Source organism: Sciurus vulgaris (genome assembly GCF_902686455.1).
Source record: "Sciurus vulgaris genome assembly, chromosome: 12".
Lineage (NCBI taxonomy): Eukaryota > Metazoa > Chordata > Mammalia > Rodentia > Sciuridae > Sciurus > Sciurus vulgaris.
In genome coordinates this window covers 77,097,135-77,167,057 of record NC_136473.1, presented here as the reverse complement: position 1 = coordinate 77,167,057, position 69,923 = coordinate 77,097,135, and the positions used below count along the sequence as shown (strand labels likewise).

General features: G+C 46.8%; 4 protein-coding genes across 5 annotated transcripts; 1 reads left to right on the top strand and 3 right to left on the bottom strand.

Annotated features, from left to right (window-relative positions):
* Window positions 1-10,311: 10,311 nt before the first annotated feature.
* IL24 (interleukin 24) lies at window positions 10,312-13,705 on the top strand (the record flags this gene model as incomplete). The annotated part of the gene is given in 7 exon segments (XM_079106483.1): window positions 10,312-10,482; window positions 11,155-11,217; window positions 12,005-12,111; window positions 12,113-12,364; window positions 12,491-12,656; window positions 12,662-12,664; window positions 13,620-13,705. Coding segments are annotated over 7 exon segments (846 nt in total). The 3' UTR covers window positions 13,704-13,705.
* FCMR (Fc mu receptor) lies at window positions 12,655-28,568 on the bottom strand. 2 transcript variants are annotated; one of them, XM_079107063.1, is made up of 8 exons: window positions 28,430-28,568; window positions 22,418-22,750; window positions 21,534-21,665; window positions 20,389-20,605; window positions 18,818-18,948; window positions 18,304-18,441; window positions 18,051-18,109; window positions 13,934-15,735 (listed from the first exon to the last, which is right to left on the bottom strand). In XM_079107063.1, exons 1-8 carry the CDS (start codon window positions 28,464-28,466, stop codon window positions 15,568-15,570), a joined length of 1,215 nt encoding a protein of 404 aa, XP_078963189.1. In that variant the 5' UTR covers window positions 28,467-28,568; the 3' UTR covers window positions 13,934-15,567. The 2 variants fall into 2 exon arrangements, with proteins under 2 accessions (XP_078963188.1, XP_078963189.1); XM_079107062.1 differs by lacking the exon at window positions 21,534-21,665 and having other exon boundaries at window positions 12,655-15,735; window positions 28,430-28,481.
* Window positions 28,569-34,007: 5,439 nt separating this feature from the next.
* PIGR (polymeric immunoglobulin receptor) lies at window positions 34,008-51,830 on the bottom strand. Its single transcript, XM_079107862.1, has 11 exons — window positions 51,672-51,830; window positions 44,730-44,827; window positions 43,725-44,069; window positions 41,138-41,794; window positions 39,636-39,968; window positions 38,772-39,095; window positions 37,620-37,806; window positions 37,106-37,227; window positions 36,381-36,512; window positions 36,207-36,265; window positions 34,008-35,183 (listed from the first exon to the last, which is right to left on the bottom strand). The coding sequence occupies exons 2-11, from the start codon at window positions 44,770-44,772 to the stop codon at window positions 35,088-35,090; spliced, it is 2,298 nt and encodes a 765-aa protein (XP_078963988.1). The 5' UTR covers window positions 44,773-44,827; window positions 51,672-51,830; the 3' UTR covers window positions 34,008-35,087.
* A 10,039-nt stretch (window positions 51,831-61,869) lies between these two features.
* FCAMR (Fc alpha and mu receptor) lies at window positions 61,870-69,554 on the bottom strand (the record flags this gene model as incomplete). Its single annotated transcript, XM_079106482.1, has 5 exons — window positions 68,718-69,554; window positions 65,257-65,595; window positions 63,383-64,139; window positions 62,610-62,725; window positions 61,870-62,054 (listed from the first exon to the last, which is right to left on the bottom strand). The coding sequence occupies exons 1-5, from the start codon at window positions 68,818-68,820 to the stop codon at window positions 61,870-61,872; spliced, it is 1,500 nt and encodes a 499-aa protein (XP_078962608.1). The 5' UTR covers window positions 68,821-69,554.
* Between the last annotated feature and the right edge of the window lie 369 nt (window positions 69,555-69,923).

Below are 69,923 nucleotides of genomic sequence, written 5' to 3'. Positions count from 1 at the left end.
TATCTAGTTTTCTCTTCTGAGCTCTTGCTTCTAATACTATCAGGTTTGAAGCCAATATCCATTTGGGCCGCAGAACAACATATGGCCCAGTGTAAGTTGCTGCAATTCTAATTCAAGACAACCAACAGTATCTTATGAGTCTTTTGACCACTGTCTGCTCTACCTTCATGTCCATCCGTCAGGCAGTAACATTGACTCAGCTCTGTAGCAATAAATGAGAGGGACCTATTGAAATGGCCCTGTTAGCTAATCACCATGAATATTGCTGAAAAGCCATGGCCGTTCTTTACTTTCTTGGTTTTGATTTGGTAAAACAGTATCTGTTATTGAAGTCATGCAAGCTCCTACTCTTCAGTAACCTTCTTAAGAGTGATGGTATCCATTATTTTTAAAATTCACTCTTCCCCTGGGGTTGTAGCTCAATGGAAGAGCACTCCCCTAGCATGTGTGAGACACTGGGTTCGAGTCTCAGCACCATATTAAAAAAATAAATAAATAAATAGAAGTTATTAAAAAAAATTCATTTCCCAAGACTCTGACATCTCTTTATGTTTTTCTTTTTTGTGGTGTTGGGGTTTGAACCCAGGGCCTTGCAAATGCTAAGCAAGCACTCTACCACTGAGCTAGCCCACCCCAAGCTCACGACATCTTATTTTTTAACTGAATATCATTTACAATTAATAAAATACAGACATTTTAAATGTGTCACTTGGTAAGTTTTGATACTTGCATATACCAGTATAACCACCATCCAAATCAAGATAAAAAACTTCCCTTACCTTAAAAAGTTCCCTTTTGGGCTGGGGTTGTGGCTCAGTAGTAAAGCACTTGCCTAACACGTATGAGGCACTGGGTTCGATTCTCAGCAACACATAAATAAATAAAGGCATTGTGTCCATCTACAACTAAAATAAAACATTTAAAAAAAATTCCCTCTTACCATTATGTTAAGTGAAATAAGCCAAAGTCAGAAGGTCCAGTGTTGTATGTTTTCTTGCATCTATCGAAGCTAGAGAGAAAAAAGGAAAAGAAAGGTGGGAGCGATCACATGAAAAGCAAAAGGAATCAGTAGAACAGAGGAAGGGGACCAGGGGCAGGACGAGTGGAGGGAGAGGAAGCGCTGGGGAGGGATATTGGCCAAAACACATTGTTATACTGTGTGCATGTACTAATATGTAACAACAAATCCCACCATTATGTACAACTGTAATGCACCAATAAAAAAGAAAAAAGCTATTTAAAAACAAAGTTCCCTCTTGTCCCTTTTCAGCCAATTCCCTGTCCTAAGAGGCAACCATTCTTCTAATTTCTGTCTCCATAGATTAGCATTGTCTGTTCTTTAACTGTGTGTGTCTGTGTTTGTGCATGCACATACATACATATGTGTGTACTGCTCCTTAAGAGTGATGATATGTCACTATTACAAATATATGTTCACACACGTGTATATGTATACACATACATATATCTGAAATCATCCACTAATATTTAATTTTAGGGGTAGAAAGGAGACTTCAATGATTATTATCTCTATTTATATCTCTAGTCAGGGTTAGAGCTAAAGTGATTCCAGATATATATGGATTTCCCCTCATCTCCTTAAAGATTTTAGAAGAACATTTTTTAATTTCTCCCCCTTCTCTCAGTAACAACAGCATGGTTAAGAATCCTTTCTATTATTAAACTAAATCTCTGTTGATGTCATTGAAATCCATTTCCTCCCTATGTATCTAGAAGAATGTAACCAAAATGTATATACCAAGAACATGTAGGGCCAGGAATGGCTCTGATGTTTGCTATCTGTGATCTGTGGTGTGTTTGATAAAGAGAGAAGTCACATTTTGCTATACTGGTGACAAGGAACATGATGAGAAGGCTGGGGACCTTGCCTGCACCCAACGTAGTGCATGGCTTTAGTCAAAACCCATCCCCATTGGTAATCCCATCAGCTGGTAAGATGGACAGAGACTATATAATTGAATATCTTATTCAATTATAAAAGCACGTGGAATCTTTGATAGGTTTGTTTAAAACAATTCTGTTTTGTTATTCATTTTAGGTATGTGACAGTCTGTAAATCTTAAGATATCCTTTGTCTTGCTAAGTGAAGAAGAAACTGAATCTAAATTTTAATTTGAGGAAGAGGTTATTTCAGTCATACCTACAAATTCTTTTAAATGTGCCAGTTTAAAAATCTTTGTAGTATGTGACTAAGTGGGGTGTGTGTTGTGTGTGTTCTGTGTGTGTGTGTGTGTGTGTGTGTGTGTGTGTGTGTGTGTGTTGGTTTGCCCTAAATGTTTTATTAGCATCTCAGGCTTCTACAATTCAAAGGTCCCCTATACACTCTCACCAAGAGAAAAAAATATCTCTTTTGCAAATGATCTTTTAGTCTTTCCTTCATTATCTATGCCAGAGCTCTTCTCTCCATTGTATGACTCCTGACTGAACTTGTGCAGCTAATAACTGGACCCCTCAGTGGTGAGCATCATACTGTAATCTGACCTCACCCTGATGAATGTATAGGTAGGTAATGCTGTGCTCAAAGAGAAACTAGTGTTTCCCATCAAAAAAAGGAATCCGAGAATCTCTATTACTTATAATGAGTTGTTTTACCTATAGAAGAGTCTAAATTCATGGTCCTAGTAGTCTATAGCATTGTTTACAGCAATCTAAATTCATTTTCTGATAGCAGAGTCTAAATCAATTTAATCCCTTTAAAAGCCTTTCAATCCTTCTCTCCACTGATGTCCCTTCTGTATTAGTCAGGTTAGGCTAAGTTATGCCGCAGTAGCAAGCTACACCTTGGTCTCCTTCAATGGCTTCTTACAGTGAACATTATTTCTCACTTGTTCTATATGTCCATTAGATGGTAGCATGGGGCCTTATTCACCCTGAATACTCAGGGACAGGTGGAAAGAAATGCTACCATCTTATAATGCTGCCATCTGAATAAAAGCAGGGAATGAGAGAGCATGGGGGATGCTTCCACCTGGAATGACACATGTTTCCAACACTTACATTTCATTTCAGTCATATAGCCATGCCTAACTCAATGGAACAGTGAAGTGCAATTTTCCTGTGTTCCCAAAAGAGGAAAATTATAAATGAGAGGGAGCCACCACAATGTCTGTCATAACTTCAAATGGATATCTACCTTAAAATCTTTCAGATTTAAAATTCTTTACTCATGTGATGAGGTTAATCCAATAAAATACAGATTTTGAATCATTCTGAACACTTTTCCCATCAAGTATCTTATTCACTATTTGTTTATTATTCAACAAGCTACTGTGTTGTGCTGGGCATGAGGAAAAGAGAAGCATGTGGAATCTGTTGCTTTGCCTTCCCAAGATTTTGTCTGGGGCCGTGGGTTAAGTGCCACAAAATAAGTTCAAATTGCTGCAGTATTTTGGGGTGGCAGATACTCCTTGCAACTTTTGGGAATGGCTTCAAGGAAGAGAACTTGAAGAATGGGTAAAATTTTAATGCAAATCTTAATCTGTCAAAAGTTGTAGATGTTTGACAAGTTTTTTAATGCTAATTATATGAAATGGTTTTAAAATGAAGATAAAAATCTGCCCAGCCTATAATCTTACTCATTCAAAATAAACGCCCTTAAGATGTGTGTGTGTGCCTCTGTGTGTGTATGTGTGTGCATATGTATACATACACATTTTTACATGTGTATACACACAAGTAGGTAAACACATACATACATATGTATGTGATGTTCTTTTGATAGTCAACAACATGTTCCATATTGTTATGTCAAGGCAATAGAGGGTGATTAGTTTTTGGCAGGTCATAAGCCACATCTCAGATTCCACTAAACAAAGGTACAGAGTCACAGGCGGAGATGAGCAGCTCAGTTTGGCTGGCAGCAGGTGTGTGAAGGAGAGAAAGCTGGAAAGATGAACAGGCTAGATCTTAGTGCGCAATGGCAGGTCAGGGAACTTCAACCATTTCAGCAGGCAATTAGGTAATAATATATTTAGTTTTAAAATAAAAATTTAAAAAGTCTTCCACATGGCATAAAACTTCGAAAATGCAGATAAAACATAGCTATAAAGATTGAAGACACTCATTATCTCACCAAAGATAATCCTGTTAACATCTCAGTATTTATATTTCTAGGTCATTTTTAATCCACGAGTCCATTTTATTTTTAATAAGATGGAATCACACTGCATATGTCATTTGTAACCTGATTTTTAAAAACCTAATATATTATAAAAGTTTCTTTCTTTCTTTTTTTTTTTTTACTAAGACTAGAACCCTGGGACACTTTACCATTAAGCTACATCCCCAGTCTTTAAAAAAAGATTATTTATTTTTTAAATTTTGAGACAGGCTTTGCTTAGTTTCTCAGACTGGCCTGGAACTTGCAATCCTCCACCCTCAGCCTCCTGAGTTGCTGGGATTACAAGTATGCACCACTACAACTGGCAAAAGTGGTTGCTGGTTTTTGTTTTTGTTTTTTCGAGAGAGTAAATATGAATTATTTGTAGTGGTGGAATAGCATCCTATTATGTGAACTTTTATACACAGAAATAACCTGTTGAGGATCACAGAACGGCAAAAAGCAATTTAATTGTCCTCCTTCAGTATATTCCATTTACCTGGTTTTGAAATTAAGAACTGATTTGTGAACAAGCACACTGATGGGCACTTGGTGTGTAGAAAACTCTGTGATAGTCCCTAGGCAAGACTTTTTAAAAGGGGAAAAGGAGCAGTGGGTCAGAGGAGAGAACTTTCCTTACCAGAAGCTGAAGGTGATTTGGGGCCGTATTAGTCAGGGTTCTCTAGAAGAACAGAATCAACAGAAAGTATGATTTATTAGATTGGCTTACATGACCAGAAGCTGGATAGCCCACAATGGTCATCTGCAGCTGGAGAGCTGGAGGAACCAGCAGCTGTACAGTCCAAGACACAGAAGTCCCAGAACAAGAAAGATCAACCGTGCTACCCTAGTCCAAGACCAAGGCTTCTGGAAAATACCTGGAGAATCACTGTCGGAGTCCGCTTTGGAAGAGTGAAGAAGCGAGGGTCTGATATCCTCAGATGATGGAAGCAGCGATCAAGGGCCCATTTAAGAAGAGCCGAGCTTGCATCTGCATCTGCATCTGCTTCCTTGTTCTTCCAACTTTTATTCCTTCCTAACGGGCAATGCTGTCCACACTTAGGGAGGGTCTCCGCTTCAGTTCAATATCCCACAGGCCAATCATTCCTAGACATGCCCTCATAGACACACCCAGAAACCTCTTAATCATCTGGTATGTCTTAATCCAGTCAAACTGACAATTCCAATTAACCCTTATAGGAGCCAAGGAATAATTTGATCAGGGTTATGCATTTAGAATCTCCTAAATGAGGGAAAAGGGCTTTAAAGGGGGGATGAGACTGGAGGATAATCTATAAGATACATGATTAGAGGAATCCCTTTCCACCACAGACAGAAAAAGTCACGTGCCACAGAGAGTGGATGTGACTTGTTCAGGTTGGTAGCACTCATGAAAAGAACTCATTCACAGACCCGGGACTCTCCCATACTGGCCTGATCACAGATTCTGTTTCCCTGGAATTCTATGTCTAGATGTGTGGTCAAGACATTTCCTGAATTTTTTTTTTCTTGTACTGGGGGCACATGCAAGGTTGGTCCAGGTGTTTAATAATGTCATAGGATGAAGGCCATGTCTCACAGTCAATGGTTATTGCCTGAGCATAGGCAAGGAATGCCTGGGAAAAACTTCGCAACAAATAGCTTGGGATATGTGACCTGTACATAATAATAGTTAATACTTAGAGACTAGTGAAATTATGTAGTATTCCTTTGCTGCTCTACTCACACCAGTAGGTGTTTTTCCTCCCACCCCAACCAATTCTTCAATTCTCATTGGATATTACCTGGTTGTCCTATAAATTCAATTCCCTTCTGACCCTCGAGGTGACATCAGATCCCACAGGTTAAGGCCTCAGTCCTACAAGACTGCCCTCACTTAAGATAGCAATTGGCAGTTTAAGTTATCATTCTGACCACATACCTAAAAATTGGAGGTCCCCACCATGCCTTCCCCTGGTTCATCATAGGCTGAAATGGGTGACAGAACTCTGGAAAACCATTTCCTTACTGGATTACCAGTTTATTATAAAATGACACAACTCATTCACAGCCCGAAGAAAGAGAGGCATAGGGCAAGTCATGGAAAGGGACACGGAGCCCCCATATTCCTCAACACCCCCACGTGTTTACCACTAGGAAGCTCTCTGAACCCTGTTCCTTAGGGTTTTCATGGAGGTTTCATGACACAGTTATAAATAATTGAACCACTGGCCCTTGGCAAGCAACTCAACCTTCAGCATCTCTTCCCTTCCTGGGGAGATGGGGATGGGGACGGGTATGGGGCTGACCCTTCCAACCTTCTAATCATATGGTTAGTTCCTCTGGCAAGCAGCCCCATCCCAAAGCTATCCAGGAATCCTCAGTCATCAGTTATCTCATTAACAAGAGAAGATACTTGTCACTTCAGGGATTCAAGGGTTTTAAGGGTTATGTGTCAGGGCAGGAGAAGGTGACATATGACATCTGTCATATGAAATCATTCATTCACTGAACGCTGACTAAGCTCCTGCCATGTGCCAGGTCCTGAGGGGATTTCTGAGGTGGATAACACTCAGGCCTGAGGCCCAGTGAGTTGATAGCCTGGTGATGAAGACAACCAGGGCTGAGGGAAGGATGACATGGATGCCATCAGAAAAGAACTGGCCATAGTCCATAGGAGCACAGAAGGGAAAATCAATGCTGCCTGGGAATAAACAGAGCTCCTTTTAAGAGCAAAGAAAGGGTTTGGGCAGGAGGAAAAGAGAGTGCTCTTTCAGGAGCATTGACCCCAATTAATATCTGAGAATGGGATTCATCTCCTTCCCACTGAAGCCCCTCCTCCCTTCCTCACTTCCTTTTTAAACTCTCCTTTAGAGAAATAAACCTCGGAGGTGACATCATGCCAGAGGTCACCTGTTTTAAAGTGTACAATTCGAGGGTTTACTGCATATTCAGTTATGCATCCATCCCCACACTTTAATTTTACATACTTGAACATTTTCATCACCCCCAAAAGAAGCCCCATACTCCTTAGCGGCCACTTCTGTTCCTCCCACCCATCCTGCCCCTAACTCCCAGACCTGGGCAAACTGTTCATTTTCTGCCTGTATAGATTTGCCTTTTTTGAGCACTACATAACCGTTACCATAGTAATTCAGGTTTTTTTTGTTTTGTTTTGTTTTTTTGGATAGCATGGTCTGACACTCAGTAGGTGCTTAGAAAATGTTCACTTAATAAATAAATGAATGTAGGAAAGAATGAGAAACTGCCCTGAAATGTGGTTCAGGGAAAGACTGAAAAAACCACAAGGACTGAAAGTCAGGAGCCAGACACTCTAGTCCCTTCTGTTGTTCATTTCTATGAGCCAGGGAGAGTCAAGGTCACCTCACCCTCAGATGAACTTTTCTTTCACCCCATACTTTTGTAAAGGAAACGCCCCAAGTTCCATCCTTTCATGGGGATAGAAGCGCCTCAGGGCTTGGCTTGGTACAGGACAGAGGCAATGGACCAGGCCTCACCCATCCACTGCCATTGGTGCTCTGGGCACTACATCCCAATCCAGTAAGGGTTACCTTCTTATCTTTCTGTTTCTCTTCCAGCTCTTTCCTCCACAGCCACCTCATCCTCTAGCCCAGGATTTCTGAACCCCAGCACCACTGACATCTTGGACCATGTAATTCTTCCTGGTGAGGGGCTAGCCTGTGCACTGCAGATGTTTAGCAGCAATGCTGGCATTCCAATTCAGTAGCTCCTCCCAGTTAGGACAATTAAGGGTGTCTCCAGATGTTGGCCACTATTCCCGGGGGGCCAAATTGTCCACTCAGATCCCCTGCTGTAGTCCTTTCCCCCTTCACTTGGAGCACTTGTGAGCTGAGCATTTATTGTGGGAAAGATCCAGGGTAAAGAACTTCATATGTTTTACACAGACACTTCTCAAAATGTAACATACATAGGAATCACCTTGGGAGTCTCTTAAAATGCTCATTCTGATTCAGTAGTTTGGGGAAGAACTTGAAATTCTGTGTTTCCAACAAGCTCCGATATATCGTTGTTGCAGTTGGTGAGTCCCACTGAGAGCAAAGTTGTATGTGATTGTGTCCCTGTAGCCCTGGGAGGACTCTATTTTACAGGTGAGGAACCAGTGGTTCTCATGTAGAACCCAAGTCAAGTCAGGTCTGCCTGCCTCCAAAGCTAGTGGTCTCAGAGAAGTTGGGCCAAAGTCTCTGAGCTCTCTCATTGCTTCCCGTCTCAGGCGGTAGAGCTATGACAGGCTCATCCAGGCTGAGGCCCATGATGGCATTGGCTTGGAATATCCATATTACATTCTCCTTTTCTTAGAGTGCGCTGTTTACGATCCCAGGTGGATATTCTGGAGCCTGCCCAGTTACATCCACTGCCCCGTGACCCTGTTCCAGCCTGCCCTGGGACCTGCTCAGCTTGTTTGCCCTCCTGCTGTCAACGCCCAGTTGGCTAACTATGTGCTACCCTGGGGCTCCCTTTCCCTTTCCACTTCCTGCCTCCGCCTCATCCATTGCTTCACACTCTTACCTGGTCTTCTGTGCTGGCTCATCACTGTGTCCACTTCCCATACTAGGCAGGGATTTTTAGGAATGATGATGGGGAAAAAAGAGTGGGCTAAGTCCCTTCCTAGGGCAAGGAGGCAAGATTCAGGCCCTCCAGAAGCAAAGGACACAGCTGGTGACAGTAATAGCCAAGTGGGTTGCTGAGTGGGGTTATGAGCAAGTGTTTTGTTTGCTTAAGAAGACAAACAATGGTGTGCATGCCAACGAGGGACTGGAGCTAGTGTCAGAGAGCCCGGCGAGGCTCTGCTGAGGACCTACGCACAGTTCTTTCTTTTCCACTGAGCTGGGGAATGCTATCCTTCTCTTGTCGCATTCCCACTCCATTTCTTCTTGGAGCCAGTTTAAGGAAACTGAGAACATTTGTGCAGGAGTGTTACGTAGAACAGGGTGTAGCAAAGTCAGCTGGTTGATGTGCCACCAAGCATGTAATTCCAGCGGCTGGGAAGGCTGAGGCAGGAGGATTGTGAGTTCAGAGCCAGCCTCAGCAACTTAGTGAGGGCCTAAGCAACTCAGTGAATCCCTGTTTCTAAATAAAATATAGAAAAAAGGCTGGGGATATGATTCAGTGGTTAAGTGCTCCTGAGTTCAATCCCCAGTACCACTAAAAAAAAAAAAAAAAGTGAGTTGATCAGCTGAGATGGTGGAGGGAGTGTGTGACCTGCCCTACTTTCTGAACCCTCCCTATGGGCCAGGATTAACCTCAGCTCCCTGTGATGAGGAATCAGGGGAAGCCACCTCCTGAAAGGAGAGAGACCTGCTTTAGTGAGCCTGGGCAGATCTCAGACAAGCAAATGTGTAGGTTACTCTCTCCTGAGTTTGTATTCACTAGACATGTTCTTTGGCACATTCTTCCTTTCTTAAATTTTTTTTTTTTTTTTTTTTTTTGCGCATGTGGTCAAATTCCGATCAGCAGGCTGGAGGCCAGGGATAACTGTGATGCAGAAGGAAGTGGGTACAGGGGCGTGGGGATGGAAGTGTGGCGTGGAGGAGGGCACCTAGAGAGATGGCAAGACCAGTGGGTATGAAATTGAGGAGTAGAAAAGCCTTAGCCCCACCCGAGGGTAACAAGGCCACACATCTGTAGCATTCCAGCTTGGGAACCCATCTGTGTTAGGTCATTTCTGTTGCTCTAACAGAGAATATTTGAGATTGGATAATTTAAAAGGAAGAGTCTATTTGGCTCATGCTTCTGAAGGCTGGGAAGTTCAAGATCAGGCAGCCACATCTGGTGAGGGGCTTCTTGTTGGTGGGGACTCTATGCTTCATCCCAAGTGGTGGGCAACTGGCTTTTAGATGATCCATTAACCCATTAATTCATAAACGGATTAATCCTTTGAGGGCTAAATTCTCATGACCTAATCACCTCTTAAAGGTCTAACCTGATCCCACCTCTTCATACCTCACAATGAAAATTGAATTTCAGCATGAGTTTTTCTGGGGCATTCAGACCATGGCACCCTCAGGTATCCCATCTGTGTGTCCCATCTATGTGTTCCTGAGGTTGGCCTCGGCAGACTCACAGAGCATTATATTGGGGTGTATCCCTCTTGGTCAGAAGTCCTGCCTCAGGAGAAGGCCCCCCTTTCTTTCAGCAGGATCTACCTTTTTTTTTTTTTTTTTTTGCTGCAGATGGGTTCTTGGTTACAGGCGGTCACCCTCCCTTGCCTGAGTCTGATCCTGCTTATCTGGAGCCAGATACCAGGGTTCCAGAGCCAAATATTCCAATTTGGGCCCTGCCGAGTGGAAGGGGTCAATCTCCAGCAACTGCGTGAGGCCTTCAGGGCCATTCAGGACACTGTGGTAAGTAGAAAGAGGCTTTGGACCCAGCCATGGGTTATGAAGACCTTCATAGGTTGCTCATCAGTTTCCTACCTAAGAACTCAGGGAGGTCAGGAGGTACCACAAGCTCCTTGGTACCCACGAGGAAACTGAGGCTCAGATAGATGTGGTCAGCCCCTAGTAAAACAGACAGGGCTCAAGGGGAAAAAGAGAAGACAGCCTGATTTGTTCAGGCATCATCCTGGGTGTTTGGCTCTGGCTCTAAGTTCATGATCTGAAATGAGTGGCTGGGCTGCAGACAGAGCTCCAAGGACAGAGGCAGCCCAGGTGCAGATCCTCCTCCTCTTCCTCCTCCTCGCCCCTCGAATCAAACAGACTTATTTCCTCTCGTCTCAAATGACCAAAGGAATCAAACAGGTCTTTCATCAAGCCTGCGTTCAGACTCTGAGAACACCTGCAATTCCATATGCCCCTTTGGGAGCAAGGGAACAAGCTTAGTGATTTTCTATGAATGGGACCTGTCCCCGCCTCCAGGGGCGAGCTCACTTCCTGGGTCCTCCTTTGGTCCCTCTGACCTCTGAGGTTTCATAGACTGGTTGGACTTAGGGGTCTGAGAAAGCAGCCCATACTTGTGGGGGTTGGTTTCCAGGCTGACCTCTAACCTGGAGACATCTTTTCTTTCTGTTCCCAAAGCAAACTCGGGATAATATCACCAGCATCCGGCTGTTGCATCAGGAGGTTCTACAGAATGTCTCGGTAATCAGATGGAGGGAAGGATAGTACCTCCCTCCTTGGGGTTGACGGAGTCCTTCCCAGTCTACCCTGGGCTGACTCTATACAGGGCAGGGCTGGTCATGAGACAGGGTAGTGTGCAGGTAAATCACTCTCTGGGTATGGGCAGAGGTGGGGATTGAGGCTTGTGAACATCTTTCTCCACTGAGCCAGATAATTGCCACGGATCTCTATTTTCCTTCCACTTATGTAAACAACAGGCATTCATTGAGCTGAACCCTCTTTTCCGCTGATATGCTTTCCTTTCACCTATTTCAGTGAGTGAGTAGAAATGGCACTGAGCCCTGATCTCCAAGAGGTGCTGAGCCTCAGGAGCTGAGGGGGCTAGCATACAATTGCTGTGTTGAAAAATGTTCGTTTTCTCACTTCTTTTCCTATTAGTCATTTTCCCACTAACTCTCCATCACAGAGTCCAAGTTCAAGTGCTTTCGGGGTTCATGACCTCCCCATATTAGGGAGGCTGTGTGGTGTAAAAGAAAGGGAATATTAGCCAGATGGGGAGTCAGGAGTCCTGGAGGCTAGGCCCTGTGCCTGCCACTGACAGCTGTGTGGCTTCTGGTGGGTCACCTCCTCCCTGGGGTTTGGGTTCCTCCTGTGAAACAGGTGCTATTCTCTAGGGTCCCTGAATTCCTTCATCATCTCCTAGAAGGCTCCTGCCCCTACTGTGCTAATCTTGCCTTGGGTGGCATACTGGTTGTCCCTCCAGGGTGGGCAGAGGTCTCGGCTTTGCAGTGACTCAGTCCTCCCCCAGGATGCTGAGAGCTGTTACCTTATCCATTCCCTGCTGAAGTTCTATTTGAACACCATTTTCAAAAACTACCACAACAGAAGAGATGAATTCAAGACCCAGAAGTCATTCTCTGGCCAACAACTTTATTGTCATCATGTCAAAACTTCAACCCAGTGTGAGTAGGACAAAGCTGGGTCTAGGAGTCTGGAAACAGTGTGTTCTGAGAACACTCTATCCCTTATCCTGTCCTGGCTTGCATTCCACAACAGGGTTCATGGGGATTATGGAAAAAAGTGCTGGGTTCACATCTAGGTCTGCTTCTAATCAGCTGAGTGACACTTCACAAGGTGCTCAGCCTCTCTGGCTTCAGTTTTGTAATCTGTAAAATGGAAATGACACTTCTCCCTGGAGGAATTATATGAGCATTAAGGGAGACAGTTCCTACCACATGATGGGAGTCGAGTATTGACTACTTTGAGGACACAGAGCTCAGCTCTGTCCTCTCAGACCTTGGGACCCACAGTGGCATCACCAAGGAGAACAGGAGGGAGCGTTCCTCTGCTCCTATCTAATTCTTGGCTCAACAGTTTTCCCCCTTGTTATCCAGCAGGAAAATGAGACGTTTTCCTTCAGTGAGTGTGTGTGCAGGCGGTTTCTGCTGTTCCAGGGAGCATTCAACGGGTAAGACGAGGAGGTGGGAGCTTGCTCACCCAGCAGAAGTAGAATAGCTTGAACTGTCACACTAAGGGGCCCCAGAGACCTCAAGCAGAATTTAACCTAGGTGACTCCACCAGGCTTGCCCCAAACCCACCCGACTTAGCAGGTGGGTTATTTACATCAATTAGCATACACTTTGTGTAAGTGGCACAAGTGAAGTGGTCTTTTTCCCCTCCCGCTGTTATCAAATTAAAATGCTATTATATTTCCCTACCAGATGATTTCATTATTGGGGACTTTCCCTGTGAGAGAGTTTTATGAGTACTTGAACTGGGTAATGAAAGAAGGGAGAGAGAAGGAAAGGAGTCACTGGACTCACCCCAAACACATCTGTGGTATTTTCCATAATGCCCAAGTGGTCTCATGTATGAATAAAAATGATGGGAAATTATATCGCTTTTCCTAAATTTAGATACACACACAAAAAATCCAAATTTCATTCTCAGCACCTCTCCCTACAAATTTTTGGTTTTTTCCAAAATGTGATTTTGCTCTGTTTTTGGAAGAATTCATACATTGGCCTATTAATAAATGGTGAAGAGCAAAATACATGATGGAAAGAGGCCAGCCTGGTTCATTTCCTCATCTGCGCAGTGGATGCAGGTGGCAGGTGGCTAGCTATATGCACCCCAAGCTGCATTCTGTGGTTCTTGTGGTTAGGGGGTGCCAAATGCTCTTCCCTTGTTCTTTACCCATCGCTACTCTGGCTCCTCCATGGCTACTCTCTTTATCCTTGTCTCTGAAGCAGGCAAACCCTCATAGATGGAGACAAGGGATGGACAGGCGGGTTCATCAGAGAACATTCCCTGGGTGATCCAGCCCAAGATTTGGAATCATGTCTGTTTCTGACATGGCAGATGGGAAGGAACACTATTCTCCCCGCTAATGCGGATAACCTCCAGCTCTCCTTTCCCCTTAGTTGGACATAGAAGCAGCTCTGTCGAAAGCCTTTGGGGAAGTGGACATTCTCCTGACATGGATGGAGAAATTCTACAAGCTCTGAATGTCCAGACCAGGAGAGTGTCCTCGTTTGTTCTCCGTGTAATTTCAAACAGGTGTCCCTTCCTGTGCTGCTCACTGGGCACTTCACACTCTTGGCCTTGGGTCCCATTGTTGTCCCAGGCTTATCTTCAAAGACTTTATTCTTTTAGCAGCCCTAGCAACAGTCACAGGAGGCTCCTCTGAATGTTATGAATAATCTGCAAAGTGGATCCCTGTATTTATTACAACTCTATTTAATTACTGCCAGCACTTCAACTGAAAAGTTACATTTATTTGTGAGACTCTAAGTTCCTTGAAGGTAGCAGAATATAATGTGCCCCATACTTCCCTTTTACCTCCCGTGATCCTTGCCGCAGCGTGGGCCAGTGGATAGGTGCTCAGTTAATACTTAATAAACTGGATTTTTTTTTTTTTTTTGCCTGTCTTTGGATTTCTGAGCAACAATGAGGGATGTTAGAATATGATTTTGAACTTTAGCACATGGAAATCACATATCTGCAGGGGGGGCAAATGTCAGCATTGGTTTGAAAAGTAAATGGTAAAAGATAACATGTTGGTTCAAATGCCTGGCAAAAAGCAGACTGTCACCAAACACTTCATCTCCTGCTGCATTCCCCACCTGACCCCATCCCACCCCACCCCACCATCCTTTTTCTTGTCTTTGTCATTCTTCCCTTAATCTGATAGTGGAGAAGGTGACAACATCAAGCTGACATTGCTGATGATATCCCTGTGCCTGGAGGTACTGTCAAATCTGTGATGACATTTTTTGCTAATAAAGGGCAACTCACTTCAGGTCTGGCAGCTTTTTCTTCCTACTTCTGGGCAAGTGCCTGGGGAGACTGTGTTGTGTATCAGGGAAAGATCTTCTCAATGGCAAGAATGATTATTCTCAAGTTCTGACTGTACTTTGTAGTTGACATCGATCCAAAGATAGTGTCCGACTATGACCTTGCCCCCAAAATTAAGAGAAAGTGCACATAGGAGACAGGGCTTCTCCTTTTCCATGACAGAAGTGCTGCAGCAGAGCCCCTGGTCCTCTAGGAAACCCAGGCTACTTTCCTCCCACTTTGCCATATGTTGTCTGGAACTGGCAAAGAGGTGAAGGGAAATTTTAAAAGCAGAGAGAGGTAATGATTTGGGATGGCTAAAACAGACCAAAGATGAGGGTACAAATATCAGTGCTAGGATGTGGAAGAAGGGTAGGGAGATGACAAAGACTGGGTCTACAAGAGCAGGAGCTGCTGGGGTCAGGGTACTTTTCTGTAGCAAAAGAGGGAGACTTAGACTAAAGAGGATTTGTATCTCTATATCACTAGCACTAACAATGTTGGTTCTGAGAATGTAGGCTACTTTATAACATCAAAATAAATTGGACGTGAGATAAATAGTTTTCACACTAGCCAGTTACAGCCTTTGGATCAGGGCAAAGCCTTTCCTAGGAATGCTTTCATACCAGACCCCTTTCTAGCCCTTAGGGTTGAAGCACATCCTCAGGGCACAGCCCAGGGCTTTCTGTTTGTGTGAGGCCCAGGGAAGGGGTTCCAAAGTGGCAGCTCTGTCTACACTCCAGCCTGATGCCATGTGATCTAAGAGCCAGGGCAGTAAAATCCCTGTGACTGAAGACACTGCAAATGCCACAGCCTGTTACATGGTTTGGAAAGGAAGCAGGTGGCACTGAGACAAATGCTATGCATACCCTGAGCCCCCTGGGGCACACAGTGGGATGCAAAGGTGTGCAAAATTATCTGGGGCAGAGCCATGCTCAAGGCACAGACAGATGGGGGCATGTGAGGTGATCAGGGCTCTGTGAGGAGATGGAAATCAGTTACTGGAAATCAGCAGACAGACAAGACTCATTAGCATCAAGGTCTGGCTGCAGGGGTACAGCCTGGAGAGTGAATCAGGTTGGGAATATTGATGTAGTCATTTGAATCAGTGTCCTCCATCTTGGCAGCAGGCTGGTGGCAGACGCTCACATATTCACAGCTGGTCTTCAGAGATGGGGCATGGAGCCAGGAAGCTTCAGGCACCTGGGAACACCAAGTAAGCATCACTGAATCTGGGTGGGTGATTTTTGTATCTTTCCAGCTGGGTTTCCATATCAGGAAATGGGGGACATGGACATAGGGGACTCTGAGTTCTGGAAGGCAAAGACACAGAGGTAGCTGATCTCCATCAAGTGGGTCAGCCCTGGGGATTTTTCAGGGTGGTGTTTCACCCTAAATAACTGGAAAATGCTTAGAACTAATGTGGTCAAGAAATGCCTTAAATGGGGCTCAGACTGAAATCATGTTGTTGAGCAGGGGTCTGAAGGAGACACAGCTGCCAGAGGAGTATCCCCTTGAGGATAAAATAATGTGACTTGTGGAATAAATATGCATCTTCTTAGGGAGTAATTCAGAGGTACTGTGAGTCACCCCTGTATCTCTGTAAGGGCTTGGAGGGGCCGTGACATGACATTCCAGAAAGGGGCTGGGAAGGGAAGGGGAGGAAAATTGCAGACCACACAGTATTGTGGTGTTTCTCTTCCCCAGACAGATCATCTCTTCCCTTCAGATCGTCTACTTTGAGTATGATTAGTTCTTAGAGGATGGGGTTGTGCCAAGGACCCCAACATGGCACAATCACTATAATATCCACAGAAAGCCATGGTAGGGACTATGATCACATAGTTGTTAAATACAGGCTCTAAGATCTAGAAGTCCAGTACCCTAAATACAGTATGCACTCAGTAAGTGCTCATTGAAAGGAGCTTTTATGTTTTGTACTTTCCAAAAGGGGAAAGTAGAAGTAGTTTTGCTTCAAAAACATCTCCTAGCTGGGTGTAGTGGCGTACACCTTTAATACTGGCTACTAAGGAGGTTGGAGGCAGGAGGATTAAAGGTATGAGATCAGGCTGAGCAACTTAATGAGACTGTCTCAAAAAAAATAAATAAATAAAAAGTGTGTGTGTGTGTATGATGTGGTGTGTGGGGATATAGTTCAGTGGTAGAGTGCTTGCCTAGCATGTATGAGGCTCTGGGTTCAATCCCTAGTACATCCAAAACAAACAAACAAAATCCCCTATTGCCTGTTACAGTTCATCATTTGAAATTGACTTATGTGGTTTTAAAATGAATTTGTTCCATCAAGGTTTTGCCCCTGATGTTGGGAATCAGAGTCAAGTAGGGAGGCAGGGTAAGCTTTGAGAAAGGCCCTGCCCAGGAGAGGACCATGTGGGTGCAGAGTATTTCCAGAGAAAGAGGCTGGTGGATGGTGGAGTAGACAGGCATGGTGGGGCCATTCCTAAGCTTTAGTGAGCCTTCTCTAATAGAGTGGAGAGGGGTAAGTTCAAGAAACTGGAAGTAATTGGCAGAGCTGGGTATCACTCTCCCCTTTTCAGCAGGGCACAGGATTGCCAACCAGAGACTACATTTTGCAGCCTCCCTTGAAGGTAGAGGTTGCTGCTTGACTAAGCTAAGGTCAACAGGATGCAAGGTGAAGGAATGTGTGAAACTTCAGGGTCATGGTCTTAAAGAAGCAGCTCTTCCTTCCTCGGCGGTCTGGAATGTAGATATGATCCTAGACACTGAGTATTGACCATGGACCAGGACCATCCAGGGATTGGGAGAGCAAAAAGTCCCTGCATTACTTCATGGCTCAGGCCACCCCTTCTTGTCCCTCTGATTCTTTGCTAGAGAGGAAAATAGGTTTCCAACTTCAGAGCCATGTATTTTGGGGTCTATTGCTTGAACTCAGTCTACACTCCAAAACTTGGATATTTGCCACCCCTAGTTTTTTCTGGGTACTGAAACCAGTGTTTTAACCACTGTGGGTTACTTTAGAAAATAAAATGTTTTCTTAATTTGGGAAAACAAAAATGTACAGATGGTTTCAAGGTTTCTTTCCTAATGGAAACCTGAGTTCCCTATGTCCATTCCTAGAAGAACCCTCCTCACCCAAGGTGTTTAATCTTGTCTTCATCTCTGCTGAGTCACCATCTAGGTTAAGCCTGACCTCCTCCAGTCATGGGTAAACTACCTCATCTCACCTTAGAGTTTACTAGAAAGTTCTCCCTCACAGTAAGGTAAAACCCGCTTAAACCTCCCAGCAAACTAATTTCTTCATTTGGAAGTTCTTTAGGTAGCTGCAGGTTACCAACTATCGTTCTCTAACAGCCAGTTAACTAAGGGCTACCACAACCCTTGGGGTGTTAGTTTCCTGACACCACCAAATAAGGGAACGGATACAACGTGTCCCCTGGATCTGGCCTCAGAATCTGGGGCACCCTGAAGCTAATACCTAGCTCGAGTTGGGGCCACGGGTTCCAGCCGTAGCTGCCAATCAGGAGGGGGGTGGGGCTTACCTGCGGTGGGGCTGGGGGCGCCGTGGGTTCGAGGTCCGCAGGAGGGGTCCGTTCTGGGCCTAAGGGGGATGGGAGTGACGGTGTGAGGGCGTGGCCGAGCCCCGCGCCCGCCCTACCCAGCGCGAAGCCCTAGGAAGGAGCCGGGCGCGGAGCGGGTCCCGCTTCCACGAACCAGGAGCCGCGCCCGCAGTCTGCGCCCGCGCTCCTTCAGATCTTTTGTCTCGTCGCCCGCCCGCCACCAGCTTCCGCTCACCGGCCGCGTTAGACTCTGGAGCGCGCCGCGGGCAGGCGCTGTAGATGTTCTGGGAGCGCGGCCTCTGCAGTCGGGGCCGCTGGGAGGCTTCCAGCGCTCGCATCCTTATCGCCAGTCGGCGGACCCGCCTGGAGAAGGCTTCTCCGTGGTCACAGGGAGAGAAAGAAGAAAAGGGCATTAGAGGCCCGCAGCCACCCTTCTTCTACTTCCCCAAACTCGAGGCTGTTCCCTCCTCGATGCTCGGCTGCGTCTGACCTACAGATGCTGCAAGTGTGCGGGACTTTCGAGGGATGGTCTTACCCCCTCCCCAAGAAGAAAGGTCTCAGGCCGCCCTCCTCTTACTCCTTCCCAGGTCACTGACCCCAACCCCACTTCCCTACACCCCAGGCTACTCATCGACATCTCCTGGCTTTTCCCTGAGAGATCAAGCAGAGATCAGAACGGTCTGGGAGCTGGAGTCGCTGAGCTTTCCCACCCTAGTCCAGAGCCTGGAGCCCATGGCCCAGCTGCTCACCTCTCTTCCTTTGAATCGTTCTTTTTACCACCAGGCCCAGAAGGGCCAGCAGGAGAAGACCCAGGACAGTTGGGATCAGGATGTGAAATCCTTGGTCCTCCCTCGAAGACTCTGAGCCACGGTTGAATTCTCTGGGGAGGGAAGGAGAGAGAGGAAGAGAAGGTAGTAAGGGGAATAGGTTTAAAGAAGCACTTTCCTGTGGCAAACTTTTAAAATATGACTCAGACTTGTCCCTTTGTTAACAGAATTCTTTCCACCCCCCCCCCCAAAAGGCCCTTGTCTATGGCGTCAAAAAACTGGGGTTCAGATTCAGGTGTGCCGTTTCTTGGACGTGTGACCTTGAACAAATCTCCGAACTTTTCTGAGCCTCCTTTCCCCACAAATCTGTATCATTTTTATTTTTGCAGAACAGTTATTAAGATGATACAAAATAGTGGATTTGAAGAATTTAATGTTCCTGACCTATAGCAGGAGACAATAACTACCAGTCCCTATCCAACACTCTGCACCTTGGTTTACTCACAGTTATTGAAAATATTAAATGAGCTAGTTTCTTATAACTATGGAAAAGATGTTTTACTGAGTGCTCCCTCTTCCTAGAAGTCTCCCTTTGTTTTCTCTATATATTGCAATCTTACTTTTCTGAAAGGGACAGTGATTAAGTCCTCTTTTCTTCCCCAATTGTGGTAAGCCAGAAGGTCATATATTTCCAGTTCTCGTGTTCTTGCCCCATTACAAACTTTATCAGTCAGACTTGTATTAGTAAGAACTGGATATTGCATGTTATCATCTTTTTACATCTTAAGGACATGACACAGTGCATGTTATCATCTTTTTACATCTTAAGGACATGACAGTGCCTGTCACATGGTTGAGACTAGGAAAATATTGGTTAAATTTACTCATTTTCTTCTCTATGGGTAAGTTGGTGTGATTTATCAAACCAAATAGTATCAGGGGTCCTGGTACTATTTGAAATCACTTAGCTCTCACATTCTGTTCCCTATTTATAGAACCTCAAATAATGTTGGCGATCCCTTTCCTCATTAACATGTTTGTGTTTGCTTAGGCACAAATAATTCCCATATTAGAGATTTTTCTCTGCTACCTGCTATAATGCTGCCACCTAGTGGTTCATTGCTGCCTTCCCTGGACTGCATCCGAGTCTTCAGGCTGGTGCTGTCCACTAGCAATATAAGTTACATATGTAATTTTAAATTTCCTGGTAACCACATTAAAAAATAAACAGATGAAAGTGATTTAAACACTTAACAGCTTATTAGTTCATTTGATTCCCATTCAATTTTTCCCTATCAAAACAGATTTGAATGATTCTGAATGTGAAAGACTTGAGTCTATTTCTTTCTACAGACTCAATGCTTGAACATTAAATGCTGATGAGACTCATGAGTTAATGTGCTATATTCGTAGGTAGTATATTTCACAGTGGTCTCTGGAGACAAGGCTAAGAAGGGTCTCTAATAGTGGATGTTGCAGGGAGATTTGAGAGGGTTTCTTGTCTCTTGCCTCCTTTGCCAGGGTTTTAACCTTGGATGATGGAGACCTCTTACCTCTGCCCATGAAGCCTGGTGTGCTGGTTGTAGCTGGCCCCCGGGGGCCTAAGCAGCCCTTCCTGAGCTGAAGTCTTTGAGGCTGTGGTGGATGGCAGAAGGGCTGAGGGCTTGGCTACCAAGGATGCTCTGGGAGCTTGAGGATGATGAATTATTGGTGTGGTGACAGAGGGGTGAAGCCCTGGAGGGTCCTCAGTCCTTTGGGTTGGTGTGGTAACTGCAGGAGATGTCAGAAAAAGGGACCTTCCATAAACTGTACTCTAGTCTCCAGAGGGATTGGGCCCCCAGCTCTTTCCCTAATGCATTCTTCCCTTTTGCCCAGACTACCTTTGTTCCTACAGTCCTCATGGCCTGAAGTGTCTTCCCACCGTACCCCCTATATTTAATCAATTCTATGTATATTGACTTTGAATGTCATTTCCTCCAAGAAACCCTCCCTGACTTCCAAGGAAGAAGAGCTTATCCTCCTCTGAGTGGGGATGACCTTGTTTGTAGTTCTATTCTCATTCTGCCTTGTGCTGTATTTGTGTGTTTATCTGTTCTCCCCCATTGCACAACTATCAGTCACAACTGTGGCTCTGTGATCTTCCCGGCTACCCTGTCCCTCTCAGCACTCAGCAGGGTATCCTCATGTAATAAAATGTATCTAATGTATCTACTCATGGGGTTAGATGTGAGGATATGATGGAAATATTACATGTCAAAATGCATTTAAAACTAGAAAATTTATACTGAACTATGAAAGTATTATAAGTATGGTAACCATTTATCTTTTAATTGAAAAATAGAGTTGTTAAAATCACTAGACACCAGCAGGTAAAATACATCCCTGTGGGCAGCCAGAAGTCATGATGACCTCCAGCTGGGAAAAGTCTGTCCAGTCTTGGGTTTGGCAGTCATTCATAAAAAAAACTCTAGATTTTGTGAATGGAGCACAATCTCCATTACTTGTGGTGCCACCTAGTGGTGATGTATAAGTTCTGCAACTAACTCAGGTGTCCCTGCTGTAGGATAGGCTTGGAGGATGTAGAAGGCAACTGCTCTCCCACCCTTGGTGAGCTGGACACACACCCATACCCCTCCTCCATTTTTACAGTGCTACAGCATCTTCTTCATCTCTCCCACTCATCCTGTGATGGACTGACCTTTGGATATGGATTCAGAAGAACTGGCATGTGCAACCATCTGGAGCCGATCGGACATCGGCTGCTGCAGAAATTTATGAAACCATTTTGGAGACTTAGATATCAGCTCCTCTTCCCAGAATGGCCTGTACGCTATTGGAGGCAAGAGGATTATGTTGATGGTAGCTTGGGGAAAGACAGTTCTGGGGAAGGGACTGTTAGCGTTAAGTAGAAACTGATTCAGTCAAGGTGAATAGCAGTGAGGGGATGAGGGCAAGGTCCCCTGAGAATAGCAGAAAAGAAACTGGTCTTGGGGTTTCCCTAACAGAAGCACTTTTTCCTCCTAGAACAGCCAATATCCCCTGAAAAAACCATCAGACACTATTGGGATTGTGGACTGTTGATTTAGTTACTGTACTTGTGTAGGAAGTCACTGGGGGAAAGGAAAAAGACTGGATTCATGAGAAATAAGGTCCAGACCAGACAGTAACAAATTTGGCCTATAAATATGCCTTTATAGGGTGGGTGTATTTCCTTTATATTTATTTGTTATATCTCATGGAACAGTTATAGATGATGATTTTGTTCTTGGCTTCCCCGTTTCCACTAGTCTCAGGCCTTTCCTCAACCTCATGCCCCGCCTCCCCCCTTGAGCCCTGGGTGGAATAGGCAACACAAAGTCAGCATCTATCTTAGTCTTTTGGTCTACTGTGGGTAGACAGTGCTGTGGGCCAGGAGGTGAGTTGACTATGAAGTTCAACTATGTGGATCCTAATTGTTACTGGACAGGCTAATATGTAATAGCATAGAAGTCTGGAGGACTTTTATTTAGATGGCTGTCCCAATCTTCCTGAGTGCAGATGTTTTCAGAGTAGGCTGAACCTCCAAGCAGCTGGGGCACCTACCACTGTGGACATTCAGGGTGACCTTCTGGGTCTTGCCCCGGTCTGTGTGCATGCCCACGCCACAGGCATAGACTCCACCATCACTTTGGGTCAGCTCTGTCATCTCCACTAGGAACAGATTCTTGTCTGAGCACAACTTCAGAGTGACTCGGCTCTCATATTCCTTCTTGATGAAGTTATTTGATACCACGGTGGTACAGATTCTAGGTTTAGCCATCTGCCGGCACAGATATATCCTCACGTGTATTTCAGGAAGCGGGCACTCGAAGGTAATAGATCCGCCCAGTTTTCCATCCAGCTTTACTTCTGGGAGGATCTTCAGAGCCCCAGATACTGCAGGAGAAGGAGTTAATGCAGAGGAAGATCCACCCCAGCCATAGCCTCAACTCTAGCTCTCTCTCCACCCTAGTCCAAGCCCTCACCCAGCCTTACTCACCCCGAACTGTGGCCCTATCCCCATTGCCAGACCAGCTTCAGTCAGTCCTCAGTCTCATCTTGCCATGATTTCTTCCCTTGGCTTCCTCCTCAGCTTTTCTCTTGCCCAACCCTATTCACAACCTCAGGCCAGGTCCATGTGCATCCCTCCCCCATGTCCATGCTTTAACTTAGCTCTCAGCCCTGACCCAGCCTCATCACTAAGCCCAAACCCATAAGGACCCAGATCATCCCTGTAAGAATACAGTCAAAACCACAATGCCCACTTCAAGGAGAATTAACGTGCCTAGGGTGACCCCAAATGGCATATAGTCCCCAAGGGACTTCAGCGTGGAGCTGGGAGATGTGGATCAGTTTTGCTACAGCAGGTTTTCTTTTCCAGTTTTGTTTTGCTTACATTCTTTCAGCGAATCATTCATCCCACCAGCTCTCTGTATTAAATCATTCAGTAAGTACCTACTGAATGCCTGTCATGAGCATCCCTCCCTCACAGAACAAACCATGTAGTGAGCAATATCAACAGCCAGGCTGTACAGCAGAGAGTAATCAATTCCATGACAGAGAGAGCACGGGGTTTCTTGGAAGGAGCCAGCAGGGGCCCCTGATCCAGGCTGCTGTTGGGGGTAGGGTAGTTAGAGGAAGGCTTTTTGGAAGATGTGACATCTAAGTTGTGACCTGAAGGAATGGGCATAGAGGGCAACTGAGAATTCTGACACTTGTCACCCAGATGGGGAGCTCGAAGGAGAGGTGTGTGAGTGGATGTGGGTGGGGGTGTGGGCACACTGTGTGTTGACAGGGTGTGAAGCAGGGAGGGATAAAAGATGGGTGTCACAAGTGCCTGACATCCAGAGGCTTGTGCTTTGGGTGAGAGAAGGCAGGTCTAATGCAGCTCAGCCAGCTACGGAAGAGGGTAAGACAGAGATGATTAATGATCAACTAAGCGCGTCCCAATAAGTGTCAGAATGTTTCCAGAAAGAGGGTTCTTATGGTAAAATGTGTTTGTGTGGGGGTGGGGTGGAGGGCTGTGGTGAAGAATAGAGTCTTTCAGATAGTAAGAATGGTCCCCTCCAGGGCAAGGATGCAAGAGAGAAGAGAGCACATTCATGGCTATGATGGAAAGAAGTCCTCCTACTTAGGGAGATGTATCTCCCCAGAGCATGCCTTCAGGACAGCTGCAAGGAGTTCAGTCAAGTGGGTGTCAAGGAAAGATCAGGAGAGTGGTGGGACTTGAGGGTTCTATATCAGGATATCCCAGGTAGAGGGTAAATATAGACAAGGGTAAAGAGGTGGAAACAATCATGGGAGCAGAGATGTGAGCTACAGGGGCTGGAGAAGGAGCATCTGCAGGAGCCCCCTGAGATCTGAAAGTGTAGCCCATGTTAGCATGGTGGGAAAGGCAGAGGCAGGACCCCCTGCAAGGAAAACCTCGCATGCAAAACCCAATCCTGCTTTAAGTACTCTGGAAATCGAGTTATAAGGTGGAATGCAGCAATGGAAGAGCGACTGGCTCACAGAGCTCCAGCTGAGGGACAAAGACCCAATCAAGGAGTGGGGAGTCACCCTGTGCACCCAGAAAGCCCACACCTGTGTGGAAAGCTGAGCACCCAGAGAGGAAGTGTACAGATGTTTCTGAATGAGACTAACCCAGCCAGAAAGGGAACATGAACAATTCTTTCCAGAGAGCAAGATGTTATAAAGCACAGCAGGGGTGAGGCGGAGCAGAGATGCGTCCTCCTCAGTGCAGTCACCTCCAGGGGCCTCATTCTGCTCAGGGTTGAGCACTTTGCAAATGCCTGTTTTCCTCACCTGGATCCTCCTTCTGCACATATTGGATGAATGAAGCTCAAAGAAAGCCAGATGCCTTGAACTCTGCTCAATTACTAAGTATTAGTTGGTGATACGAAAAGACCAGATTCCAGGAAAAGTGACCAGCTATCCTGGGCATTAATGGTAGCTTCTAATCTGCACCCAAGACTTGGAAAAGTAAGATTTCCCAAACAGAGTAAAGGTAGATAATAATCTCCTGGTTTAGAATTCTAAAATGGCACAGTGGTCCTACCCTTAGTCATGATGTCCCAAGTGCCCGTGAACTTCTTCAATCTTAGGCTGTATAAAACTACCTTTAAAATTGATCCTGGGGAAGAAAGGGAGGGTTGGAGAAAGTATCCAAACTGTTAATATTCATATTTTAGAGAGGCTACTACCTTAATGGCATTAATCTTTAAATTGTGACTTCCTTTTTCATGGTAATGATAAGGGAGAGAGAGTAATGGTTTAAAAAGTCACTCTAAATAGATAATTGTCTGTAAACACGTTTGGAATATGGAAAATACCCCAGAATGTTCATGGTACAAAGTAAGATAAGTATCCATAGGATCGTGGTGTCTGAGGATACTCTGAAGATAGACTCAGGTGGGAGTGGGGAGGAGGACCTGATCAACTCAATCAGAGCAGAATGTCAGGAAGAGGAGAGCTGACCTCCGACTTCATGTCTATTGAAGGGGTATGGAATATTTGAAATCTTTGAAAGAGGATAAGAAACATCCCACTTGGCTTCCCATTTCACTTATAGCAAGCTAGGTGTGTGCAGGCTAGCTGCCTGCCCTTTGACCTGTTACAGAGAGAGAAGGGTCCACAGTTCATCCCTCTACCTGCATCCCACACCTGCCCTTCCTAACTGTTTTAGAACTTCTGTCTATAATCATCCCTTTTCTCTGCCTTGTCACTGGTTTCTCCTGTTCCAGCGCTGTCCTATGCCTACACACAGGCTGTGATAGTGCCACCTTTAGGAATTACTTAGTTGACCTTTACACCCCTTCCACCTGCCACCTACCTTCTTGTTCTCTTTTTCAAGTGCATCATTAAATTCAACAAATGAAATTCATTTCCACACCTACCATTTCTCTATAATCCACTTATGTCAGGATTTTGCCTCTAACATTTGGCCTAAACTGTATTGAGGTCATTGAAACTGTCCTTACTTCCATGGTCACTTCTTTGTCTTTATTTTATTGTCCCCTCACCAGCATTTGACAAATCCAAGCCCTCCCACTCTGAAACACTCTCCAGACTGACACCAGACTCTCAGGGCTGCTCCTGCTCAGTCCCCTTTCTTCTCCTTCACCTACCTCTCAAGGTTGGGCTGGTACTTGGTGTGTTCTTTCTCTGTCCCCCCACCCTCTCTTCCCACACTAGCTTACCTACTTCAGTAGCTGTTAATGCCCACTCTACAGAGATTGGACTGGATCACAACATCAGGTAGGTATTATTATAAGTAGGTATTATTATAAGGCATCAAGGAGAAAAAGTTTTGAGAGTCCACACCCTACGTTATTGCCTCACTTTAGATATAACTCCACATAGGGATCTAGTCTACAGCTTGTGCCTCCTGCACTGGGCTCTGGGGACCCAGTCCACACCAACATGTGCAGGATCTAGAGCAGGATTACAAATGAAGGCCTGAATACCAAATATTTTAAAGTTATAAATCAAGCCAATAAACTGCTGAAAAAATATTTTGTGTTCTCCCATCTTGATAAACTTACATATTCCTTGGATGTTCACTTTAAAACATAGCTATGCAGGGAAAAATGGCCCCAGGTATCCTGTCCTCAGCCTCTGGCCCATCTTCCTTCTTTATCATCTCTGACTCCTGCCTACACCACAAAAATCTTGGCATATATATATGTAGGAGATAACCTCAGCTTGCAGGTACAGTCTCCATACTTCCCACCTCCTTCCCAAATAGCCACCTGTAGCCAGTTCCATAGGCCAGGAGTCAAACTCAAGAGGAAGACTCAGAACAGAAGCTTGCACAATCACTGCGAGTCGGCTCAGAGCCATTTGGACTTGGGGAGCAGGTGCAGGCTTGGGGTGGGCACATCCTCCTGGGCCTGCACATTCCTTCCCCCCTCCTGGGGGGAGAAAAGTCCCTGTGGTCCAGCTAGGATGGGGCTGCTGCTCAGGGTGGATGGAAGTGGTACGATTTAAGTACCCTTTACACCTTTAGAGCTTCCACTCCACCCAACCCCTCTGCCTTCTCAGCTTAAGTTGGATTCGCCATCCATTGTGCACATGTACATCCCACTACCTCTCAGAGGGTCTGACATTGCATTAAAACTCCATTCCCTTGGGCTTTTAAGACTTTTTCAATGTAACAGTTATTTGAGTTTCTCCAATATCGAAGACATCACAAAGAGAAATTTTGAATAAAAAACCCATTTAGATCCTCAAGGAGCTTATCATTTAATCAACCAAATGAACACACATGGAGCCACAATATGAATGTAATCAGTATTCTGAGTTCAAAAGAGGGGGCTCAGGAAAGTCTATGGAAAGGAAGTGCAGTCTGAGATGGACTTTGAGGAACTCCTAAGAGGTGAAGGGGAAACGAAGGATATTCCTGGCAAAAGGAATACCACGAGTGAGGAGGGCATGTGGCACAGGTTCAAGGAGTAGTCCTGTTTGGCTAGAGCAAAGTTCAGGAGTGTGTGCACTTAAGTCAGCAGGCAGTGGGAACCATCGAAGGTTTGGAAAGAACAAGCCTATGATTAGTGTCAAGCTGTAGGAAGATGTACCCGAACTTGAATTCAGGCTGAGAAGGAGAAAGTAGGGAAGATAGTTGAGAGATGATTGTGTATTTGACCCCTTTCCATTTCCTCTGTGACCTTGCTGGAAGAGACTGCCATTGCTTCTCATTCTGGTAAGCTACGCAAATTGGCCATTGATTGGACCTACGTCTGGTTGGGGCTAAATGGGAAAAGGTGGTAAAAAGTCATTCTGGCCTTTTGTGGCTGACGTTACAGATACTTATTACAGATGAAATAGCTGGTTTGGATGGGACCAATGAGGAGCGGGAGGCAAAGTGTTAGGCATGAGCTGTGTTTCAAATCTTAGTGGGATAGTGAAGTGGGGGTGTCCAGGAGACAGCTGTAAACTGAAACATGGAATTCAGAAAATAGAATGAGACTGATGAATGGATTAGGGAGTCTTCCTTCAGAGTTGAAAGTTGGAAATTCAGGAGTGAAAAAGTTCTATAGAAAGAGAATGTGGTGGTCAGAAGAAAGATCTTTGGAGGCACCAGCTTTCAGATCCCATATTAAAGGTAAATATGACCGGGCGCAATGGCATACACCTGTAATCCCAGCGGCTTGGGAGGCCGAGGCAGGAGGACAGCAAGTTCAGAGCCAGCCTCAGGAAAAATGAGGTGCTAAGCAACTCAGTGAAAACCTGTCTCTAAATAAAATATGAAATAGGGCTGGGGATGTGGCTCAGTGGTTAAATGCCCTTGAGTTCAATCCCTGGTACCTACCCCTGCCCCCCCCCCAAAAAAAAAGGTAAATATATCTAGGAAACGAGATATTTTCAGCCCTTAAGAGTTACACCTGGCCTAAACTGCCTGGTGTGGGGAGAGGGACCTGAGCAGGGAGCAAGGGTGCTCCAGTATCTCAGGTGGGCTCCATCCTTGTCCCAGTTTTCAATTGAATCCACCCAGGAACATTAGGGACGGAGATGCCTGGCAATTGATTGCCTGTGGCCACTTCATATAAAGTCTGAAGTGTTTCCCCATACACTTACCTGGCAGGAAGTAAAGTGACCAAAGCCAGAGGCCCATGGTTCTTTCCAAAGCCTCTGCAGCAGGAGCAGAGACCCACTGCCAACCCAAGAGCCCTTCACCATCGGGAGCTTGAAAGAGATTCTGGCTCCCTTGAGGGGCAAAGGCTTGAAAATGAGGAAATGACAACCTGTCATGTTTGCTAACTAGTCTTAGCCTAAAAAAGAAAAATACCAGAAAACCACAGCGGAAGTCAGGAGTTGAGAAAACATGTTGTGTTGGGTGAGAATGGGTCACCAGGGTTCAAAGGGCCTCTAGGAAGCTCTTGAGATTATTAGCAAGCACCGGGCCTGGCATTTCTTTGGGTACTTTTTCTTAGAGGGGCCTCCTGGGCTTTATATGTATCAATTAACTCCAGAACAAGGGTCCTTTGCTTTACCCCTGTCTTCAGGACAAAAGTGCCTCATCTCCAATTCCTCCCATTAGATGAAGACTGTGTGAACAGAGGGCTGGACCTGAAGATGCTGGTTGTTATCAGTCACCACTTAGCTCATTTGATAAGAACCTTTGAGCACTTACTATGTGGAGTCATAGATTTTGGGCGATTCAGTAGTTTTCTCTGAGTCTCGGTTTCTTTACCTAGAACATATATGAAGGTGGGACTAGATGACCCCTGGCATTCCCTCCTACAGAACATCATCCCAGGGTCTTAATCACAGTTCACTCAACATCTCAGCCACACCTCATCCCTCATTTCCCCCAGCTGTCTCCTCAAGGTAATTCCCTCCAGCAGGGACCCAGGCCACTATCCAGAGACCACAGGGGCAATGACACATTCTAGTTATGGGAAAGTTTTCCAGGACCTCAGTTTTCTCATTAAGAAAATAGGGAGGGTCTTGGCCCTGCCTAACTCACACATCTTTTATGATACCCAGCAAAAATCACAGATGCGGAAGAGCTTTAAGAGCCCCATTTCAAGTGGAGGTGTGCTGGGCTGTCACTGATCGGAGGCTCCTGGGGCCTTGGTCGGGGATGCTTCATTGCTGGATGTCGGTTCCCACCCCCAGGTGCTGCAGCTTCCTGTGCCCATGGAGGATTCAGGCTACTCCTACACTGCTTCAGGGAGGAGGTGGCTGACGGAGCCCAGGGCTCCTCAGTGGCTGTGTGCATCACCACCCACTCGCCCCCACACACCAAATTTGTCACATGCTCTTCAAAACAACAACTTCCCCCAGTTGGAGGTCAAATATGAGCAGGTGTAAAGGAAGCATGTGTGGGCGGGCTGCTTGCCCTGCCCTGCTCCGGTTGGGTCTCCACTGGCTCAGAGCAGCCAGCAGATGGGCCATGACATCAGAGGCAGCCTGAGACCTCGGTCTGGCTAGAGTGACTGAAGGCCAGAAGTTTCAGCTGGGATTAGCTCCCATCTCCCTCCTTAGAGGACTCTTCCCACTGCCCTGCAGCTGCCATGGAGCCAGGCTCTGCTGTTTGCTTGGTGGGAGGGCTGGGACTGACTTGGGAACCCAGGGAGAGTCCAAATATAAATGAGTGAATGTGATGTGTGTGACTGTGTGAGAGAGCTTGTGGGTATGAATGTGTGAGTGTGCCCATGCTCTATGGCTGTGTGATGTGTACTGTGTCATGCATAATTGTACAGTGTGTGGGTATGATGGCTATGAGCGTGTGAGTGTGCAATGTGTACTGTGTGATGTGTGGAGTGTGATGAGCAGTGTGTGCATGTACATGTGGAGTGTATCTGCGAGGATCTGGGTGGCCTGTGCCGTGGTTGGGCCTGCCAGGTGGAGCTGGAGATGTGCGGCTGAGTGTAGATGGAGAATTTTCCACATGTGTGGCCCCAATGAAACCTTTAAAAGTATCACATGGGGTTAAGAGCAAGAATTAGGGGTCTGAAATGAAATTACGGCATTTGCCAGCAAATGGATAGAACTGGAAACTGTCATGGTAAGTGAAATAAGCCAATCCCAGAAAACTAAAGGCCAAGTGTTTTCTCTGATATGTGGATGCTAACTCACAATGGGGGGGGCATAGAAGTACTTTGGATTAGACAAAGGGGAATGAAGGGAAGGGAGTGGAGATGGGAATAGGAAAGAGAGGGGGACGAATTGACATTACTTTCCTATGTTCATATATGAATACATGACCAGGGTAATTTCACAACGTATGACCTGAAGAATGGGAAGTTATACTCCACATATGTATAATATGTCAAAATACATTCTACTGTCATGTATAACTAAAAAGAACAACAACAACAACAATAAAAACAATTCAGGGTCTGAGCACTGTCAGGCAGAAGGTAACTGGAAGGATCAAACTCTCACACCTGGGTCTGTCCAGAGGCTGCCTTGAGATGTTGCCCCAGGGTCTCTGGGGTTGGGGACCCAAAGGAAGGCTGGCCTCTGGATAAACGATGCAGTTTACTGTTGGGAGAAATCCTAGTTCTTTGCTGGCAGCAATGAATGTCTCAAGTGTGTAAACCTGCAGGGAGAAGCATTCCGCTTCGGCCACCTAGGAAAGTACACAACTACCCCAAATTGACTCAGTGTTACCAAGGGAACCCGTATAGGAACCTGGTGGTCTGATTCCCCGTGGCACATTGTGATTGGGCAAGAAACCTATAAAATGTATAGCTATTCCCGCAGGCTGCTCGCCACAAGCCTGCTTCCACCCAACTCCCGGAGTCTGGGTCTTAACTCCGCGCCCTTACCCTGCGTATGAGCTAGCCTGGCACAAGAGAAACTACAGTTTACCGTTCTTATTCTCTTGGCTCTTCTTTTTCCCATGTGAATTTGATCTCCTCTCTGACTCATAGGCTGCTGTGTTCCTGGTGTTCCTAGTCCCGGGAGCACACAAAGGGGCAGGGGACTCAAGGGCCAAACATCCTCTGGGGGCCAGAGCAGTGTATGTGATGGAGAACATTCAGAGCCTGATGTTAGGCAGGTGGAGGGGACAAATAAAACCAGCTGCAGTGGGAGGTGTTCAAAGCCCTAGAGGTGAAGTTGCTCGTGCTCCATGACCACCTCTTAACTAAGGCTTTGCTATCCTCCCACATTATGGCTAGCCTAAGAAGAGCATTCTTCCTAAGGTTTCTGTGAGGGCGGGAAGAGGTGAGCCTTACAAGGGGTGTGGCACACAGCCTGGAATACAGTAAGAGTGAGAAGGGTTCACCGTTGTCATTGGGTTGTTCTGGCTTCTGCTTTGCTATTGCATTTCTCTACCTTGGCCTTTCCTATGACCAGGTTCCAAAGGGCCAGCTTCTGGGCCTGCCCATACAGAAGGCCTCCATCCTCTGTGCTCGGGTGGCCCTTCCTGTGACTCAGTGCTCCTCTCTGCAGCGTCTGACCATGAGGCTCTCCTTGCCTGGTGGGCTCTCCCAAGAGCCTTTCCCCATCAGGTGGAGGCACCTGGCTTAGGTATCCTCTAACTTCCCTCTTGCCAGGAATTTGGTCAGAGGCTTGCCTGGCCCAAATATACAGGAATTCGGGGTGAATTACAATGTGATTCATCACCCAAGTCCTAGATTTTAGAATTTTCACATCCCCATAGCCAGGACAGACTTTGGCTTTAGTTAAGCGCACATTGGCAACCTCTGCTTTCTTTTCTTTCCTGTGCTGGTGATGGAACCCAGGGCGTTGTATATGCCAGTCAAATACTTGACTATTGAGCTGCATCCCCAGTCCATCGCTGCCCTTTCAGTTTTCAGCTTTGAAAGAGAAACTCTCGAGTTCTTGGCTCACCTGGTGGGATGAGCTTTCTGTTCTTGCATTAGTTTCATGGCCAACTGGAGGCCATGGGCTTTGGTCCTGTATCTGCTCTCTTGTGTGCATGCCCACTGCCCACTGAGACATGAAGTCTTTCTTAGGTGATCCCTCATTGTTTTATTGCACAGTCTCCCTAACAGAGGTGATTGTTTCAGGGAAGCTAGTGTGGGTGTTGGGAAACACTGTTTCTTTGCTTTGGGGACCAGCTTCATAGACTGCAACACTGCTGTCTCTTGCTCTTAGGAGAGTTTTTCAGTCTTGAGTCTTGGAAAAGTCATGAACAAGTTTTTTGTTTTGTTTTGTTTAGCTTTACAAAACAAAGTCAACTGCTATAATAAATTTCTACCCAGGGTTGGACCTTAGTAATGCATATGCATATCATTAGATAGCAGACTTAAAGAGAAAAAAAAAAAATTCAAGATAGTTCAAGAACTTGGGGAAGATTTCCTTGTCATCAAATATGTAAGTAGTTCCCTGAATGATTGATGGTCATTCCTCAGTGGCTTATAATCATCAGTTGTGCAGATAATAGTTATTCCACTGTGCTGGACTGAATGGTATCTTCCCAAAATTCATGTCTACCCATGAACCAGCTTTTTTGTTCCTATGCTGCCTGGGGAGCACCTTTGGGTGAATATTGTCACACTTGCAATCATTATTGACAATAACATTTAGGAATAATGAGACTTTCTGGGATGCTAGTGACATTTCTTGACTTTTGATTCCCAGAACTAGGGGATGGGCCAGTTATTGGCCTTGATGTAGAAACTGCATCTTAATTCTTTGCCACAGGCAGGGCCCTCTGCTGGGTCAAGAGTAGCTTCCTGGGGTGTAAAACAGTTATAGGTTCTGACATGCATTGTAAGTTTTGTTCTCCTGGAATGATTTGCTGTCATCCTAGGAGAAACTAGGTCTGCATTCCCATCACAAAGAAGAGGGAAGTGAACACTCCTGATAGCCAACTCTCTAGCCTGGGGAGGAGCCCAAGGCTCTGAGCCAGGCCAGCATTTGGAAGTTGGCAAGAGGCATTGAAGTTGGTGGAGCTGGAGGGGAGAGTGGGGGGAATGGAGGTCTGAGTCCTTGCAGGGCAGGCTTGGGAAGTGACCCTGAGTCATTGTACTCAAGGCCCAGGTAGAAGGCACGGTTGCCATCAGGCAGAATGGAAGACCTCTCCACACACAGAACCCGAGGGAGAGTCTAGGTAGGGATAGAAGGGAAGCAAGCTGCTAACTGATAGTTTGGAGAGTTCTCGTAAGATGTGACATGGTTTAGTGCCAGAATCTAGGATAAATTTAATAAACAAGGGGTCCTTATCTAACACTAACCCCCCCCCCCAAGAGACTTTGAATCAACCACTCTAAACCCTAAGTTATCCTTTACTAGCTTTTAGTTGATGAGCCTATAGAGAGAATTTACTCTTGTGTTTACCTTGGTTTTGATTAGTGGCCTATCAATTTAGGAGGGTATTCCAGGAACATGAGGTTTAAGGTTAAGTATGTACTAAGGTTTGTTTGTTGTTTTTTAGTGCCCATTAGGAGCACTGGTTATCTTTGCTTTCAGTTTATTTCACTATAGTCTTAATTATTAAACTTCAGGATCTTGACTATTGGAGTAAACATGAGACAATTCTTTCATTGAAGACAATCTTGGTCCCACTTTCGGGAACTTTCCTCACCCCCTTCAGTCCAGCCTTGGCGGTGTGGGAGCCTGTTGGCTTAGACACATGCCCCAGGGTATCTAAAAGGGACCAAAGAGAAATGCTCTGGAAAGATTATCTGGGAAACCCCAGGTATGGAAGAGAAATGCAGTCCAACCCTCCTGGTGGCAATCATGGTCTTTAATTATTCATTAAGTCACATTTCTGATTTGTCAGCAAGTGCCAGCTTGTAGATGCTGGTTGAAGTATAGAGCTCAGAGGAAGAAAGAGCTTTAATGTTAGCTCTTGGGAGATCAGCCCCTCCCTGGCACCTTCAGACACTCTCTCTTCTTCCCTCCACTTGGAACTCTTCAAATGTGTTTGTCAGTTCTCTTATCTTAGATCCAGGGGAGCGACAGGCAGGGAAGGAGTTATCTTTCCTGCAGGTAAGACCATCCACATTTTTCTTTTTCTCATCCTTGTTCTAAAGCTTGCCTCCAAAAGTGGGGGCAGGACTCTTATAAAAAGATCCCTGGTCAGGAGATGCCAAAATTAGTTTGATGCTCATTTATCTCACTGGGTGCTCTTGAGAAAAACTCAGGACCTCAGTGCTCTTACCTGGGACTGCAAGAGTCTGTTTATGATGACTTGTGTGTATGCTTTAGGACTCCAGGCATTGCATGATGTCACCCATTGAGGGCGAGGTGAGTACCTGGTAAGGTGTCAGGTCTTACTAGTGGACACGCACTGGGAGCGTCAGGCCTCCTTCGGTGATATTATGGAGAGGCCACCAGCTGGGCTTGTGGCATATCTGTCCCAGCATCTAGCAGGGTACCTGGATTCTAGTAAGTATTCAAACACATCTTTTTAATGAAGGAAAGAAGAGAGGAAGGAAGAGAGGGAGAGATGGGCTGGAGGGGGAAATCCCATTGGCATCCCACCATAGGGGTGCACAGAGGCCCCAATGGCTCTACTTCCTGAAAAGAGCTCCCCACCCAGGTCCCCCTTATTTCAGAGAGACCGCTCTAAGATCTGAATCCTCCACACCTGAGGTTCTCTCAACAAAAGCAAGCTGCAGATGGGCACTCCCCATGCTCCCCCCAACCAACAGGAGCAATTTGTCCCGGCTTCGATGCCACTGAGGACAGACCAGCACACCTCTGAGCGCAGGTAGAAAAAGCCTAGGTGGGGGGTGAGTGCAGGCAGCAGATCAGCATAATTCTGAAGGTGATTGTCGCAGGCGAGGGGGCAGGTGGCTGGCACTGCCTAGACTTCGTTGGGGTCATCTTGGCCCTGGGCGGCTATCTTGTTGGATTGGAGCAGGAAGGCTGAGTAGGCCATGTCGGCTTCCTCCTTGGATGACTAAGGGGGCAACAGAAGAGACATCAGTGGGTGAGGGTCGGGAGGGAGGGGATGCTGTCCACATCCTGAATTATTATCTCGACCCAAGCAACATGAGCTTCCATGACCCCTGTTCTCAGGCCAGCCCCGTGCTCACCAAGAGGGTCTGATTTTGAGAAATGGAAAGTTGCAACCTCTAAAAATATCTCCCTCTGTCTCACTACCTCCTTCCGACACATGGGGCGGAACCACCTCTGTTGCCCTTGCCTGTCCCCGGAAGCTGTGCCCACACAGTCCAGGCTGGCATCAGGCAAGGTAGTTTGTGTTTTTCTTCCTCCACCAGCCCAGAAAGGTAACTTTTCAGCAGCTGGTGGGGAAGCTGTCTCGAGCTCTGTCTCCCAACTTGCTAAAAGCAGAGGTCTCTGCTGTTGCCAGGGGAAGTAGATAGAATAAAAAGCATAAATGCCTCAGAATTAGAGGCAAGTCGGTATCCTTCTAGGGAGCCATGGGATGAGGGTGACATGTAACCTAAAGGCCTCTGGTAGCCTCTGGTGGGATTTCACATTCTGGTACTCGGGGTGGGCAGGACCTGCCAGTGATTATCAAGTTGTCTACCACCAGTGAATGTCTTCCAGGCCCAGACAAAGAACTGGTGCTGAGCAACTTTCAAAAGGTGGGTGGGTGAACTATGGAAAGTCCAGGGGTCCCACAGCCCAGGAAGAGCACCCCCAATCCCCAGTCCTTGACATGTGACCTTCCTGCCTGTGACCATACCTTCCAGGCACTTTCCTTCCTTACATCCTGGCTTCTTCCACTCCTGCAGGTTTACAGCCTGCGAACAGAGCTGCCCTCTTTCCTCAACTTCATCCACAATACCCCACAACCAGGAAGTTTCACCTCTCCAGCAGAAAGTCCTCCTGAATGCTGTTTACGCCATCTTCCCTGGTATGGGGTCAGCCTCCACGTGGACATGTCCTTGTGATATCTAACCACAATTCCTCATTGTGCAATTCCTTATCACTCAAATGGGCTTCTCACTCTTACCCTTTTCGCCCTCTTGGGTTCTTCAGGCTCCGTGTTGCTCTGGGGGGTGGCCATGACATCTGTATATACAGAGAGTGTGGTTAGCTCTCACTAGTCCCTGTTCTCACCCCAGATTCGGGGTCAGGTTCAGTTCTTGCTGCGTGTCAGGGGGTTGAGCATTCTCTCAACACATACCCGCTTTTTCTTCAAGGATGGTCTCCTGAGTGACTGGTGTGGCTCCCACGTTGTCAATGGCACCAAAATCCCTGGAGTTGTCAAAGTCTGACATGCTAATATCCGTCCTGTAGCTTCTAATTGAAACCCGGTCTGTCCAGGAGAAAGAGAAATTGGTGTAAGGACAGGCTTGGGCCAGGGGAGACTAGAGTGAACCACCCCTCTCGAGGTAGCTCTGCCATAGTCCCTGGGACAGCCAAGGGGGTGGGACCTCTGGCTGCTCACCTCTGCTTCTGACCCAAAGCAGAATGGGATGATTTGAAACCCTCTTCATGGATAATCAATACTCCATGACCTTTGTCACTCTGTCATGCTTAATGCACAGCACCCCATTTTGTCCTCACATCAGCCCTGGGAGATGGTTATTATCATCCTGTCTGGAACCATGAGGAAACTGAGGCATTAAGTGGGGGATGTGCCAAAGTCACACAGTCCATTAGTCATTGAACTAGGTAGAAGCCCAGGTCTCCTGGATCCTGGTCTCTTGGCAGCCCTGCCTCTGACCTTAGACCCCAATCTATTGGATAGCAACCCCTAATTAATTTTGAGGGACTTGAGATTTGTCTTTCCCAACTTTGTGCAAGTCTATGAAGAGGGGGACACTGTGGTGGCATCCTGTGTGAGCAGCTGAGCCAGGATTGAAGGGTCAGGGATGGAGATGGGGATGGAGAGCATCCAGGACTCACCCACATTCTTCCGGTGCCGGGCTCTGGCTACCCACACAGCCACAACCCCCACCGCCAGCACCAGGCCCAGAGGCACCAGTGTAGACAGCAACACTGTGGAGCTCTTGCTTTGTCCCGCAGAGCTAGAAGAAGGGTTAAGTCAGTCCATCACTGGAAGGGAGACTCAGGAGCCCCGGGATGTGCTGGCAGGTGGGCCCCAGCCAGTGTTCCTCCCGGTTGATCCACTCCACCCTCCTGACACAGCTCTGTTCTCCTAAGAAAACTTCCCAGACTTGGCAAGGTAAGGAATGGATGTCGTCTGCATTCCAGGCTTGGAAGCTTGTACTGAAGTATGAACACTGCTCCAGCCATGGGAGAAGGACTGAGGGCACCAGAAGCCCCCGCCACCAAGCTCCAGCAGAGGCAGGGAGGCTGCCTCATTATCCAGGAGGCGGGAACCGTTCCTTGGAACAGGTGGAGAAGCTCAGGACCTCAGCCTCTGTTTTCAGAGTGGGGATCCCCAGTCTTTTCTTACCTGCCAGTATCTGTAGATGCTCTGCCCCCAGGAACTTGGTCTCCCGTATCCTCCACCACTTTTTCTTCTGCAAAAAGCCTGGGATTCACAATGGCTTTGTTCTCAATCACCCGAACAGTGGGCTCTGCCACATTCTCCTCAGCAACCGTATTTGCATTTGTGTTTGCTGGGCTGACCTCACGGGACCCTGGAGCAGAGGAGAGCAAGGACTGAGTTAATTTTTTCTTCTTTTTCTCTGTGTTCTTACTCATAGGTTAGGGAGTCTGAGGACCGAGCCTTCATCAGGAAGTTAGAGCTCAAGGCCGTTGGGGTGGGACCAAGATTGACATTAGAAGCAGAGGAGTGTTGCCTTCTCTAGCTTGTCACAGATGATCTCTGCCTCATTGCTCTCAAAGTTGTTTCCATTTTCAAGATGCCATGCCATGGATCCAGCTGTGATTAAGGACTCACTCAACACCTGGGGACAGGGAGATTTTTCACAACATTGAAACCCTGCCCAAGACCTCCTGCCTGCTGGACAGTGCTGCCTCCTGGTGGTAGCTGGGTGGTGGTGGCCTTCTCAGTGAGCCAGACCAGTAGGACCCAGACACAATGGGATTTTTAGGGGGTCCAAAAATACCCTCCTTAGGGCTAAAACATTTTAAAAAGAGGCTGGAAATACAAATCCACTGGATTTTAGTTTTCTTTTTCTTTTTGGTGCTGGAAATTGCAACCAGGTCCTTGCTTGTGCTAAGCACATGCTCTTAACACTGAGCTAACCCGGGCCCCAGTCTTAATTTTCTTGATCAGACCTTGTAAATGAAGGTATTTGGCCCTCTTTTGAGAGCAGGCTTTGACAGAGGGCGGGAGGGTGAGTATATTGCATATGAGAGCGACTCTGAAATTTCCGTCTTCCTAGTTACAGAATGGACTTCCATTTGGTTTGGCGGGGCAACTATGGGACTTGTCTTACTGCTGAGGTTAAATAGCAAACCTACAATTTTATGCAGTTTTTATGTCTATTTGGGATGCCCCTTAGGGAGGACTCCCATTTATCTCCCCCTTCCCCCATCCAGTTTCTGATGCCAAACCTAGGGCCACCCCTGGTTGAGAAATTGTCAGCCAGGTTACTTTGGAGTGGTTGTGCCTTGGGGTTCCACAGGGTACACTCACCTGCTGCCACCTCCTCAACTGCCACGTAGACAGCGGCAGTCTCTCCATAGTGATGGTCCTGTCTCACGCCGCACCAGTACCAGCCTTCATCCTCCTTGGTGACTGAGTTCAAGGTCAAGGAAATGAACCGGTTGTTCTGGTCACAGTTCACCAGGGCCTGGCTGGGGCTTTTGTCTTGGATGGGCAGGTCCCTGCAGCCCCTGTTGCTCCACTTGCACCAGTACTTCTCGTGGGAGTAGTATCTGCAGGGGAAGTGGCACTGGAGCTCGAGACTCCTCCCCAGCACAGCGGTCACATTCGCCGGTACCTTGAGGCCTGGTTTTCCTGGAGCAGGGAAGGAAGAAGAAATAGACAGAAGTTGGCACTTGTGGATGCAGTAGGAAAGTGACCATGGTGGTGCCTTTGCCCTCATTTCCCCTTTAGATAGCACTATAAATATATTAGTCTAAACACTTAAGCAACGGAATGATGTGCTGATGTCATCGTTATTGTTCAAGTCCACTGCGATCAGTCCAGAGTCTCCATGTTACAGAACGTGGAGCTTTGCTCCTGGTTCAGTTTCTTTTCTAGACTCAATACAAGAGCCTTATTCAGCAACTCGACTTCAGGTGACCCCCGCCTCCTGCAAAAGAGGTCAGTGCTCCTGATATCAGAAAGTGCACGTATAGTAATCGGAAGAGCGTGGAGTGCTTGTCAGAGATATAAAAATGTGACCTCTGGATAGGAAGTCTCTCTCCTGAGGATTGTCCCCATCCACACACCAGGATGCAGTTGAAATAGGAGGACGAATGACTGGAGAGACTGCTGCGGACTTGAGTGGTCTGGGGTTTGCTCCCTTTCCTCTTGCCCCAGCTTAGCTCTTACCTTCAACAATCTGGAGCTCCACTGAGGTCCTCCAGCGAGTACTGCCATTGGTGAGGCACCAGTAGAAGCCAGCATCCTGGGCGGTGAGCTGGTTGAGTACGACTGTGTAGGTGCCATTGCCCGGCTCTTCAAACAGTGCCAGCCTGCCCTCATACTCTTCCTGAACCTGCCCCTCGCTGGACACCAGCAGTGGGCAGTGGCCATTCTGTGTTCCTTCCCAGAGACACCAGTACTTGATGCTGTTGCTTTCCTTCCGGTCATAAGGGCAGAGCAAGGCCACAGAACCTCCTGCCACACCCTTCACCACAGAGGGATTAGGGGGGACCACCGTCACTGGAGGCACAAAAGGAGAAGGCATGGAAGGGTGGCAGCCAGGAGCAGCCTTGCATGGCCTAAGCAGCCCTTTCACCATGACTCAGTCAGGGTGGAGCGTGCAGTGTAGATGAGCCCCCTTGTCCTTCTCAGAAAAAGAAAAAATAACCTTTCATGTATCAAAGAACCTGTAGCTGGAACCATCAGGACCAGACCCAATGAGCTTCACCACCAGTCTAGATAGCTTGCTCCTTTTTCTTACCCCTAGATATAAAATTTTATCTTTTTCTTAGCTCATCCTATAAAATGAACCAATGAATTGCCATCTAAATTCAGAAAAGTTATTTAGAAGGGGTGTGATTTCAAATGTAAATTAAGTAGCATAGATAGTGTTAATAACCAAGGACCTTGAGAGGCATCTCAAAGAGATGGACAGCCATTCTCCAGGCTTCTAATGCTGAGGTCCAGAGAGATCTCTGAGTGGCTGAGGATGTGGAGGAATGTGGCGAGGACCCAGAGCTGGAACTAAAAGGGACATGCAGGGAATGCAGTTTTCTTTTTAAAAAGTCACAAGGACAGATGCTTTGAACTGCAAGTTCTACTTTGCTGCTTCTCGGGAGGACAACTCTATGCAGACTGCTGCAGGGTGAAAAGGAGCAGGGATTTAATTGTTTTGCAGTGTTCATGGCCTTCCATGTATGGCCGCGGGCCAGATCATGTTGAATAACAAATAACCCTAAGAGATGTGGGAGTGGAAAATTTAGAGGCTGGGGCATTGCCTTCCTGGAAGCTTCCAGGCCAAATCTTCTCTTACTTGAATGTGCAGGATAAAGCATCTGCCTTGGTCAGGGGTCAGAGGAGGGAACAGGGCCAACTGTGGCACTGAAATCCAGACAATTTACAAGTCTTGCCTTCATCAGGAGTTTTGCTCTCCTTATTCCTATTAACCAGAGGTGGCTATTAAAAGGCCTCTGGTAACAGAGGAGAAGAATAAAGAGAGCACAAGGCAGAGGCTGCTGCATTTTCTAACTGTCCTGTACTGCTGCCCAATAGCATGCAGCTCAGGGCTCCTGAGTGAATGCGTACTGTTGACTGACAGATGAATATTGATGAATAGACCCAGGAGCTGGAGCTAAGCTAGTTCCTCACTGCTTTCCCCATCCCTTCTCTCTCCCCTTCTAGGGTCTTACCCTCATTGATGAAGAGTTGCCAAGCCTGGATGGGCCAGCCTTCCTTCTGCAGGCCATCTGGGTGTGCCCCACAAAGGTAGTGTCCTGCATCTCCCTTCTTCAGGCCTGTGAGCAGCACACTGAAGCGGCCGTTTTCATTTTGTGGTTTGAGCAGAATTCTGCCCTCAAAGGCTGGATCCCTCTTCCCCAGGGTGTTGATAACCACATCACAGCTTCCTTTACTGTTTACCCGGCACAGAAATTGGGCCACATTTGTCCCCTCAGGGTCCAAGTCACAGTCAAAGTTCACGGAACCCCTCAGTTCTCCATAAATCAACTCAGGTTCAGGCTTTAGCACCTGGAGGTCAACATTCTTCTTGTCACTATTGGAACCCACCCCGGTCTCGCAGATATACAACCCAGCATCTCCAAGCTTCAGTTGGTTGATGGTGATGCTGAATGCTAATTGGCTGGTACCCTGAATAGTTAGGCTGGCTCTGCCCGTGAAGTTGGGGTGTACATATTTATTGGAGTCGATGACTAGCTCGCAGGTCTGGCCTGTGTTCTTGCACAAGGACTTCCTGCTCTGAGCATTCCCACTTTTGAAAGGGCACTTGATGGTCACCGTTCTACCCAGGTCTACTGTGTAGACCTGAGTGTCATTTAGGAGCCCAGGACCTGCAGGATGAAGGGCAGGAGGCAAGTTGTGATTTCACTTTCTTTTAACATAGGGCCCTTTGCTGTTCCCAGGAAGGGTCTGGGTAGGCTGATGACATGGGGTGCCTTACTCTCCAGAGGGGCACAGTCAGAATACTTCTGCTGGGACTCAGAAAGTGATACTTGAAAGGGAAACCTCAGAAGCAAACTTTCTCTCTTTCTCCTGCCCTCCTGTCTCCCACTCTCCTGTTCCCAAAGGCAAGCCATAGAAACTAGAATTCCTCTTCCCCAAGGCAGGCCATAGAAACTAGGATCCCTTTACCCCAAAGCCATCCACAAAACCTAAAAATACTATTTTAACCTTTCCCCCACCTTTCTGTGTAACAACTGGCCATAAAGAAATTCTCTAATGTAGCCTAGTATGTCATAAGACCCTCACTCCTGAGGGTCCCTGCCCCATGCCCGGGAGGAAGAGATGCCAATATGAGGGACCAAGAAGAATTTGAGGAGTCAGGCCCTGTTGGGTTTCTGACTTCATCTACCATGTCTAGCTCATGCCCTTTTAGTCCTATCATCTCCTACACGGCCTTTCTGCTTCATGGAACCTAAACATAAAATCAGATGACTTTCCCTACATCTTTGGGTCTTCATTCTGAAGGTACTGGTGCATGTGAAACTTGGATTCAATGAATTGTTATGTTAACCTGCCTTTGACTTAGAGGTGTCAGATCTGACCCGTATGATGGGTGAGGACAGGGATAACTCCCTTCCTCCCCTCCATCTTCCAAGGCCCCGCTGGACTGCTATCTTCTCCAAGATGCTTCCCCAACTGATACTAATGTCCCGCTTCATGTCTTTCTTATGTCTGAATTGCTGATTCATCCAGTCTAGTGTAGATCTAATTATGTTCCCCACAGACTGGAGGACAGAAATGCATTTTTCTCACTTTCAAAGTCCCTGTTGTAACCAGCACGATGCCATCCATAGTGTGTCCAAATTAACATGTGAGGCAATGAACAGAATGAATGTAAGTACAGGTTGGTGAATTTCAGTGCATTACAAGAGACGTTTCTAAATATTGCAGCCGTTCAGTGGTGGAGTGGGCTGTCTTGTGAAGTATGTGTGTTTCTGTTGTCTGAGTGTTTACTCAAAGCCTGTACTCCCCTCCTCTACAGTGTTCTTTTGGGGATCCGCGTAGGGAAAACTGAGCGTGCTCCAGCTCTTAGGAGCCCATCACAACTGGAAGGACCTGTGGAGCGCACACACCATGGCACACACATCCCTGAGGAGCAACACATACCCTTAAGAGTCCCTCCACACTTCCTTCTTGAAGACTCTTTGTCTTTCCGGTTGCCCTTTCTATCCCTACTGCTCTCATGGTTAAACTCTTGTCAATAGCACTTGTTTTTTCTCTCTTAAATTGGCACAGGCTTGTTCAGATGCCCTTGACTTCTGATCTTTGGTCAAGAACTGAGATTCTAATTTATGCCGATAGTTCTGATAGATGACTGGATCTCAGGTTAAAAAATAAATCCTCATTTAAAAAGAAACCTGCTGGTGGCCCAAGGCCTTGGTCTATGGGATACATTAATAGTAAGAATTTAAGGATCCTTGTAAATCTTTTTGTGCCTTTTCTTTTTTTTTAGGCTTATAGACTTCTTGTCCCACCTTCAATAAATATAAGGAGAGAAGTTGTCCTACTGATACTTCTAAGCTAGGGCCTCAGTAAAGCCCTAAAATGCTACAGGCCCAGAAGACTTAGGCCCCCAAGTAGAGGTCACCTATCTTCTTCCCGTGTTCTATTACGAAAAGTCTGCCTTGAGAGGGAGGTGCCTCCCCACCCCAGGGCAGGACCCCCTTCCTATCAGGAGTCCTTCCTCAAACCTTCCCATTGCATCTGACATGATGCTCTCTAACTTGCCCCCAAAGCCCAGGGCACCTGGAGCCTTACCGTGGCTGACCTCCAGGCTTACATCAAAGGACAGGCCTCGGTTATTGATGCCCAGACCACACTTGTAGCTTCCGGAGTCATCCCGGGTGAGCTGGGCAATGGTCACCTCAAATGCGCCATCCGCTGGGAAGTTGGTGAGGTTGGCTCTGCCCACGTAGTCCTTGGAGATGTAACCCTCTGAGGAGACGAGGGTCATGCAGCTACCCCTGCCTCCCTGCCGGCACCAGTACTTGCGGGTGTGCCGGTTGACAGAGGTGGCCGGGTAGTAGCACTTGATGGACACTGAGCTACCTTCCACACTGTTTACCTCCGCAGGACCAAATATGGGACTTTTCATGGAGACCACTGTGGGAACAGAAGACAGAGGCTTTAAGACACCCCAGGGGAGGTAAAAGCCTGGCAGAGGGATCCAGACAGCTTCCCTGAAAGATGCAATTTTCTACCTGTGGATATTACAGGATACTAGTAGATAATTGCTGTATTGGGTAAAATGATTGCTTAATTACTATTAAATTCTAATGCAATTCAATCGCAATATTTTAAACACAATACATGAATAACTTATGATATCTCTTTTTTGCTAAACACCAGTTTTGTAGAGTGCTGTATTACAGCATTTCTTCTTGTTATTTCCATATATTTCTAAAAATATATTCTCCGTATAAAAATATTAAGAGCTGGGAACTATAATTGATTCACACCAAATCCCATGGTAACTCATATAGATGCTTGGTTTGAGTTCAAATTCTTTTTAGTCCCAGAGAAGAACCTTCACCAAACCCCCGACCTTGAAATTAGGAATTTCCATTCTTGTTCCTGATTCCCAATGCTCACTAAGCCATTTTCAGACATGACCTTTCTGCATTGCCTCCTTCTCAAGGGAGGACGAATTTGGAGACGGACGTCCCTGGTGAGTGTGATTTCAGTGTCCGCAGGGAACTGAATCTTGGAGGGGGAAGGAGGAAGGAGGTGGAACGCTGGGGAGATGGGACCTGGCAGACACACCTGGGAAGACAGCCAGCAGGCAGGTGAGCAAGGAGAGCTTCATCGCTGGTGGCTCCCAAGGAGGCTGTGCCACTCAGCACAACTTCTTGTGTGAGATGCTGAAAAACAATAACCACAGGGAGGTGAAACCCCTCAGTCTTCTAAGATGAGATGATGTTAGAGTTTCCATAACACCTATTTCTATCCCTAGCAGCTGACATAAATTCTGCTAATGAATAAATGGATGGCTGAAGTTCCATCATCCTACGCTACTTATTGATCCTCAGCAGTCACAAGTAACTTAAATATTCTTAACTAAGCTGCGTGTTCCTTTGGGATAGGGCGATTGATGACTTTCTTCTGTATCTCTGTCCAGGAGATGTGGTTTGGGCACACCATTAGACCTTGGGACTGGCTCACTGAATGATTGGTTACTACCAAGAGGTGGCCCCATTTTTGTTTTAGCAGCTCTCCAGATATCTCTGGGAGGTGAGGGAGCTGGCATATTTTCTGGTGTGTTCAGATGAGTAACTGACTCCCACAGAGGAGGTCTAACGATTATGAAGGCTGTAAATGTAACGATAGGGGTCTTTGCCTTCACTAATTTTTTCTTACCATGCTCCGGGTACTATGTCACATAATTTATACATGTTATCTCATTTAAAACTTGATAACCCTACGAAGCAGATATTCTTACCCACATTTTACATCAGTGGAAATGAGAGCTTAAAGGGTAAGTGCTTTACTCAAGGTCGCATAGGGGTTAAGCATGTGTGGATGAGCAGAGGGGGACTTGATAGGAAGATTTGAAGCCAGCTTTGTGTGAGTCCAGAGTCTGCACTCTGGACCGCTCCACTGCAGGATCACAGCCCACATGTGACAGCATGTTTGAATCTGGTGTTTCGTAGGACCTCAGTTGTTTATCAAACACAGTCGTTGATGTTATTGTTTGAGTTCTATAACTTCCCTTGAAATAAAACAGACATCATCACAACCATGATATGGACAAGAAAATCGAGGTTTTGAGAGCTGAGTGATGCACAAGGTTTCCCAGTGACTTGGTTATGGGGTCAGTGTTAAACATGTAGATGTTAAGAGCTTCACAATCTTGTCTGTGAGACCTGACAGAAAACGACAGAGAAACTGAGGCAACCCTTGTAGATTTTCTGGCCACCACCAATATAGCCTCAGGTTAGGAGGGTTGAAGCCCAGGGCCCCACCTGACTGCAGCTATCCTCGGGATCCAAATTGCAGCAGAGAAGAGAAGAGAAGAGAAGAGAAGAGAAGAGAAGAGAAGAGAAGAGAAGAGAAGAGAAGAGAAGAGAAGAGAAGAGAAGAGAAGAGAGGAAGAGAAGAGTCCCTACTTCCCAGGAGACTCTGACAGACTTTCAACTTTGGAATGTATATGACAAAGAGCATTGAAAGAGAAAACAATAATAATAAGCCTGGGGCAGTAATGAGCGCCCATAAAGATAGATAAGGAAGCTGTAGCAAGAGGGAGCTGGGCATTATCTCCCTTCACCGCCTTGGCCCCAGCTCCTGTTCCCAGAGACTTCCTTCATGGCTTGGGCCAAAGGCAATAGCATTGTTTATCTTGGTTATTTCTTTTCCGTAGGGGAATTTCCCAGCAAGGAGTCCTTTCATTTCCTTGTGTAGATAAAGGTATTCTGTTTCTCTAGTTCTTTGGAAGAGTAAAGGGAGGAGTTGGGCACAGATATGGATGTCAGGTGGCAACTCCAGGCTTTCTTGAGTCCAGCTAATTGCCCCAGACCTTTCTCACCCAATCAGTGATAAACTCCTGGAGTGGAACCTTAGCCAAATACCAGAGTCAGCCCAGGTTGAATGGCATAGGGGCTGCTGGATGGGGGATGCCTGAGTGGTGAGACACTCCCAGGAAAGAGCAGCTGGGAAGCCTGTTTTTCATTTTTTCTGCACAATTAGGATGGGCTGGCTGCAATGTCCCAGGGAACCTACCGCTCGCATTTGTGCCTGGCCCAGAGCACAGTTGCCAGTGGGAAGGCCAAATATCACCAAGTTTTAAGAGCCCTAGCCTGGAGTAGCTATCCTTTGTTCTCATTGCTATTCTTACCTGTGGAAAAGCAAGCTTCCTAATATTGTGTGAGACAAGAGTGGTTCTTTCCATGGGTCCAGCAGAAGGCTACATCTCCTCCTCTGGATTAGTATGTTAAAGCAACTTGCCCCATTGGGTACAGTGGCACACACCTGTAATCCCAGTCACTTGGGAGGCGGAGGTAGGAGGATTATGAGTTCAAAGCCAGTCTCAGCAAAAGTGAGGCTCTAAGAAATTCAGTGAGACCCTCTCTCTAAGTGAAATGCAAAATAGGGCTAGGGATGTGGCTCATTGACCAAGTGCCCTTGAGTTCAATCCCCCCACCCCCCCCCAAAAAAAAAAAAAAAAAAAAAGACTTGCTCCATTTTTACAGAATCAGATACCAGGGTTTTCAAGGCTTTTGGGGGGTTGACTCTCAGCCCTGGCTTCTTCTCATTTTGTGACTCATTGAGATGGCATGTCTACATGGAAGAGGGACATGCATGTGCACTCGTTACCTTTTGCATATTCTCAGACCAGGGGTGAGAGTATCAGGCGTGCACAGCTAGGGAAAACCCAGCAGAGGGTAACCTTGGTACAGAAGTAGAGTCCAGTCCCCAGGGGAATAGTGGGCAAGAGAGGACACTGATGCTCTTGAGAACAGGAACTGTTTCTTGCCCAGAGCTAAATTTGGAAGCAGCTAAAAGGACCTGTGCTTTGAGAATCAGTGAGGACCCCTTTATCTCAGTCAAAATTTTCCCCCAAGCCAGGAAATTCAAGTCTCCAGAAAGACATAGTTGCAGGGTGTCTGGAACTGGATTTAAAGGATTTGCCTGAGGAAGGAAGGAAAGAGGGCAAAACCGTTTTGGTACCTACTATGTGCAGATGCTTTGCTAGTATTTTCTCATATAATTTCATCCATCAGCACAGAAACCCAAGAGGTAAATGTCATTATCTTCATGTTGCAGATGGGAAATCTAAGGGTTAGAGAGATCCTTGACCCTAAGGCTCGTGGAAGAATTGGAGTTTGAGGGTACCACCCCATTATCACTCTGAATGAGCTGAGGGATCTGTTCTATTGGGTTATATGTATGCCAGTACATCATGATTGAAGGTACATTATCTGGTCCTTAAACTAGGAGTCTAATTTTTTCATTGATGGGGTTGAGATGTCCAAATCATTCTCAGTTTACTAAGTTAGTGCCTGATATATTTACAATGTATGTCCCCATGATTGTGGATTGTGGTAGGGAGATAAGCTCTGCTGAAGAATAGAGTTCGTCTCTTTATAAAATTAATTCCGCTAACTCCACTGCAGTGAAAGTGACTGCTCTTCAGCTTTCCTGGCATGGAGTTCAAACCATCTAATCTCAAGTTTCCTCCCTTTTCAAAGGAAGAGGGATCACCTGGACCTGGGGCTGGCTGGGCTTCTGGGGTGTCATACGTTCCTATAACGCTGTAGCAATCTGAACTCTCCACCTGCTTAGGACCAGGAGATGGTCAGCGGCCTTCTCACAGTCCCAGGAGCTTCAGAGAGGATGGTGAGCACACACTAAGACCAGAAGCCAAGTTGGCAGTTTCTGACAGCCCATGAATGTGAACTTGGTGGAGCAGAAAGCTCTGGGGTACAGAGGCATGGGGGCTGTCTGGCCTAGCTGAGAGGGGATTCTCCTGGCCTGGACCAAACAGCCCCTTCCTCTGCTTCCAGGAAAGGAATTACCCTTGTCCATTTGGGACGGTGATGCTCTTCTTCCATGGAGACAGGAATTGAGCACAGACTAGAGTGAGCTTGGAAAGAGGTGACTCAAGAGGGAGCTTCAGGGATGGATGAGAACTCAGAGGTCCAGTTCTGCTCTACCATGGGCTACAAGGAGAGTACTATCACGTGGGACTCAACTCCCTCATCTGTAAAATGGGTATAAATAGAGTCATGCTCTTCTAGTTTGAAGGGCTAGTGCTCAGGATGGGGACTATGGAGAGGATAATGGGATACTGTGCATGGAAGTACTTTGGTGTTAAGTGCGTTTCAACTGTAAGATTTTATAATTACTCTTAATCACAGGAGGGCAGGGAGGGGTCTGTACACTTGACTTTCATTGTTGCTGTGGACTTGACTGAGAGTGGCACCAAGCACTGACTCCTCAGTTTGGTGTCAGCTCCCACTTGGTGGCTGTGTGATTTGGGGCAGGCTATTTAAACCCATTGAGCCTCAAGTTTCTCTTCTGTAAACTGGAGATAACTGTACCTCACGCAGAGAGTTGCTATAAGAGTAAAATTGAGAAACATATATGAATTCCTCAGCATGGCGACAGGCTTCAAATTCTTTCACTCTGTCCTCTCTAAAATGAATGAGACCTTCCCTCTTTTTTGGTTATGGAGTGAGGAGAATGAAGGCTGCTTGCTGGGCATCTTTTTAAGACTGGGAGTGAGCTTTGCAGGTTGGGCCACAATGGCTGAGAGAGGAGACAAGCATTGTGAACTAGCATATAAAGACGCATGTACCCTGGATTCTTTATGAGTGCATTATATGTGGTAAGTGGTTTAAACATTGCAGCCACCCTAGAAGGTAGAATAAAATGGGCAACCCCACTTTACAGATGATAGATTGAGGCACAGAGAGGTAAGGAATTTGCCCAAGGTTATGTAGTTCTCAGTGACCGAGATGGAATTCTGGACCAAGAGCGTAGGTGCTTAGCTACTCTGCTGTACCTCAAAGGTCTTGCTGATGAGAGGAAGCAGTGGGGACAGGAAGGAGTAGGATCTCCAATCTTAGAGAAGAGGGTTAGTCCTGTTCTCTCTGCCTTACACAGAAAAGAAAGTTCCTGTGAAGAGACACCTGGACCCAGAGGTAGGCGCCAAAGGAGAAATTTCTTCCTGAAAAATATTAGCTGCTATTTCCCTAGCATGAACCATGTGTTGGGCATTATCTATGTTTCCTACGCCTGAGTGCATCTGCCCCAAACCCTCATTTTACTCTATAATACTGTGTCAATGCCAGCAACTCTGAGACCTCAGTCCCAGCCCACCCACAGAAAGGGCCAGACATAGGTGAGAGAGTCTCTGCTGAACACAATGCTTGGGTATTACAGGTTGAGTATCCTTTACTTAAAATACTTGAGATTTTGGATTTTTTAAAATTTTGGAATGTTTGTACGTGCATAATGAGATCTATTGTAGACCCAAGTCTACACATGAAATCCACATAAGCTTCATATGTACCATATTTACATAGCCTGAAGGTAATTCCTACAACATTTTTAGTCTACCTATGCTTTGACAGAGACCAGGTGTAAAATTTTCCCCTTGGATCAGGTTAGCTCTCAAAAAAGTTTGATGTTTTGCAGCATTTCAGATTTCAGATTTTTGGGTTTAGGGATGCTCAACCTGTAATTTTTTAGGTTAGGTAATTCGTTTTTAGTTGATATCAAAATCTTACAAAATCTCACAATTGCATCTGAATGGCTGAGTCGACATATCATTGTTCCTTCTCGCTGGGTGATTTTACATCAATCACATAAGCTCATGCATTTCCTCAACTGTAAAAAGGATCCACCATACCTATGCTGCCTGTCTCCCAGGTTTGTTTTGGGTGGGAATGAAATAAAACTGAGAAAGTGCAGAGTAAGCGGATTTACTAAATGGAAACTGTCATGATCATGTTTTGTAAACTAAAACCACAAAGATGCCGGGGTGGCAAGAGACCAGCAATGATCACAGAGCGATTTGCTCTCCTGACTTCTGGCTCAGTTCTTTCCACTCCATCACCACATCCTAGGCCAGGGAGAACTCCAGCCATGACTCTGAAAGACCCTCTAGTTTCAGCGGACAGCTGCCTCCTCCCCAACCCCTAAAATTGGCACTTTCCTTCTCCAGATGTTAAAGAAGCTGTAATTTCTCTAATGAAGGGACAAAATGATGGCAAGGACTAGTATACAAAATGTGAGCATGGCGGGTGGCCCCAGGCACTGTGGCAGTTGTTCAAAGACAGCTGGAGGCTAGGGATGGAGGGGGACCAGCTGTGCCCTTGTGCCTTCCAGTCCCACGCCTGGCTTGTGGGATGCTGTCGAGATGGGCAAGGGAGAGGAAGGCTGCAGAGCCTGGAGGTACATCAGGACTTGGGGAAGCTGCCTGGGCCTGGAAGTTGACCCTGCCAACCTTACTCTGTTACCTTGTGAGGATCTCATTTTCTCACTTGGAGCAAGGGCAGGATGATACTATGATACATACTTATGTTTCAGGTGGAAGGAAGCTGCTGAGGAAAAGCTGGGCTGCAATTAGAAAGGAATTCAGAGACTCTCTGAAACCCGAAAAAGGGACTGAACATAGTAGCCTTTGCAGACAGAAAATTTCAGACTAGAAGTGGCCCTACTATGTTCCTGCATTTTATATGCATTATCTGAATCCAGGTCCATGTGGTGTTCAATAAATTCTGGGGTGATCAAAGTAAATTTAAAAAAGAACAAACAATTTCTATTTTGCTCTAGAGCTCATAAAGCTATTTCACACATATTTGAACCCAGGTCAACCCAGAGTGATAGGTCTTATTTATATCCCCATTTTACAGATTAAGGAACTGAGTCTCAGAGAGATCAGGTGTCTTACCTAAGGCCACAGTTAATAAATGGTAGAGGAGTAAGGGAATCTGGAGTTCAAGCTTAATGGGAAGAACTACATATGGTGACCACAGATGTTCCTTCTCATCCACAGGTATTTTGCAAAAAAAGGTGGGGGCTTCTATATACAGGTCTGTCCTTACCTGTCCTTCTGGGAAATGCACCTTACTCCCCACCTCCACATACAGCCACCCAGTCTTCCCTGTGGCTCTCCTCACTGCACCCTTGGGAGGCTGTGTGGGACTGAGCTACCATCCCAGATAGCATCCTGTCCCGGGATCCCAGAGCAGCCACACTTACATTTAGCTACTTCCTTCTCTCCTGTTGATCCAGCTTCAGGGGCACAGCCTGCCGGCCAGTCCGTGTAACCCCTGCCTCTGTGGAAGCTGCCAGCTGGGCAGTGGATACTGCTACCAAAACTGAAACTGTGCTCAGGGCTTGACCTACACCTGGGCTCTTAAAGGGCCACTCTCCCATAGGCACGGCGGCCAGCCAGGGGCACGTGACTCATGGATCCCTTCTTTCCTTTCATTTCAGCTTTCCTGGCTAGCTCCATTGGCTTTCCCTTGACCTTGGGGAGAGTCTGTCACTTGGGACTCCTTCATCATTACAGTTGCAGGATATGGGGCAGAGTGTCAAACACGAAGATCCTGCTCTGTCACTTTCTAGCTACAAGATCTTAGTCAGATTGCTTTCATATTTCTTTTCATCTAGAAAATATGGATAATCATACCACGTCTATAGGTAGGGATATGGCCAGGTATTAGATTCGCAATGCCTGGCCTGATGCATGGTGTGAAGCTGACATTCATTCAATGGGGTGCAGGCAGCAGGAGTGGGTCTCTAAGTCCTTGATCTCACATCCCAGTCACTAGGGAACCCACTCAACCTGGACCTATTCACCCTCAGCAAAACCCCTTTTACCAGCCTTGGGGCTTGTAGAAACTGGCAGGCAGAACTTCCAGGAATTTGGGCGACTATGGCTTTTCCTTTTCACTCCTGGAGGGACTAAAGATTCTGTTTGCTTCTGGCTTCCCCTGAAGCTGTGCTGGCCTTGGAGTCCTGGACTCAGCTCCACACCAAGGATGGCACCTACCTGTCGGGCTGAGGTAGCTACTCCTTCCCACCTGCAGTTAGTCCCCGGTGTGTTCCCAGGACATGATGTGGTTCCAGGTGTTCCCCAAGTGTTCTTATCCATCCTGGGTCACACAGTGAAGCCCACTCCCCAACACACGCTCACACACGCCCCCCTCCATCCCTCACCACAATCCTATACACAGAAATCCTGCCCCATCCTACCTGCACAGGGCTGAACTGGCTCTGTACTCTATAGAGTCACACAAACCAAACCCCAGAAGGGGAAGGAGAAAGGAGAAATAGAGCCATATAGAAAAAGCGAAGTCAGAGTCTGGGTCTTTTTTTAGCTAACCACTTAACTCTTGCTAATGTATTAACCCACAATCACAGATTTGGGTGGCGAGAAAAGAAACCGTATTTTTTATTCTGGAGTTAAATTTCATACCCTAAACTAATAACCTGGCTGATGTAAAAAAAAAAAAAAAAAAAAAAAAAAAAAGTTGCACAGTCACTTTCAGGCAACCTTGGTCCTATCTAGTACCTCAGTCACTTCATTCCAGATTTAAAATTCAGTCTCGCTCTGAATTTTCTTTCCTTTCTGTCTTCCTTCTCTCCTTCCCAATTAGCTGGGGTGACAGGCACCTCTGTGCTGGGCTTAGATCTGCCTCTTTCTGGGGCCCTTGGGAGATCCCATGCAGCAATGTTACATGTCCCTCAACACCCTTATGGCCGTCTATGTCCCAGTGTTCCCATTTAATTGTGGGTGCAATGGATATTAGCAAGACGGTGGGTCACTAAAGTTCTACAGAGGACAGACTAGGTGCAGGTCCCCCTGACCCCGAAATTTCCAAATCCAAATGGATATCCATCATTGTTAATCTCTTCTTTTCCACAGCAGCCTGGACTTAGCCCCATGTTTGTGCGGGGAGGGTGCATATCAATGATTAAGTTCTCTTCCCTCCTTCTTAGCTATTTTCCTCCTCTCCTAGTTCCAAGGTGGATATCTGAAGGTGGGCGGGGGATGTAAAGGGAGATGGAGATATGCAGAGACAGTGACAGGACAAGCCTTCTACTGACAGATGACAGCTTCTTTCAAAAGTTTTCTGTCTCATTTCTCTCTCCTTTTGAACTCAATAGTCAAGGTATTTGTAGGGTATGCTTCCTTATTTCTCAGTAATCTGCTTCCCCCAATGCAGGGAATAACTCGTGTCTAGCTGTCTGGGCTGGCAAGAGAAACTGGTATAGAAACGATGGGCAAAGGCTTGTGGGAGTGATGTAAAGAAAGAGCATCCTTTACATCATTGTTTCTCATGCTGCCTGGAGGAGGGGGTAGATCTTCTTTCCTACTCTGTTATCCCAAGATGATGGGTGGCTTACCAGATCATGTCCTGGTGCACAATCCCAGTGGTGTGCAAAACTGTTTTAGAAGACTGTGTCAGATACACGTGCCATGTGCACAGATACACATAGATATATATGCCGCATACCCCCCATGTACCTAGAGCCCACCCATCCCACGGATCCAGTTAAGAAAAAGGGGAAAGTGAACAGTTAGAACCTGGGAAGAACCAGGAAGTCAACGTCTTGTGACCTACTTAGGGCTCAGCGATACACTGGAAGTGTGATTGGAGTCACCAGCTTCCCCTCCCACACTGTGGTTTTCCCATCTGGAACCCAGTGGCCCTGTATCCAGCCCTAGGGGAGGAGGGACAGCCACAAGAGTTCAACTGCCCAACTTGCAAATGATGACCATGATGGCGATTATGCTTTCCAAAACTCGGATCGCTTTGTCTATTCCAACCACCCCTCCTCTTTTTAAAGTAACAATTAACAAAATATATAAGAAGAACAGCTTCTCACTTGCCTTGCCTGATTCTGAGAGCTGGTCTGAGTCAGTGTCAGGGGAAATGCAGAGAGACTGGTCTGGGGTCAGTACACATGTGTCCTGATCCTAGTTCTGCCTCTAACTTGCTAAGTGACCTTGGCCAAATCTCTTCCTCTTTTAGGCTGCAGGCTTTTCATGTATTAAAATGAGAGAATAGGGCCAAATGATTCCCAAGGCCCTTCTAGTTTTAGGATTCTGTGTTTTCATTGAGCACTGTATTAGTTTCTTATGGCTGCTATAACAAATGATCAGGACTTTGGTGACTCAAGTTCACAGAAACATTTTCTTCCTTACTCTTGGAGATTTGAAGTCTGAAATCAAGGTGTCAGCAGGGCCACCATGGAGGCTCTAGGGGAGGATTCTTTCTTTGTCTCTTTAGCTTCTGGCTGCAACTGGCATTCCTTGGTGTTCTTTGATGTATAGCTATACCACTCCAATCTCTGCCTTCACATTCTCATTGCTTTCTGTGCGTCTTTGACATATTTCTGCTTCTCTCTTATGAAGATACTCATGATGACATTTAGGGCCCACTCTGATAATGCAGGATGATGTCCTCATCTCAAGATCTTGAACTTAATCTCATCTACAAAGACATTTTTCCTAAATAAGGTCACATTTTCAGATTTCTAGGATTAGGATGTAGATGCTACATCTGGGGAAGAGAGGGTAATCTTCAGCCTACCACAAGCACCTGTTTTGACCACAAGCAATTAAAAGTCCAGGGAGATTAGAGACATGCAACAGTGTGCATCCTTGTACCCAAGAACACATAGTCTAATTGAGGATCATCACCCATGTCCAACACTGTGAAGGAGCCCCAGGAGCTAAGCCACAGTCAGCATGGACAGGCTGCACAGCCTTGTGGAAAGGGCCTGGGCTCTGCCCCTAGGCTGCCTGGTTCACATCCAAGCTCTGCCATATGCTAGCCAGGGCCCTTGGGCTTAATTATCCTAACTCCATAAGGATGTTATAAAGATTAAGTACGATATGCACAGGGGTGGGAATTTAACTGGTGCTTATGATTCAACATCCAATAAATAGGACAGCACAGGCTTCCAGAACTGAGAGTGATTCCCCAGTGAATGATGAAGATCAGAGGGCAGAGAAGTGCAATGACTTGTCCAGCATACACAGTGAGGGAATGCTATAGATGGGTCTATAACCAAGATCTTCCAGCATTGGTCATTTTCCTCCACTTCCCAAAGACTTCTCCACAGATAGCAGGGGGTTTCCATTTACACCACTGGTTGAACCAGAGCAGACTGGAGAGGGCCAGGTTCTCAGATGCAAACAGATGCAACCCTCAGGCTATCATTATTAGCTTGCTGTTCCAAGACTGCGGATGAACCTTCCCACCGACAGAAGAGGGGAGCCCGGAGCCCTCACCCCTTTCCCAGTCTACACTGCCCATCTGGAATGCCTCCATTTGGATGGTTCTTACGAGTGCTGCTTTTGCCAGGCAAATGAGATAAGAATGAACAGATGAAATGGTGTTTGCTACCAGTTCTTTGCTCCTATCTGCGGGTCTTTAGCTGGGTCAATGTTTAACCCTTGTCTGGAGTCAATGTTTAATCCGAGACCAGTCAGCCCTGTAATCCAGCCGTCTCCCTCAAGCCTAGAATATGGAGTCACATTAGTATTAATCACTGAAAAATAGCATGTGTGACAGAGAATCTGCCCAAGCCAAATAGCATCCTCTCCACCATTTTAAAGGATATTGGCTGTTTAGAATTAGTCATATCCTGATGGCTACCTGATCTATCGATAGATAATTGTATTTCCTGACCCTCGTTGTGCATGGGCAGAAACACAGCATTTATTCTTCTTGTTCCAGTTCTGCCTTTTGGGTTGGGGGAGAAGAACATGGGAGGGGGACTATTGTTCTTACTGCCCAACTGGCAACTTGAGGGCTGCTGGCTAGCAAGGAGAAGTGTGGCCACCACTTGGAAGCTGGCTAGGAGAGCTGGAGCTGGACTAGTCTAGCAGGTTGGACTTGGGGAAGTGTTTGGAGAGCTTATGAGCCCAGACTTATGCGTGAAGGCCCCAACCTTTTCCCAAAGTGAGTCTTTTTGTTAGGGAGCAGGTACAGGATGGAGGAGAACCATTTACCAAAAGACTCCCTATTGGCCTGACGACTGGGTGATATAGTATGGGGGCTTTCCAGCATCTTTCCTAAGGAGCTCAGGACATCTGGTAGAAGGGTGCCAATGAGAGGACAATCAAAGGATGGGAGACTAGGTGATGGGGGTGTGGGGGGCGGGTGAAAGAAGGGGAGAAGACCGTTGCCAGATTAGTGACTCCAATCTTTGAAGTGTTGGATTTACTAGTCAACCATATGCATGTGAGCTTCTTATCTTTTCTTTTTCCCCAATGAATGCCCCCATTGCCTCCTTCTCCTTGACTACCTGCTTACTGTGTCACTGCCTGGAAGTCCACTTCCTCACTGGTTTTCCAAGCTCAATTGACTCCCAACCAGAGTGAAAACAGCGCTCCCTCTGGGGCCTCTGGGGGTTGTCAGTGCCCTTTATCATTCAACTGGAAGAGGCCTAAAGGCAGAGGCTGTGCCCCAGGGACTGGTTCTGTCTTGCCCTGAGGAGGCTGTCATGGTGCAGGGAGCAGCTAAGCTGAGCACCTAAGAGCCTAGAAATGGAAAATTGGCTCTGGCCCGAAAGATCTCTTGGTTCCACTTTGGGGCTGGTTTCCAGTTCCAAGGAGCTTTTATTCTCTGGTCCTGAGAGGCAGGGACAAATGAGCAAACCTTTTCTGAGGTTAACAATCCACTCTCCTGCCCTTTCTTACCTCCGCACCCTGGCTAGGGAGGAGCAGAAGGAGGAAGAATTTTTGGAGTAGACATCCAAAGTCAACAGGTGAGTGTCAGGTAACAGGGCCCTGCCCCTCTCATAAGCCACTGGAGTCCCCCTGAAGACTGGCTGTTTCCTTGTTCCTGGTCTGAGTCTGGCCTTCAGCCCAAGGTCTGCTTGGCAGGCAGCCACTGGAAAACTGTCCATGTAATCCCTGTGGCCTGTGCCCATCTGAGCCTCAGCGTTCCCATCTGTAGATGGGGAGTTTCCTTCTTTCTGGTGATATATACTACAAGTAACTTAGTTGTCTGTACTACACTGGTGATGGAGGGGGAGGAGAGAGCTGGTCAATGGAAAGTTCAGGCCAGTTGCATTTGCTAAGCAGACAGCCCTTTTCCATTCCAGGCCCTAAAGAAGCAAACTCTTTGATGCCCTATTTCTGAACTCTTGTCACAAGTGAATTGCAACATCTTTAGGGCAACTTGGAAAACACTTTGCACTTGGTAGCCCTGGTTCTCTCTCTCCTCTCTAAAATACTCAGGGTTGGGGAGGCAGGGATTGGAAATTCAGGGAGAGAAGTGGCCTTTGTTTGACCTCCATGCTCAGAGCAGAACTGGTAGTTCTAGACAGGGCAGGCAAACTAGGCCGGAGGTTGAAGAAGGCAGAATGTAAAAAAAAGAGGCCAGATCCTAATCGGTGAATGTGCATCTTTAATAAAATAGGACCAGGAGGCAAAGGGTGGCCACTGGCCAGGTGACCCAGTGACTCAGGGCTGGGAGTTCCACATGCCTCCAGAGGTATGAGCAGGGTCCTCTGGGCTGGCACTTCTCTGCTGTTCACCTGGGTTTCAGCTGGCCCTGTGAAGAGTGAGCAGTGGGTGACGGTTCATCTTCCTGTGGACAGTGAAGGGAACAGGCTGGCCTGGGAGGGCCAGTGCCTAAAAGTTGAGTTGTGTCACTTAATGAAGAGTGGACAGCATGGTGACCACAGAAGGTCCATTTCCTTCAGCAGAGTCTCCATTCTCCATTCAGTGTCTGTCAAGCTCTCAGCTCTGGGGTCTCTGCACCAATGGGGCACAACCAAATAGGCCATGTCTACTTAGCTGAAGAGCATTATAGATCTTTCCGTGAAGGCTCCTTCCTCTGTGTCTGACTGAGGCTGCTGGTGAGCAGATTCTGTTTTTCTCAGACAATACTGGCCATTGGAGGAGAAGAAGCAACCCCTAAAGTGTTAGCAGAAGACACTGAGAAGTTGGCTTAGGGTCAAGCATTTGCCCTGGGTAACCTTAGATGGATAACCCTATGGATCATTAAGATCTGAGTCCCACTTGTAGAAATGCCCGCAAGCACCTCAGGGCTGGTGCCTGAAGTTTTACCTCTCTGTTCTGGCTCGCGAGACTTATTTTTTTATGCTTCAGTAGGCCAGGACAAGAATAAGCTAGTTAGTGACTCAAGAGAATGAATTACTGGAAATGATTGTGCAAGCTAAAAGAGCGAAGTAAGCCTGTGGAACTCTAAGCAGGAAAGGACCTGAGCAAATGCCCAGTCTATAAAGCCAAACAAGGAGGGAAGCAGGTGGCATAGTAATCGAGGATATAAGCTGAGGAGGTGGACCTTGTTTCAAGTCTCAGCTTGCCCTTTCCCTGTAGTGTAATTATTTTATTTCTCTGGACCTCAGTTTTCTCATCTGTAAAGTGGAACTCATCACACCTACCTTTCTGATATGTCACACTGAATGTGATACAGAAGGTGCTGTGTACAGACACAGGAACGTGTAGCAGTTAATAAGCAGGAAGGGAACGCCAGAGAGCTGTGCCCGGGCCCAGGAAGCTGCTTGATCCTAAGCAATCAATGGCTTCCCTGCATCCTGAATTAGATATCCATCGGGAGGTCTCCCTGATGATAGCCTAGTGATGTTTCCCTGCCCCTCATCTCAGTGGTGGGGACATGTGCTACCAGGGAGATAAGATAAAATAAAAAGATAAAGTCTCTGACCATACCTAGGGGTGCAGGTGGCTTGCTCTATGCATTTTGCCTCGGGCCCTTTAAGAGAAGCTCCTGACCCAGCTACTCATCGGTTGGTCTATAAAGGAGAGCAGCAAACACTCGGGGCTACCCTGCTTCTTTCCAACGCCTGGCCCTGAGATTAACCTTGGTTCTGCACTGGCTCTCTCTTTGAACTTGTCTGGCTTCTCCCGCTGGTGCATCTCAGCTCTCTCTAAACACTCCCTACTTCTGGACACTCTCCTGGCTCCAATCACTTGGCCAACCCTTTTGCTGGACTAGTCCCCTCCTGCCCCCAAGATAGGAAGCCAGACAGGACATTCTAGTTACTCAAATCCAGAGAGAAAATATCAGAGCTGTTCAGAGGAAAGAAGGAGAGGTCCCAGAGAGGGTGGCCAGGAAGCTCTTGAGGAGGAGCAGATCAGAGCGAGGCCAGGAGAGTCTTGGGTGATCTAATGGCTTAGGGCAGGGATTGGCAAATTACAGTTCAAGGGCCAAATGCAGCCTGGCTTCTGTTTTTGCAAACAGGTTTCATAGGGAACAAGCCTGGGTCATTGGCTTGGGCATTGCCTCACTGCTTTTGCGCTACCCAGGCAGAACTGAGCAACTGCCACAGGGACTGCATAGCCTGCAAAGGCTAAAACATTTACTGTCTGGCTCCTTGCAGAAAAAGTCAACGGACCCCTGGTTTAATGCACTGGTCTTCCCTGCCAGTGATCTGAGAAATCCATTTTGGTGAGATTGCTTCACTGAACAAGAGTCCAACATGCCTGGGGAAGACACATAAGGTCGCACCCTCGTGTTTGCAATGTGCAAATAAGGTATACCAAAGGCTCTGAGAATTCCTGCATAGAAGAATCTGTTGTTGTTTAACTTAGCATTTCCCAAACTTTTTAAAAATATTTTTTTTAGTTGTCGATGGACCTTCGTTTTATTTATTTATATGTGGTGCTGAGAATTGAACCAGGGCCTCACATGTGCCAGGCAAGTGCTCTACCACTGAGTCACAAACCCAGCACCCCCAAACTTCTTTGATATGCTAAACCTTCTTTTCCTCTGAACACCTCTTAGCATCCCCAAAAGCTGGTGTTCTGTGACTGCCCCTGGAAAACACTGGTTAGGTATAAAGAACAGCCTGACTTCTTGACCCATCCCTGCCACCAGTGAGTCAAGCGGCCTTGGCTGGATGATGTACCTGTCAGGACCTGCTTTCCCACTGGTTGAAGGGAATGATGGTGTCTGTCCTGTCTCTCTCTTATAGGTTCTTCAGGCAGGTCCTTGAGATAGCAGGCATGAAAAGTACGGAGGGATGACTGTGATCTTTGGATGACTAGTTGGCCAAGGGCACAAATCCTCTACTGATCCTCCCTCTGCTCTCTATCACTAAGTGGGTTAACCCCAAACAGGCCTCAGTTTCCTCACTTCTTGGCTGAGGGTTTTAGACTAAATCTTTAGAATTTATTAGCTTAGAAATTCTGTAGTTCCATGTGGTTAGATGCCTGAACTTGCTTACTTCTCTCTCACAAACCATGCAGACTGTATCTCTTTGGTTTTCTTGGTCCAGGACCAGGTAGGAGGAGGTATTGCTGAAGGATTTCTGATGCTGCTGATAGCTTAGGACGTGGAAGCCCAGCCAAGCATTCTGGAAATGTCTGCTTGACAGTTCTTAACTCGATATTGGAGGCTTCTTTCCCTTCTGCATCTGCTGCTCAAAGGCAGCTCTGTCCAAACACAGAATGCAGACAGCTCGCTAGCACATGAGGGGAAGGAAAAGAGCAGAAGTGATTCCTCAAAAGAATCGGGGTCAAGGGCGGAGCAAAATTTCCCAGCAGACACGAGGTAACATGGTTATAAGGCAGAATCCACATAAAATGCCTCTTTCATCTCCCAACCTGTTCCCTAAAACCAAGTTCCAGCTTCGTCAACAGTCTGTGGTATCAAGGATTTATAAGCAATTGAACAAGAGGAGCATTATAATGGTAAAAATTTACTGAAAAATACTTTCTTCCTCCATGAATTTAGGAAAATTCCAAAAAGTCTTGGCTGGGTGAGAAGGTCCATGACATAATGAGAATGGACCCAAAATCCGGGTGGTGACTGCAGGGGTGGGTGTTCTTCCCTTTGGTCTCTGTGTAGAAACCACCTGCCAATGGCATTTAGGGGACTCCCAAAAGAAGGGACAGAGACACAGGGAGATTCAGAGTGCTGGCCTGGGTGTGCCACCTAGCCCCTCTTGCCCTACCAGCTAATCAGTCACAGATATTTATGGGGATCCCACTGAGTTGGAAATTCTCTAGGGACACAAATGGACAACACAGTTACTTCTGTAGAGCAGCTTAGACTGTGCGTGAGCGGAAAAGACTGGCATGCTTGAGTAGACAGACTGAGTACCAACAGAAAAGGGGGCACCAGAGAGGATAGGGTGATGGTAGAGAAGTTGTCACCCTTTTCATCGATGGGAAGCCTTTGACATTTTCAAACATCTAGGAATCATAATTCCACTGCTTTCCTAGGTGAGTCTTCCAGTGTTTAATAGGTTCCTTCTTGAAGCCTTCGTTGTCATCCTGCTCCCCTTGGCTGTGAAGAAAGCTTGACCTTCTGAGGCCCGAGACAATCAGCTGCAACTTCTCCAGCTGGAACCCAGTTCCTTTAGCTTCTCTTCATACAGGCGGGAGGGGGCCGGGTCATGAATGTGCTTGGTCTTGGTCCTCCTTCCATGATTACTGAGCCATTTATCTTTCCATTCCTGAGAGTCCTGGGTCCCTCTCTGGGGCAGTCGGACCTGCTTGGGTAGGAGAGTCACCCTGCAGCATCTTCCTTTCCTCATGAGGCAGCTGAGCTGGTGAAAGGGTGGGCTCCGGGAAATGTGTCATCTGAATCAGGGTGACCCTGGGGGCTGCCCTTTCTGCCTCCTGAGCTGCAAAGACACAGAGCAGGTTATGGGGATTCTAGGGTGACCAGCACTGAATTGGATTCCTCAAGGACCGCCTCCACCCACCTCAACTTTCTGAGAACTTCCCAAAACTTAGCAACTGCACAGCAGAGATCGGGCCAGGCCTTTAGGGGCCTGGCTTTGAGAATTTCAGCCTCCCTGCTTGCTCCCAGAACATCTCACCCTTTCTTCACCAGGTCTGCACACCTGAAGCACTCACTTTAGGAGTATTTAAACTTGGCAGATGGCTGTGAGGATATTGGTGGGCCCGTCAGAAGGGTGTACATGCAGTTTGGCCCATGGCTGGGCCCTGTTCCCCTGCCCTCTGCCTCTGGGGCTGCTTAAGCAGTTCCATGCCTCTGGTTAGCTCTCCGAAGAGCTTCTCCTTGGTCTCTGGGATGCCACAGATGATTCAGTCTAGAATTTAGCTCTACATCTGAAAGTCCTAGCTACGACCCTAACCTGGCCCAGTGTGTGTGGGAGGGGCATGAGGGACAACAGTCCTCTATTTAGCCTCAGGGCCACTTAAACTCAACTCACATGGTCTGTTTTTTCGAAGTCTCCTTTGCAATAGGATCAGAGCCACAATCAGAAATGGGGTTAACACAGCGCAGACTGGAGTCAGGATCTGAGAACTGATTTCCTCTGGAAAATCACTGGAATGGAAGGCACCAGGGAGGGCATGGGAAGAACACAGGACAGGAGAGGTTAGAGAGGACCGAAGGTTAAAGGGCCCGCGCCCCTCATTTCACAGGTAGAGAAACTGAGATTGGCTGCGGCCCCTGTCCCCACAGTTGGTTAGTGGCAGAGATGGGGCTGCTGCCTTTGAGTTCTCAAGCCCCAAATCCTTTGCCTGATTCCAATCCCCTGTGTGTGGGTTGCACTGCGTTCCCTAGTAAGAAATGGGACAAATGGGAGGAAGGACTCTGGGCTTGGCATTTGGCTCTGCCACAATCTTGTGGCTTTGGCAAGTCACTTCCCCTCTCTAGAACTCCTATTCCTCATCTTAAAAAAAAAAAAAAAAAAAAAAAAAAAGTCCAGAGGGCTCTAACCTAAACCATCTGCCATTCTAATATTTAGATATTGCTTGCAAACCATCTGCCATTCTAATATTTAGATTTTGCTTGCAAACCATGTGAACGTATTTAGGTAGCCCTCTTGCGTCAAGGACCCTGAGTGGGGGAGGGTGTTTGATGCTTCTGTTCCTTGCCCCTTACTGTCAAAAGGGAGAGAAGGGAGAAGAGGGAGAGGGAGGGACATGCCAGGGAATGGGGAGAGGAGGGTTAAACTCTGAGGAGGGGCCTGGGGCTCACCTCTTCATGGAGGACTCCATGCCAGGGGGTTTTCGGGGGCCTGTTCCTGGGGCCTGACTTGGCTTTGCTTGGGGACCCCTGTCTCCAACAGTGCTGTCTAGGTCTCCATAAGTGCTTCCTCCCACAGATGCCGTCTCTGTGCTGGTGGTGCTCAAGGTCCACACGCCTGTAGTTGGGGTTGCTTCTTCAGTGGAACCCGGGGCCGGTTGCTTAGAAACAGGTGTTGCTTCTCGGAGGGTTTCCTGGGCCAGTTGTTCAAAGACTGGGGCTGATGGCCTCGTGGTTCCTCTGGTTCTCCTGGCTGCATCTGGATCTGTCCAGGCCCTGTCTGTTTCCTGCTCTGCCCTATCAGCCTCAGTAGTCATCTCCCCACAACCCCTGCTGACCCTAGCTGTATTTGTGACTAAGCTATGGATACTCTCCTCCCGAACACTTTCTGTTGTGCTGGACACACGGCTGAGCTTTGAAGCTGGGCTCTCTGGCGTGGGGACTGTTGCCTTAATGGAACCCTCTGTCCCACTGCCTGTCTCAGGAGTTTCTGCCCAGGTTGTAGCAGGGGTTTGTCTTCCCTTGGCTGTCACTGTGCTTTGGCTGGTTCCTGAAGTCAAAGGAACTCTGTCCCATTTTGTCCCCTGTCCTTCTAGAGTTTGGACAGCTCCTGGGGTCCATCTGTTGGATGCTGGAGATCCTGTTCCAAAGGATACCGTGACCAGCTCGCCGGCAGCCAAAGTGGCTGTGGGGATAACTTTGGAAGGACCTGTGTGAACAGCAGAGGGGGAACACATGGGGAGGCTATCCAGGGTGCCAGTTAGATTTAGCAAACGACACTGGGTTTAAAATATTTGCTAAACAGGATGTGGCCTCAGTAAGAGGTGCAGTCTTTGGCCAATATGTCGGATACAATAAAGAGGTGGGGATCCCAGATGTAATCTCTAGTCTCTTGCAAATATGGACGATTTATATTCCTCTCTCCTTCCCTCAGACACACGTATTTTCTCTCCAGCTGCCCAAGTGCCCTGTGCTAGCCCTTTCCCCAGAGGCCCACAGCTCATCAGGGTACTGCTCTTCAGGGAGGAAAAAAGAAACCCAGGTTCCTGCAGAGCAGCCAGGCGGAGCTGAGGGGTGGAGAGCAGCAACCTGGGAATCCCGCCTGCCCCCTTGCTGGCCCTGCCCACCAGTGGCCTCTCTCCCGGAGGCCCTCCTGCTCATGCTGGAACCTGCCACAGAGGCCTGGGTTTGAGAGCTGTCAAAGGCCTGCTGAGGGCCTCAGCCAGGTCTGTGGTAGGAGACCCAAGTCCCAGTCTTTCGTCCTGCCTCTCACAGCTCCTCTGCAGGGCTGCCCGTTCTCTGCATGTCTGAACACAGAACTTCTAAGACCCCAAGAAGCCACATTTTCTAATTCACTACCTGCTCAGAACCATCTCCAGATACATGTTCCACAGCATTGGGGCAGGGGACAGGGACGAGGTGGGAGAGCTCATGTGCATTCGGTTGGCTAGTTTTTCCTAATATCTACCAGGGATTGAACTCAGGGGCACTTAGTGAGCAGTTCTTTTTTCCTTTTAGATATATTTTATTTAGAGACAGGGTCTTGCTAAGTTCCTTAGGGCCTCGCTAAGTTGCTGAAGCTGGCTTTGAACTCGAGATCCACCTGCCTCAGGCTCCAGAGCTGCTGGGATTATAGGCTGTGCTTCTACCTTCTTTCTGCAGGCAGGTTCCTTCTGAAATGAAAGGCTGCCTCTGAGAGTTTTGCCTTGCCCCATCTTTCCTCAGTGCTCTCTAAAGGCTTAAACTTTGCTGGGCCTGGGAGTCTTCTCATGCTCCTTCCTAGCTCGGGCTTCTCCCCACGTGGCTCATCATTCATGGGTTCATACCTACAGAGATGGTCAGATTCATGCTCAAGAACAGCCTGTTGTTTCTGTCTCCGATGCCACAACGGTATTGTCCCACATCGCGCAGGGACAGTTGGGACAGCCTCACCACAAACAAGCTACTCTGTGGGAAGTCTGCTAGAGTCACACGACCCTGGTAGTCACGGTGAGTGTAGTGGTTGCTGGACACAATCGTGTGGCAGATCCTCGTTGGTACCTCCAGACGGCACCAGTACTTCCTCTGGTGCCTGTTGGCTGACAAGGGGGTGTAATGGCACTGGATGGTGATAGCTCCCCCAGGTTTCCCAGACACCAGCTTCGGGCCCTTCAATGTATTTGCAACTGCAGGCAGAGAAAAAAGTCAAAGGGGAGGGTGGGGTGGGGAGGGTCGCCGTTGGGAGAGTTTCAAGTTCAAATGCTGCTAAAATAGATCGGAAGATGCCACTGTGAAACTGCAGCAGAATCAGTACAGAAATGGCAGAGCTTAGCCCCTGGAGAGGCAGTAGTCACCCCAAGATGTGGAATGGAGCTATAACCAAGGCCCCAATGGGAAGATGAAAACAGTGAGGGGCTTACCCACTGCTTAGCTAACATTATCACAAGCGAATCCTTCTTAACCAGTCCACTTGGGTTCATTCCACGTACTCCCGTGCAGATGTTTGAAAAGATGCCACTTAAGCTCATGTTAAGGGCTGAGGCAGCACCTGACACAGGGGCCCAGTTTGCAGGCAAAGATACAAAACAGTGAGAAAATATCGGTGTGCTTTTCCTCAAGAGCATGTCCTGAAACACAGAAATCCTGCTGTGCTCGGTGGGTCCAACTCTGGACGATGGCTGCAAAGTCTTTCACACTGGCTATTTCTCTGCAGAAGCAGGAATGACCAAGTGCTACTGTGAAAGGACAGGTGAGCGGTACTGTGGATGCCGGCTTTGGCAATAGACCTGGCAGCAGTTCCTGCTGGAGCCACAGTATAACGGTTGCTGAATGACTTAAACTTGATAAGGTGCTAGCAGAAACAGTTTATTCTTTCTCTCACTGACTCTCTGTGCTATCTCTGTGGATTTCTTTGCTCCTTGATGAAATCTCGGGCATAATACTCATTGTTTAGTAGCTTTAATTTTCTCTCTTAGGTAATAAAAGTCCAATCAAGTCTAAAATTACATTTCCAGCCCAATGCAATAAAAGATTACAATGCAGTTTCTTAAGCAGTCAAAGCTCTTCCTTTCTCCCAGCTGGGCTTAGAGGCCTACCACAGAGGAGAGGGACAAATTGGGGTCTCTTGTTTTGCTCTCTCCTTCCTCTGTTCAAACCTGTTCTCAGGGTCCCCTCTGGGGTTCGGCACGGAGGGGAGGGGACAGAGAAAAGAGAGAGGCTTCTCTGCCCTTGGTGCTTTCTGTGCAAGGCAAATGTTCTAAATAGTCTCTTTTTTTGCCACTCGGATATCTTTTTGGTGGCTTCATGTGGCTGTTCCCTTCTTGTGAGACCAGCCTCTCCTTCTGCTGGCCTTTTTGGCCACTGGCAACAACCCTATGACTTCTAGCCATCTGCTCCTCTTTTTGTGGTCACAATGTCCTCTGGGTGGACCTGTCAATGGAGGCCTGTTTGGTCACAGGAAGCACACATCTGTCCTGCTGTCAAAAGAAATCCGGAACATATGAATGGCTTTCTAGAAATGTCTCCCCTTATTTGGCTTAAACTGGGGGGAAAGCAGGTGGAAGGGAATCTAGTACACTGACATCTTTCTCCAAAACAGCTCCTCTGCCCTCTGAGGAGTGTTCTTTGGCTTGGAAGGCTCCATGGTGGTTTGTCACTGGAACCAGGTGTACAATCTGTTTCTACAGTCCTGCCAAGTGGCTCAGCATCTTGCTTTAGCATGTGGGTGCTTGGCAATTTGTTCTATGTCTTTAGGGCCTCTAAAGTCAAGAAAGTTCTGTTTAATATTCTATTTCCAGGACAGCTAAATAATTTGTGGGTCTCAGTGCAAAATTAAACTGCAAAAACTCTTGTTCAAAAGTTACTAAAAATTTCTAGATGTCCACAGCAGCAAATTAAACCAAGTACAGGGTCCCTTTACATGAGCTGCCCGTCTTATGTGTGCTAAGCTCTAATCACAGTAGAGGTCATACATGCTATATTGTGTTACTGCTCACTGTAGATTTTACTAAGCAGCCTACCCAACCATGCCACTGATGATAAAGTTCAATAGTAACTTATTATTAAATGGTAGGACTATTCATTATGACAAACAAGGACCATCTCAAGGCAACAGCAGTGATGCTTTGATTAGTGTTCAGGAATTCTCCTGATCTACATGTGGCACATTTGAGAGGGGCACTGTTCCATTAATCAGCAGGGTGGGGAAGTCTGACTTAGCAGTAAAGAGCTTATTAAGAGGATGTGGGGAAAAAGGTATACTCATACATTGCTGGTGGGGCTGCAAATTAGTGCAGCCACTCTGGAAAGCAGTATGGAGATTCCTCAGAAAGCTTGGAATGGAACCACCATTTGACCCAGCTATCCCACTCCTTGGCCTATACCCAAAGGACTTAAAATCAGTATACTACAGAGATACAGCCACATCAATGTTCATAGCTGCTCAATTCACTATAGCCAGATTGTGGAACCAACCTAGATGCCCTTCAGTTGATGAATGGATAAAGAAACTGTGGCATATATATACAATGGAATATTACTCCACCATGAAGAATGATAAAATGGCATTTGCAGGCAAATGGATGAAATTGGAGGATATCATGCTAAGTGAGATAAGCCAATCTCAAAAAACTAAAGGACGAATGATCTCGCTGATAAGTGGATGAGGACATATAAGGGGGGGTATGAGGGGTTAGCGTTAGGGTTAGGGTTAGGTTTAGGGTTAGGGATAAGGAGGGTGGTAAGAATGGAGGAAGGAAGGACTGTATAGAGGGAAAAGAGGGGTGGGAGGGGTCGGGGGAAGGGAAAAAAATAACAGAATGAATCAAACAATATTGCCCTATGTAAATTTATGATTTTTAATTAAAATAAATAAATAATTAAAAAAAGAATCCTTAATCAACTCTTGCAATGCATCTTTTAATTAATTGTAAGTTAAGAACCAATACCTTAAGAACTCATGTGCTAGGTTACTAATTAATAGCTCAGTTTTATATTAAAATTAAGGGGTTATTTTTGGAATTTTATATTAGTCATCTGTGAGAATAGTCACCTATGAGAATTAAAAATTGGGCTAGCATTTTAGGATCCACGTGGTACCATCTGGGGCTCTGATACCAATTCTTTGCCCTTGGTGCAGGTGGGTGCTCCTGGCTGTCACCCATCCATCATTACCCAGCCTATGTCTGATGCTCTGGCTTCTCTTAGGGAGGTCTGAGCAAGGCCTGCAGTCAGAGGGAGGCTAAGGACTGTAGCCAGACTTGGTGTTAGAAAGGTCTGTGGAAGGACAAAGGGAGAGGAGAGGTCGTACCTGCAAAAGAACTCTCCTCCGGCCAGCAGAGGGGTGAGGAAGACATGAATACTTCCATGGCACAGAGGTGGGTGCCGGGGGGAGAGAGTCGCCCTGCAGCCATCTGAGATGGGGTCCTCTGTGTGAAGGGGCCAAAGAGGAACCTGGGCAAGGGGAGGGAGCTGAACTATCAGGGGACTGTCCAGGTGTCCACAAAGTCACCCACAAGAGGAAGAGGTGGGAAGAGCAGCCAGCTCTGGACCCTGCCTGGCCAACCCATCAAGTAGGAGCTGCTAGTCCTCAGGCCCCTCCTCCCTCCATTGCTCTAATCCCACCAGGGTCCCCAGCGTCAGGGAAGAGAGGAAGGCAATCACCACACCCGCTTCCTGGTCTGCGGGGCTTGGGGAATGAAGGGGTACATCTCTGAATGAAGATTGAAGCACTGACCAAAATATTTAGCTGGACACTCAAAATGATCACATTTAGAACTTGTGAGACTAGGCCGCTAATTTCCAACGATTAGCTATGGTAGCAGAAAAATCATGGGCCTGCTTGATTGAGGGCAGGGGAATCTACTTCTTTTACTGAAAAAATGTAAAGAAGACAGTGGGATATTAAAATAAGGAGGTGGTGTGATTATATAATACAGAGAGTACTTACTCAAATATTGGCTGCCTTTGATTCATTAAAACTTTGATTTGTTGATAAGCCAGATGTGGTTTATTCCTTTTTGGTATTATCATAGCATTTTCATTCATTTAGTAATAAATTGTTAAGCATCTACTTGGAATTAGATTTTAGGTAATAGACATTCTAGGCACATGCTATAGTCCTTAATGGCTCCCTATTATCATAAAATCCAGATGCCACTGAAAGGAGACAAGGTCATTTATTATTTGAACCTGACATATACCTAGTCAGTCTTACCACATCAGCCTGCAGGGACCTTTAGGGCTGGGGTACCGTCTCTCATTTATCTGTCCCCAGTGCCCAGCACATAGTATAAAATAAATGAGACAACTTTTATTGTCATGTAGTTTCTTCGTAGACTCTGAGCTACTCTGAGCTCTGAGGAGGAAAGTATCTTCAATTTTAGGTCCCTAGTGCTGGTCCCTGCACTTCAGAGTTTGTAGAATGAGTGATAAAGAAGCCCCACAATATTTCTGTCTTGTGTATACCCTGGAACTTTTATCTTGAAAATTCAGCTGACTTTGAGTCACCAACTCA

What these genes read in the sequence shown, in the direction of transcription:
- FCMR (XM_079107063.1), bottom strand. Translation starts at nt 28,466, where the DNA reads ATGGGCCTCTGGCTTTGGTCACTTTACTTCCTGCCAG. An exon ending in ACCAGGCTTCATGGGCAGAG is followed by an intron (nt 18,949 to 20,388) that starts GTAAGAGGTCTC and finishes TTCCCTCCCCAG; the next exon opens with AGAATTCAACCGTGGCTCAG. An exon ending in CGCCCCCAGCCCCACCGCAG is followed by an intron (nt 15,736 to 18,050) that starts GTAAGCCCCACC and finishes TGGTGTTCCCAG; the next exon opens with GTGCCTGAAGCTTCCTGGCT.
- PIGR (XM_079107862.1), bottom strand. Translation starts at nt 44,772, where the DNA reads ATGAAGCTCTCCTTGCTCACCTGCCTGCTGGCTGTCTTCCCAG. An exon ending in GCAACTCTTCATCAATGAGG is followed by an intron (nt 39,969 to 41,137) that starts GTAAGACCCTAG and finishes TTGTGCCTCCAG; the next exon opens with TGACGGTGGTCCCCCCTAAT. An exon ending in AACCCAAGAGGGCGAAAAGG is followed by an intron (nt 35,184 to 36,206) that starts GTAAGAGTGAGA and finishes TTGCCCCCTTAG; the next exon opens with TCATCCAAGGAGGAAGCCGA.